The sequence below is a fragment of the Panthera pardus genome, unplaced genomic scaffold, assembly GCF_024362965.1.
Source record: "Panthera pardus isolate Hobbes unplaced genomic scaffold, ASM2436296v1 HiC_scaffold_11, whole genome shotgun sequence".
Lineage (NCBI taxonomy): Eukaryota > Metazoa > Chordata > Mammalia > Carnivora > Felidae > Panthera > Panthera pardus.
This window is the reverse complement of record NW_026526666.1, coordinates 33854916-33927004: the sequence shown is the minus strand read 5'-3', so window position 1 is coordinate 33927004 and position 72089 is coordinate 33854916. Positions and strand designations below refer to the sequence as shown.

General features: G+C 34.9%; 1 protein-coding gene and 1 pseudogene across 1 annotated transcript; both read left to right on the top strand.

Moving 5' to 3' along the window:
- Positions 1-21639: 21639 nt before the first annotated feature.
- Positions 21640-22411, top strand: LOC109246215 (60S ribosomal protein L10-like; annotated as a pseudogene).
- Positions 22412-31054: 8643 nt separating this feature from the next.
- LOC109246281 (calcium-activated chloride channel regulator 1-like) lies at positions 31055-51335 on the top strand. Its single transcript, XM_053888943.1, has 14 exons — positions 31055-31213; positions 32249-32389; positions 32586-32733; positions 33091-33199; positions 35412-35592; positions 39375-39602; positions 40424-40648; positions 43139-43316; positions 44162-44262; positions 44619-44843; positions 45132-45402; positions 46172-46342; positions 46877-47116; positions 50960-51335. Exons 1-14 carry the CDS (start codon positions 31055-31057, stop codon positions 51298-51300), a joined length of 2718 nt encoding a protein of 905 aa, XP_053744918.1. The 3' UTR covers positions 51301-51335.
- Positions 51336-72089: the final 20754 nt, after the last annotated feature.

Sequence of the window (72089 nt, the reverse complement as noted above, 5' to 3'; positions counted from 1 at the left end):
GTCAAGCTTTCACTTTTTGCAGATGACATGATATTATACATGGAAAACCCGATAGACTCCACCAAAAGTCTGCTAGAACTGATACATGAATTCAGAAAAGTCGCAGGATACAAAATCAATGTACAGAAATCAGTTGCAGTCTTATACACTAATAATGAAGCAACAGAAAGACAAATAAAGAAACTGATCCCATTCACCATTGCACCAAGAAGCATAAAATACCTAGGAATAACGCTAACCAAAGATGTAAAAGATCTGTATGCTGAAAACTATAGAAAGCTTATGAAGGAAATTGAAGAAGATATAAAGAAATGAAAAAACATCCCATGCTCACGGATTGGAAGAATAAATATTGCTTAACTGTCAATACTACCCAAAGCTATCTACACATTCAATGCAATCCCAATCAAAATTGCACTAGCATTCTTCTCGAAGCTAGAACAAGCAATCCTAAAATTTGTATGGAACCACAAAAGACCCTGAATAGCCAAAGTAATTTTGAAGAAGAAGACCAAAGCAGGAGGCATCACAATCCCAGACTTTAGCCTCTACTACAAAGCTGTAATCATCAAAACAGCATGGTATTGGCACAAAAACAGATACATAGACCAATGGAATAGAATAGAAACCCCAGAATTAGACCCACAAAAGTATGTCCAACTAATCTTTGACAAAGCAGGAAAGAATACCCAATGGAAAAAAAGACAGTCTCTTTAACAAATGGTGCTGGGAGAACTGGACAGCAACATGCAGAAGGTTGAAACTAGACCACTTTCTACACCATTCACAAAAATAAACTCAAAATGGATAAAGGACCTGAATGTGAGACAGGAAACCATCAAAACCCTAGAGGAGAAAGCAGGAAAAAGCCTCTCTGACATCAGCCGCAGCAATTTCTTACTTGATACATCTCTAAAGGCAAGGTAATTAAAAGCAAAACTGAACTATTGGGACCTCATGAAGATAAAAAGCTTCTGCACTGCAAAGGAAACAATCAACGAAACTAAAAGGCAACTGACGGAATGGGAAAAGATATTTGCAAATGACATATCAGACAAAGGACTAGTATCCAAAAACTATAAAGAGTTTACCAAACTCCACATCCAAAAAACAAATAATCCAGTGAATTAATGGGCAGAAAACATGAGTAGACACTTCTCTAAAGAAGACATCCAGATGGCCAACAGGCACATGAGAAGATGCTCAACGTCGCTCCTCATCAGGGAAATCACGCCAGTCAGAGTGGCCAAAATGAACAAATCAGGAGACTATAGATGCTGGCGAGGATGTGGAGAAACAGGAACCCTCTTACACTGTTGGTGGGAATGCAAACTGGTGCAGCCACTCTGGAAAACAGTGTGGAGGTTCCTCAAAAGATTAAAAATAGATCTACCCTATGACCCAGCAATAGCACTGCTAGGAATTTACCCAAGGGATACAGGAGTGCTGATGCATAGGGGCACTTGTACCCCAATGTTTACAGCAGCACTTTCAACAATAGCCAAATTATGGAAAGAGCCTAAATGTCCATCAACTGATGAATGGATAAAGAAACCGTGGTTTATATACACAATGGAATATACGTGGCAATGAGAAAGAATGAAATATGGCTTTTTGTAGCAACGTGGATGGAACTGGAGAGTGTTATGCTAAGTGAAATAAGCCATACAGAGAAAGACAGATACCACATGTTTTCACTCTTATGTGGATCCTGAGAAACTTAACAAAAGACCATGGTGGAGAGGAAGGAAAAAGAAAAAAAAAAAAGAAGTTAGAGAGGGAGGGGGCCAAAACACAAGAGACTCTTAAAAACTGAGAACAAACTGAGGGTTGATGGGGGATGGGAGGGAGAGGAGGGTGGGTGATGGGTACTGAGGAGGGCACCTGTTGTAATGAGCACCGGGTGTTGTATGGAAATCAATTTGACAATAAATTTCATATTTAAAAAATAATAAAAAATAAAAATAAAAAAATTAAGTTATATTTTCTTCTGCTTCTGCTCCAAAAAGAAAAACAAAAAACAAAAAACAAAGCCATTGTTTCCTTATTGATTTTCTATTTGGATGATCTGTCCATTGCTATTGTATTATTGTCACTTTCTCCCTTTATATCTATTAATATTTGCTTTATATAATTAGATAGTCCCATGTTGGGTGCGTAGATGTTTGCAATTAGTTATATCCTTTTGTTGGATTGATCTCTGAATCACTATATAATGCCCTTTGTCTCTTGTTATGGTCTGTTGTTTTTTTTTTAATGTCTATTTTTTAGAGAAAGAGAGTGTGCACAAGCAGAGGAGTGGCAGACAGAGACAGAGACAGAGAATCCCAAGCAGACTCCCCACTGTCAGCACAGAGCCCAACACGGGGCTTGAATTCATGAATTGTGAGATTATGATCTGAGCTGAAATCAAGAGTTGGATGCTTAACCGCCTGAGTCACCCAGGTGCCCCTACAGTCTTTGTTTCAAAGACTATCTGACATAAGTATTTCTACCCCAGCTGTTTTTTTTTTTTTCATTTCCATTTGCATGGAATATCTTTTTGATATTCCTTTATATTTGGTCTCTATGTGTTTTTAGGTCTCAAGTGAATCTTCTATAGGCAGCATATACACGGCTCTTGTTTTTTGTTTTTTTTTTTTAATCCACTCAATTATCCTATGTCTTTTGATCTGAGCACTTAGTCCATTTACATTTAAGGAAATTATTGATAGGTATGTACTTATTGCCATTTTGTTGGTTGTTTTCTGATTGTGTTTGTAGTTCTCTGTTCCTTTCTTCTCTTGATCTCTTGTCATTTGATGATTTGTGTTATGCTTGGATTCCTGTCTCTTTATTTTTTGTGTATCTATTACGTTTTTAGTTTGAGGTTACCATGAGGTTCATACATAACATCCTATGTATATAGCAATCTATATTAAGTTGAAGGTTCTTAAATTTTAACACATTCTAAAAGCACTATGTTTTTACTCCTCCCCTCCACATTTTGTGTATATGATATCATATTTTATATCTTTTTTATTTTGTTTGTCCTTGAGTAATTATTGTAAATGTAATTTTACTACTTCTGTTCTTTAACCTTTGTACTGGCTTTAAAAGTGATTGATCTACTACCTTTACGACATCTTTCCTTTTAATGTTTAATTATATATATGACCTACAATAGTGAGCTTTTGTAAACAAGTTCTGATTGTGTGATTCCTAATTACCTTATGATAAAGGCCAAAATCCTTAGTGAGATTAGCAAGGCCTCCACCACATTAAAATCCATTTACTTCATTTTTAGCCTCATCTCTCACTCTGATCAGCTAGTCTTTCTATTTTTCAACTACCTGAGGCTCTCCTGCCAAACTTTTAGCACATGCTGTTTCCTTTGCTTGAGACACTATTTTCTATTCACCTCTTGAGTTTTAGCTAAAATTTTCTTTCTCAGAGAGACTTTCTTACAGTAGGTTAGTTCTCCCTGATAGAAGTACCCAAATCAGTTTATACACTAAAATGGTATATTCAGTGCTTTCTTTTGCATTAGACTTCATGAGTATGTCTGTCTTTTTCAGCTATATCTCCATTAATTAAGCACATGTCAGGTACTTCAATATATTTGCTAAATATTTCTGAACAAAATAAATGGGAGAATAAGTTTAAAACTTCATTTTGAGACAAGCTTTCTCACTCACCTCACTCTCCAAGTGCCTATATAATGCCAGACATAGAACAGGCATTCAGTGCTATCATTAAATTCTATTTTCATAAACATGTTTTATTTATGACTTTCTTGCAATTGAGTACTAAGAATTTAAAATAAAGTTGTTCCAATTCTATACTTTCACATACTTGAATATTTTCTCTAAATATCTTGTGGAATATTCAGGATTTTTTTCAGACCTACTGATCCAATCTTCTCAAACACCTTTGTTTTCTCCCTCTAGTCTGCCTGATCTCTGACATTTAGAGACTCCTCTCTACCCAGAGTTCTATCTAGCTACATTCTCTGCCTAGGGTGATCTCATCCAGTCTTGTAGGTATAAATACCATTTATGGGCTGATGACTCTTAGGCTTGATGTGTATGTCCTGGAGATTCCATATTGATATAACCTATTTCTTCCTGTCATCTTTATCACAGTGACTTTATTGGTATAAGTATCTCAAACCTAACATGTCCCAAGCAGAGTTTTTTAATTTTGTTTCTTAACAATAACAAATTCTTATTCCTTTAGGAAGAGATGGAATGATTTTTAGTTACAATAGAATGTAGCAACAGAACAGATATTACATTCATCCCAACTGGTCAATGAAACTTCCTACTAGAAGATATATACCTCTTGGGGCACCTGGGTGGCTCAGTCGGTTAAGCATCCAACTTCAGCTCGGGTCATCATCTCAAGGTTCGTGAGTTTGAGCCCTGCATCAGGCTCTGAGCCTGGAGCCTGCTTCAAAATCTGTGACTCCCTCTCTCTCTGCCCCTCTCCCACTCATGCTCTGTCTCTCTCGTCTCTCAATAAATAAATAAATATTTTTTTAATTAAAAAAGAAGATATACCTCTAAAAGTCAACCAAGCAGCAACAGCCTTACTCCAATAACCACACTTCTGTGGCTGTAGGTCAGTCAATCCTTAAACACACACACTTGTAATATTCCACTATATTCTGAACACCATGCTCCCAGAAACCCAAAATGATATCAGTAGTTTGTTTCTTCAGGGGATACACTTGTAAACAACATTCTCCTTTGCTTAACACACAAAAAACTCAAATTTTGCTTTCACTTATTTATGGAGGCCTCTTCCTTTAACAACATCCAAACATGATACTCTCCCAATTTTTCTCATCCTATTATGGCATCATTTTCTTTGAACGTTCTCTTTAGGTTGTTTAGCACACATCAGTAACTTATATATCAGTAACTCTTAGCAGATGTACCTTCCTAATTTATTCTTCATCTATCTAGTAGAGCATAATGATTAAGTATGTGGATTGAAGCCAGACTACCAGGTTTTCTAGTTACTACACAAGTCACTTAAGCTTTTTTAACTTTAGAGTAATAACAGTACCCACTTCATAGGCTTGGTAGGGTTAGATAAATCAATACACATAAAATATAGAGAACAATGCATGGCACATAATAAATGGCATATGCAAATTATCATTGTGATTATCACCCTAATCCAAGCCTTATTATCTATGCAATAACTTCTTAATTAGTGTACCTGCTTCCACCCTTGTCTGGCCAAGATCTAATTATCATGTTGTAGCCAGAATGATCTTTTAAAAAATGAACTCTATTGAAGTATAATTTACATTTAAAAATATTCCATTTTAAGCATGCATTTCTATAAATCTTGAAACACATACCCATGTAACTATAACCATAGCCAAGATATAGACAAGATACAGAAAATTTTCATTATGTTATATAAAGTTGGCCCTTGAACAACACAGGTTTGATTTGTGTTGGTTCATTTTTTAATAAATAAATTGTAAAATTTATTGGAGATTTGTGGCAATTTTTTTGGAGATTTGTGACAATTTAAAAAAACAAATAAACTGCATAACCTGAAAATGGTGAAAAAATTAATAAAAGTTATCCATGTAATGAATGCATAAAATATGCATGATATATGTACATAATAGTCCATTTTACCATTTACTACCATAAAATATACACAAATCTATTATAAAAAGTTAAAATTTATCAACTCTTACGCACATAAACACCAGACCACATATGGTACCCCTCACAGTTGAGAGAAATCTAAACAGATAAAGGTGCAATATGAAATAATAACTGCACAAAAATAACTGTAGAACATCCCATACTGCTGTAATAAGTTTATATTCATTTGTGAGCTCCAGTGTTATATCTATGTAAAATGTTGTGTGACGCTAATCATCTCTGCATGAGCCATTCATCTCTCCAGTAAATTGCACATCATAGTAAAAAGGGATCTCTCACAGTTCTCATGTATTTTTCATCATATTTGGTGCAATGCCATAAACCTTGAATAACACATGGCACCCATATGATGTGCTATATAATGTTGCTGGAAGTGTTCCCAAGAAGCAGAGAAAAGTCATAACCTTACAAAAAAAAGTTGAATTGCTTAATATGTACCATAGATTGAGATATATCAGTTAATCCATAACAAATGAGGCAAGAATATAGAATGGAGAAAAGACAGTCTGTTCAATAAATGGCATTGGGAAAATTGGACAGTTACATGCAAAAGAACGAAACTGGACCACTTTTTTTTAATGTTAACTTATTTTTGAGAGGGCAGGGGAGGGTCAGAGAGAGATGGAGACACAGAATCCAAAGCAGGCTCCAGAAAAGACCAAATTGAAACCTGAAACCATAAAACTCCTAAAAGAAAAAGGCAGTAATCTCTTGGACATCCCTTAGCAACATATTCATGGATACGTCTCCTCACCTAAGGAAAACAAAAGCAAAAATAAACTACTGGGGCTACACCAAAATAAAAAGGTTTTGCACAGCAAAGGAAACGATCAACAAAACAAAAGTCAACCTGGTGCATAGAAGATATTTGCAAATGATAGATATATCTGAAACAGGCTTAATATCCAAAATATATAAAGAACATAAGTTCAACCCCCCAAAACAAATAATCCAATAAAAAATGGGCAGAGGACCTGTTGTCCAAAAAGGACATATAGATGACCAACAGACTCATGAAAAGTTGCTCAGCATCACTAATCATCAGGGAAATGCAAATCAAAACCACAGTATCATTTCACACTGGTTGAGTGACTAATATGAAAAAGAAAGAAAAAACAAGTGTTGGCGAGGATGTGGAGAAAGAAGAACTCTCACATACTGTTGGTGGGAATGTAAATTAGTGCAGCCACTCTGGAAAACAATATGGAGTTCCTCAAAAAATTAAAAATAGAAATACCATAGATGCAGTAATTCTACTACTAGGTTTTTACTTAAAGAAAATAAAAATACTAATTCAAAAAAGGTATATGCACCCCTATGTTTATTGCAGCGTTATATACCAAAATATGGAAGCAACCCATTAACAGAAGAAGGGATAAAGAAGAAATGGTACTATGTATATACAATATATGTACATACACACATGCACGTATACATACAATGGAATATTACACAGCCATAAAAATAGAATGAGATATTGTCATTTGTGACAGCATGAATGGATCTAAAGGGTATTATGTTAAGTGAAATAAGTCAGATAGAGAAAGGCAAATACCACACAATTTCACTTATATGTAGAATCTAAAAAACAAAACAAATGAACAAACAAAAAGACTCTTAAATACAGAGAAAAAACTGTTAGTTGTCAGAAGGGAGATTGGTGGGGGGATAGGTGAAGTAGATAAAGGGAATTAAGAGGTACAAACTTGCAGTTATAAAATACATAAGTCATGGAGATGAAAAGTACAGAATAGAGAAAATAATAATACAGCAATAATGTATGGTGACAAATGGTAACTGTCTTATTATGGTCAATACTGAATAATGTATAGAATTGTTGAATCAAATTAATACAACATTACATGTTAATTATACTTAAATAAAAAATGAAATGACCCAATGCGGAGAAAAAAGATATAACACTGTTTCTAATACTGTATTAGGAATATGACTGTAATAATACTGTGTGCCATAAACATTTTGTAACCATTTGTTAGTGTATGGGCAAGGCTGCCATGACACAATCAGATGACACTAGACTACCATAAAGCAATCATATTACTACTTTGTTATCAATGCATGGATCATTTTACCCATAAATAAATATGACTTTTTCACATTTTCATTTTTGATGTCTAGTGTTCATAATATGTATAACATCTACACTGTTTTGTATCATATAAGACAACATTGACATATGTACTGGCAGATAGATGATTAATCTTATAAACAGACAACGTAAACTTACACTATGGATAAATACAGTATAGTACTGTAAATGTGTTTTCTCTTACGTATGATTTTCTTAAAAAATTTTTTTCCAGCTTACTTTATTGAAAGAATACAGTATATAATACCTATAACATACCAAGTATATGTTAGTCAACCGTTTATGTTATTAGTAAAGCTTCCAGTAAACAGTAGGCTCTTAGTAGTTAAGTTTTAGGGGAGTCAAAGGTTATATGTGGATTTTTGATTGCTTAGGAGGTCAGTATCCTTAACCCCCACATTGTTCAAGGGTCAGCTGTAGTTTTATTATTTCTTTTTAATCAGTCCTCTTCTCCAATCTTCATCCCCAGGCCACCACTAATTTAATTTCTGTCACTATAAATTAATTTATACTTACTAGAATTTCACATAAATAGAATAGCACATTATGTGTTCTTCAGTGACTGGCTCCTTTTATTTGGCATAATGTTTTGAGATTCATCCATAATGTTGCATGTATCAGTTATTCATTACTCTTTATTGATGAATAATATTCTACTATATAAACACACTTCAATTTGCTTATCCATTTACCAGTTGATGAACATTTATTTTTTCCCTTACTTTATTGGCTATTTTTGTTATTCCCTATTTATTTGGAGTTTGGGGTGGGAGGGGTTATTTATAAATAAATCTCTAATGGACATTTGTGTAGAACTCTTTGAGTGAACATATGTTTTCATTTTACTCAGGTCATTCCAGGAGTGGTATAATAGTAAGTGCATATATTACTTTATGAGAAACTACCAAACTGTTTTCCAACATAGTTTTACTATTTTATATTTCTACCAGGAATGTCTGAGAGTTCCAGTTGCTTCATATTCTTGTATACTTTTGTTATTGCTGGTTTTTAAAATTGTAGCCATTGTAACGGTTATATAGTGGTATCACCTTGTGGTTTTAATTTGCATCTCTCTGATGATAAATTATTTTGAGCATCTTTTCATTTTCTTATTAGCTATTTGTATATCTTCTTTTATGAAGTGTCTTTTCAAATATTTCCCCATTTAATTGCTTGCCATCTTATCATTGAATTGAGTTACATATTGAGTTACTTATATGTTCTAGGAATAAGTCTTTAGTCACATATGTGTAATAATATATGTATGTGTCTTTATATATAATTATTAACTATTATATACAGTATTAATATATAATATATAATACATATAAAGTATTTTATACATAATATGTATAATTTTAACTTTTTAAAAAATGTATTTTAAGTATATTTATTTATTTTGAGAAAGAGAGAAGGGGGTAGCAGGGGAGGAGGGACAGAGAGAGAGGGAGAGAAGACCAAGCAAGCTCTGCATTAATAGTGCAGAGCCTAATATGAGGCTCTAACTCATGAACTGAGGGATCACGACCTGAGCCAAAATCAAGAGTTGGATGCTTAACAGAACAAGCCACCAGTGCCCCTATAATTTTCAATTTTTACTGATGAGCAGAAGGTTTTAATTTTGGTGAAGTCCAATCAATCTAATTTTTATGGTTTGTCATTTTTATGTCCATCTAAAACATTTATCTACCTGAAGGTCATGAACACTTTCTCCAGTTTTCTTCCAGAAGTTTTATAATTTTAGATTCTATATTTAGTTATGTGATCATTTGGGGATAATTTGTTTTTGTATGGCATGAGGTAAGGCGCAAGGTTCACTGTGCTTCCATATGGATATTCAGTTATTCAGTATCATTTGTTGAAAAGATAATATTTTTTTCCTTCTATACATGTCTTTATTTTTTTAAGTTTAGTTTTAAATTTTTTACATTTCTTCTTTTTTTATTAAGTTTTTTTGTTTAAATTCCAGTTAGTTAACATACAGTGTAATATTAGTTTCAGATAGAAGAAAACACTATTTTCAATTGATTTATCTTGGCATTTTTGTCAAAAGTCAGTATATGTGTGGGTTTACATCTGAACTCTTAATTTGTTTCATCAATCTATATATTTTTCCTTATACCATGTACCAAGATATATGCATCCCTATATGGTTTTGATTACTTTGACTTTACAATAAATCCTGAAATCTGGTAGTCTAAGTGTTCTAACTTTGATTTCCTTCAAAATTGTTTCAGGTATCATAGATCATTTCTTTTCATGTAAATTTTAGAATCAACTTGTCATACCTACAAAAGACTGCTACAAATGTTAAAATTGCATTGACTCTATAGATCAGTTTGGGAGAATTGACTGAGTCTTCTAATCCACGAACATGGTATAATCTCTTCACTTATTTTGTACTCTTATTTCTCTTAGCAATGTTTTATAATTTTTAGTGTACAGATCTGGAATATACTTAATTTATCCCTAAGTATTTCATGTTTTTTGAAGATATTATAAGTTATATGACTATACCAGAATTTGTTTATCCATTTTACTGTGGATTATATTAAAATTGTTGAAAGCTTCTGGTTTTCATTAAGAACACAACCATGTACATTTTTGACAAGTCTTTTAGTGCATATGTACACACATTTTTTTGGGTTATATAATTAGGAATAAAATTTCTGATTTTATTCACTGATATGCACATGTTAAACTAGAATAGGTAATGCTCAGCATTTTTCCAAAGTTTGGTTCCCAAATTTGAGGAAAGACATGAATCTACATACTCTAGAAGCTCAATGAGCCTTGAATAGGATAAATTCAAAGACATCCACATTGAAACACATTACAATCAAACAGCTGAAATCCAGAGACAAAGAGAGAATCCTGAAAGCAGCAAGAGAAAAGCAACTCAACATATAAAAGGGATTGTCCTAACAAGGTCAACAGCTCATTTCTCATCAGAAACCATAGAAGCTAAGAAAGAAAGAAAGAAAGAAAGAAAGAAAGAAAGAAAGAAAGAAAACATAAAAGCTAAAAGAACGTGACTGACATATTTAAAGTGCTGAAAGAGGGGCACCTGGGTGGCTCAGTTGGCTAAGCATCCAACTCGACTGGGTCATTATCTTGTGGTTGATGGGTTCGAGCCCCATATTGAGCTCTGTGCTAGCAGCTCAGAGCCTGTAGCCTATTTCGGATTCTGTGTCTCCCTCTCTCTCTTTCCCTCCCCCACTCATGCTCTCTCTCTCTCTCTCTCAAAAGTGAATAAACATTAAAAAATTTATTAAAGTGCTGAAAGAAAAAACTGTCAATCAAGAATTCCATATAGAGCAAAACTATCCAGAAGAATTGGAAACAAACCAAATGTTCATCAATTGATGAATGGATAAACAAAATGTGGTATATCCATACGATGGAATATTATTTAGCCATAAAAAATTATAAAGTACTGGTACATGCTACAATATGGATGAACCTTGAAAACATTAGGCCAAGTGAAAGACGCTGGACATCAAAGGCCACATATTGAAAGATGCCATTTATACGAAATGTCCAGAATAGGCAAATCTGTAGTGATAGAAAGCAGATTAGTCATTACCAGGGTGGGGGGAGGGGAGAGGAAATGGGAAATTACTGCTAAATAGATATAGAGTTTCCTTCTGGGATGATGAAAATGTTCTATAATTAAATAGTGATTATTGTTGCACAAGGTTGTGAATATACCAAAAAGGCATGGACTCAATTATTTACATTCTAGATAATTATTAAAAAAATGTAATAAAAATAATGTTTTAATGGTAGTTTTGAAGGACACTGTAGCACCTGCAATTAACTCTGGCTACAATGTTTTTCTAAATTTTTTTTAGTGTTTATTTATTTTTGACAGAGAGAGACAGAGCATGACTGGGAGGGGCAGAGAGAGAGGGCGACACAGAATCCAAAGCAGGCTCCAGGCTCTGAGCTGTCAGCACAGAGCCTGATGCGAGCCTCGAACTCACAGACCGCAAGATCATGACCTGAGCCGAAGTCAGACGCTCAACCGACTGAGCCACCCAGGCACCCCTACAATGTTTTTCTAGTTGCAAGTCTTAGCTCATGGATGCCTATCTAATGTATAGTTAAGGCTTTACACTTTAAAATGGTTACAATGGTAAATTTTAAGCTACGTGAATTTTACTTCATTAATAAATATGATAGTATTGTATTATAAATAAAAGAATAAAATAAATATTTCTGAGTTCATATGATATGGATAAAAATGAGGAGAAAGGACAAGTCTTACCTAAAGCATTGCTATTAAGAAATATAGAAGGAATGAGGAAATAAATCACCATTAGAATATCATGGTAATATTACTAAAGGAAAAGCCCATATTTTCATATGCTTATTTGCCACCTGTATGTTTTTTTTGGTGAAGACATGTTCAGAATATGTTGCTCACTTTTTAAATAGTTATTTATATATTTACTGTTGAGTTATAAGTTATTTTTTGGATATATGATTTGAAAATATTCTTTTCATTCTTTCTTAATGTCTTTTGCAGAGAAAAAATCTTTAACTTTTATAAAGTCAGTTATAAATTTTTCCTTTATAGGATAAGCTTTTGGTGTCATAGCTGAAAAATCGTCTCTAAACCCAGGGCATACAGATTTTATCATCTGTTTTCTTCTAGAAATTATATATTTAAATCTATGGTGGATTATTGAGTTAATTTTATATAAGGTTAACAACTTATCTAATGATATGCAGCAAGAATAATATTACCTTTTGCATATTGCTGTGCAATTTTCCCAATACTATTTGTACTTTCCCTTTCCAATTGTCCTTGCACATTTGTCAAAAATTAGTTGACTATATTTGGTGGGTCTATTTCTGGGCTCTCTGTTCTATTATTCTTTGTGTCTATTATTTTACTAACAATACATTCTCTTCATTATTGATGTTTTCTTCACTTATCTATTTTTAATTAATTAGGGATCAATTTATTTCCCCTCAACTTTGTTGAGATATAATTGACAAATAAAACTGAGGATATTTAAAGTATGTTTCATGATGGTTTAATATACAGGTACATTGTGAAAGGATTTCCTCCATCTAGTTAATTAACACATTCATCTTATCACATGTTTATTGTTTTTGTTTGTGAGAGCATTTAAGTTCTATTTACTGACCAAACTTCACTTATACAATACAGAGTTACCAACTATCATTGCCAATGTATACATCAGATCCTCAGACCTTATGCATTTTAAAGCTGAAAGTTTGTAACCTTTTATCAATCTATCTATGTTTTCCCCATCCCTCAGGCCCTGGCAACAACTTTTCTGCCATCTCTTTATATGACTTTGACTTAAAAACAAATAAGATTCCACATTACAATTAATACCATGCAGTATTTGTCTGGCTTATTTCATTTAGTGTAATGTCTTCAAGGTCCATCTGTGTTGTTTCAAATAGCAGGATTTCTTCTTTCTCATGGCTGAATATTTTAATATATATAGTATATACTATATACTATATATATTATATTATATATATATATATATTATAATACATAATATATATATGTGTATATATATATATATATATGTGTGTGTATATATATATATATATATATATATATATATATATATATGTATATATATATCCCACATCTTCTTTATCCATGATCTTTGATGGACACATAGATTATTTCCATATCTTGGCTCTTGGGAATGCTGCAATGCTGCAGTGAACATGATGGTGCAGATATCTCTTCAAGATCCTGTTTTTTTGTTTGTTTGTTTGTTTCCTTTGGATATATATCTAGAAGTAGATCATATAGTAGTTATATTATCAATTTTTCAGGGACCTCTATCATGCTTTCCATAGTTGCTGTACCAATTTATATTTCCACCAATAGTGCACAAGGGTTCCTTTTTCTTCACATCCTTGCCAACTTTTGTTATCTTTTGACTTTTTAATGATAACCATTCTAAAAGGTTTGAGATGATATCTCATTGTGGTTTTGATTTGAATTCCCCTGATGATTAGCAGTGTTGAGCACCTTGCTATGTACCACTTGGCCATTTGTATATCTTCTTTGGAAAAATGTCTGTTCAGTTCCTCTCCCAATTTTTTTTTTGAGTAGGCTTCATGCCAAGCATGGAGCCCATTACAGGGCCAAACTCACAACCCTGTGATCAAGACCTGAGTTGAGACCAAGAGTCAGATGCTTAACTGCATAAGCCACCCTGGTGTGCCCTCTGCCAATTTTTTAATTGGCAATTTTTGCTACTGAGCTGTGTAAGTTTATAAATTTTTGATTTTAACCCTTTATCAGATATATGAATTGAAAATATTTCCCACATTCTGTAGGTTGCCTTTTTATTTTGTTGATGGCTTCTTTTGTTGTGTAGAGGCTTTTTAGTTTGATATAGTCCCACTTATTTATTTTTGCCTTTGTTGCCTTTGCTTTTGCATCAAATCCAAAATCATTGTGAAACTGAATGTCATAGAGCTTACTATGTTTTCTTCTAGTTTTATGGTTTCATGTCTTTAATCCATTTTAGTTGATTTTTGTGTATGGTGTAAAACAGGGGTCCAGTTGTATTCTTTTGCATGTGGGTGCCCAGTTTTCCCACCACTGTATATTTTGGTTTCTTTGTCATACATTAATTGAGCATGTATGCATGAGTTCATTTATGGGTTCCCTCTTCTGTTTCTTTGATCTATGTGTCTGTTTTTGTCCAATATCATACCACTTTGATAATCATAACTCTATGCTATAGTTTTAAGTCAGGACGTGCACTATCTCCTGATTTGATCTTTTTCAAGATTGCTTTGGCTATTCAAGGTCTTTTGTGGTTCCACGCAAATTTTAAGATTGTTTTTCTATTTCTTTGGAAAATGACATTAGAATTTTGATAGGGATTGCATTTAATTGCTTTGGGTAGTATGGATATTTTAACTTCCAATTCATGTACATGAAATATCTTTTATTTGTGGCTTCTTCAATGTCTTTTATCAATGTCATAGTTCGCAGTATACTGTGGTTTTATAATAAGTCTTGAAATCAGATGATGTAAGTCCTCTAAGTTTGTTATTTTTCAGAAAAAAATTTTCTTATTATTCTAGTACCTTGGAATTTCCATACAAGTACATATAAATTTTAGAACAGTCTTCTCACTTTCTACCAAAAAAATTGCTGGAGTTTTGATTGGGATTTTCTAAAATACTTAAAGATCAATTTGGGGGGAAATGGCCATCTTAACAATATCGTGTCTACTGGCTCATAAATGTGATATATCTCTTAATTTATTTAGATCTTAATTTCTCAAAGGAGAGGTTAAGATGGTGGAGGAATAGGGAGACACTAAGTTTGCCTTCTCCACCAACACAGCCGGATAAATATCAAATTATTCTGAACACCCAAGAAATCAAACAGAAGTTTAGAGATCAAAGCTACAGGTCTACAAACAGAAAAAATGAAGGTAGGAAGTGTAGGGAGTTGATTTGTGAGAGAAAAGAGCTGCAGGTGCTTCAGGAGAGAGGGATCATGATTGTGGAGAGGTGAGCTAAGAGTGAAGAAAATAAAAGAATGAAAACACGTGCAGGGGACTGCATAAGAAAACTGTTACCCAAAAGCATTGACGGGAAAAAGGAGAGGGTTTCAATACTGCCAAGTTTTTTGTTTTTGTTTCTTTTTGTTTTTGTTTTTGCTTTTTTGAGAAAAAGAGAGATCAAGAGCATGCATCAGTTTAGAAGAAGGAGACACGGGGAGAGAAAGAGAATTTTTTTTTTTTTTGAGCAAGGGAGAAAGAAAATCTTAAGCAGGGTCCATGCTCAGGGCAGATCCCAACATTGGGCTTGATCTCACAACCATAAGATCATGACCTTATCATGATCAAGATAAAGACAAAATCAAGAGTCAGACACTTAACTGACTGAGCCACCCAGGCACCCCTACCACTTTTTTTTTTTAAATAAACAATGGAGTGCAGAGTCTGAAGTTGCAGAGTTAGCACCTATTGCAGCATGGTTGTGACTTCCTGGGATAAGCTGGCACCAGCAACAGTGCAGTGAGACCCCTCACCAGAGATTGGCATAATCTAAGCCATGGGGTTCTCTGAAGTGTGAGGTTTTGAAACACAGCTGCACCTGAGGTAAAACCCAGGAAGGAGGTGCCACCTGACAGGCAGACAGCTCAGAAATAGGGTGAAGGCAGGGATCTGATGAAGCCGAGGACACAGGTGGGTGACTACATGTCTGTGAGGGCATGAACTTCCTACTCCAGAGACAGAGAGCAAGGTGAAGCCATTTTCACCCCTAGCCCACTAGCACTGATGGATCTCAGTGAGCTAAACAATGCCACCAACTGGAGAATGGAGCCTTTACACCAAGCCCTGCCCCCCTGCACCCTCCAGGCACATCTCCATTGGGGCAAGTCTAAGAATCAGAGCAGCCAACTTCTCCCTCAGAAGACCAGCACAAGGCCCTTCCACACACTAAGTCTACTATTATAGAGTGATGCAAAGCTTCAGTCTAGGGGAAACAGGATCCAGCTTCCTTTGGGTGTCATTGATTTGCTTGTTTCTGTTTTTTCTTGGATACAAAAAGAGTACATTTATTTTATTTTATTTTATTTTATTTTATTTTATTTTATTTTATTTTATTTTTTTGATTTTTATTCTTTTTTTTTGTCTGTCACACTTTTCTTAACAAGCAGACCACAACTTACCTAAGATCCAACTTCCTTTATTATTTTTAAGTTACTATTTTTTAATCTTTTATATTATTTTTGAGAGAGAAAGAGACACAGATTGTAAGTTGCGGAGGGGCAGAGAGAGGGAGACACAGAATCCAAAGCAGGCTCCAGGCTCTGAGCTGTCAGCACAGAACCCGAATTGGAGACTGAACTCACAACCTGTGAGATCATGACCTGATCCAAAATCAGACACTTAACCTACTGAGCCATCCAGGTGCCACTTTTTAAATTATTAAATTTTTATTTTATTAATGTTATTTTTTCCCTGCAAAGTGACAAGATGGAGGAATTCACTCCAAAAGAAAGAACAGGAAGAAATGACAGACAGGGATTTAATCAATACAGATATAAGTAAGATGTCTGAACTAAATTTAAAACAACAATTATAAGGATTCTAGCTGGGCTTGAAAAAAAGCATAGAAGACTGTAGAGAATTAGTTACTGCAGAGATAAGAGTTAAATCTACTCAGGTCAAAATTAATAATGCTATAGCCAAGATGCAAAATCAAATGAATGCCATAACAGTGAGGATGGATGAAGCAGAGAAACCAATTAGTGATATAGAAGAAAAATTTATGGAAAATAGTAAGCTGAAGAGGGAAACAATGGTAAGAGATCATGAAGGCAGACATAGATAACTCAATAACTTATTAAAATGGACTAACATTCATATCATAGGAGTTCCAGAAGATGAAGAGACAGAAAAATGGGCAGAAGGTTTATTTGAGCAAACTATAGCTGAAAATTTCAATAATCTTGGGAAGGACACAGACATCAAAATCCAAGAAGCACAAAGAACTCCCACTAAATTAAAAAAAAAAAAAAAAAAGCCTACCACTGCCAAGGCATATCATGGTCAAATTCACAAAATACACAGACAAGGAAAGAATTCTGAAGGCAAAAAGGGATTAAAAAGGTCCTTAAACTACAAGGGAAGACAGATCAGGTTCGCAACTGACCTGTCCACAGAATCGTGGCAGGCCAGAAGGGAATGGCAGGATATATTCAATGTGCTGAATAAGAATAATATGCAGCCAAGAATACTTCATCCAGCAAGGCTGGTATTCAGAATAGAAAGAGAAATAGTTTCCTGGAGAAACAAAAACTAAAGGAGTTTGTGACCACTAAACCAGCCCTGCAAGAAATATTAAGGAGGACTCTGAGTAGAGGGGGAACAAAAGGCCAAAAGCAACAAAGACTAGAAAGGACTAGAAAGTATCACCAGAAACACCAACTCCACAGTTTAGGTTATGAATACTAAATTCATATCTTTCAATAGTCACTCTGAATGTAAATGGACTAAATGTTCTAATCAAAAAAGAGAGGGTATCACAACAGATAAAAAAAAAAACAAAAACAAACCAATACATATACATACAATACAATACATACATACATACAATACAATAGATACATACATACAATACATATACATACATACTGCCTACACAGACTCATTGTAGACCTAAAGATATTGGCAGATTGAAAGTGAAGAGAAGGAGAACCATCTATCATGCTAACAGACACAAAAAGAAAGCCAGAGTATCCATACTTATACCAGATAAACTATATTTTAAACCGAAGACTGTAACAAGAGATAAAGAAGGGCATTTTATCATAATTAAGGGATCAAGCCATCAAGAAGATCTAATCATTGTAAATATTTATGCTGCCAACTTGGAGACCCAAATAGAAGTCGATTAATCACAAACATAAAGAAACTCACTGCTAATAATACAATAATAGTAGGGGAATTTAACAATCCACTTAACAGCACCTACTTGACAGATAATCTAAGCAGAAAATCAACAAGGAAACTATGGCTTTGAGTGACACACTAGACCGGATGGACTTAACATATATTTTCAACACATTCCACCCTAAAGTAACAGAATATACACTCTTTTCAAGTGCACATGAAACATTCTCCAGAATAGATCACATACTGGGTCACAAAGCAGGCCACAACAAGTACAAAAAGACTGAGATCATACGATGCATATTTTGAGACCACAATGCTATGAAACTTGAAGTCAACCATAAGAAAATTTGGAAAGACCACAAATACATGGAGGGTAAAGAACTTCCTACTGAAGAATTAATGGGTTAACCAGGAAATTAAAGAAGAATTTTTAAAAAAAAAAATACATGGAAGCCAATGAAAATGAAAACACAACAGTTCAAAACCTTTGGGATTCAGCAAAGACAGTCCTAAGAGGGAAGTATATTGCAATACAGGCCTAACCTCAAGAAGCAAGAAAGGTCTTAAAAACACAACCTAACCTTACACCTAAAGGAGCTAGAAAAGGAATAGCAAACAAAGCCCAAAACCAGCAGAAGAAGGGAAAGCATAAAGGCAGAAGTGAAATAAATGATATGGAAAACAAAAACAAAAACAGAAGAGATCAATAAAACTAAGAGCTGGTTCCATGAAAGAATTAATAGAATTGATAACCCACTAGCCAGACTTATCCAAAAGAAAAGAGAAAGGACCCAAATAAATAAAAGTCACAAATGAAAGGGGAGAGATCACAAACAACACCTCGGAAATACAAACAATTATAAAGAATAATATGAAAAATTATATGCCAACAAAGTAGGCAATCTAGAAGAAAAGGATAAATTCCTCAAAACATGAAAACTACCAAAACTGAAACAAGAAGAAATAGAAAATTTTAACATACCAATAATGAGCAAGAAAATTGAAACAGAATCAAAAATCTCTCTACAAACAAAAGTCCAGGGCCAGATGGAAATTATACCAGACATTTAAAGGACATTTATTTTTTTTTAATTTTTTTTAGCGTTAATTTATTTTTGAGACAGAGAGAGACAGCATGAACGGGGGAGGGTCAGAGAGAGAGGGAGACACAGAATCTGAAATAGGCTCCAGGCTCCGAGCTGTCAGCACAGAGCCCCACATGGGGCTCGAACTCACGGGCCACGATATCTTGACCTGAGCCGAAGTGGGAAGCTCAGCTGACTGAGCCACCCAGGCACCCCACTGAGCCACCCAAGTATCCCTTAAAGAAGATTTAATACCTATTCTTCTCAGACTGCTTCAAAAAAAATAGCAATGGAAGGAAAACTTCCAAATTCATTCTACAAGGCCAGCATCACCTTGATTCCAACACCAAAGACCCCACTAAAAAAGAGAATTACAGGCCAATATCCCCGATGAACATGGATGTGAAACTTCCCAACAAGATACTAGCAAATCGAATTAAAAGAGTACATTAAAGGAATTATTCACCAAGATCAAGCGGGATTTATTCCTAGGCTACAAGGCTAGTTCAATACTTGCAAATAAATCAACATGATACACCACATTAATAAAAGAAAGGATAGAGGAGGAGTCAACATGGCAGAGAAGTAGGGGGACCCTAAGTCCCTGCATCCTTCAAAGACAGCAGTACTGAGGCCAGAAGACTTGGAATTCCAGGAATCTGGGCTACAGAGTGACAGAAACATCTGTCAACATCTGTTGCCCATGGGGACAACTTGGCAGGCCATAGACATTTTTAATCTATTCTACACCTCTTCTGTATCTCTCATTTTTTTTTCTCTCTCTCTCTGGATTAAGCCATGTTGTTTCTCTCATTCTCTACCTAGTCATTTTTGTTTCTTTTCTTTTTCCCCACCCCTGTCATTTCTCTCTTTGTATGGGATAAGACATGTTCCACCACCTCCCCCTTTTTAAAAAATTTTCCAGTGTTATTTCAATGAACAAATCAAAGCACACTGGGTGAAGGTCCAAACCACCACTACGAGTAGGAAGATAGAGGAACCAGAGTCACAACAACAGAGAGCACACAACACATTCCAAAAAAACACCTCCTAAAGGGCCAGGCCTGGACAGAGTATGACCCCTTATTAATTTAGTAGTGCTTGCAGATGCAGGATACATAACAAGCTATTAAAACACATAAATGACAGAAAACTAGCCAAAATGATGAAACGGAAGAATTCTCCTCAAAAGAAACTCCAGGAAGAAATGACAGCTAGAGAATTGCTCAAAACAGATATAAATAACATATCTGATCAAGAATTTAGAATAATAGTCATAAGATTAGTAGCTGGGCTTGAGAAAAGCATAGAAGACAGCAGAGAATCTACTGCTCAGAGATCAAGGAACTAAGAGTCATGATGAATTAAGAAACATAAATGAGGTGCAAAATAAACTAGATGCATTGACAGCAAGGATGTAGGAAGACAGGGGAGAATAAGTGAAATAGAAGATAAAATTATGGAAAATGATAAATCTGAGAAAAAGAGAGAAAAGAAAATACTTGACCATGAATGGGGAATTAGAGAATTAAGTGATTCAATGAAATGTAATAATATCCATATCATAGGAGTTCCAGAAGAAGAAGAAGAAGAAGAAGAAGAAGAAGAAGAAGAAAAGGAGGAGGAGGAGGAGGAGGAGGAGAGAGAGAAAGGGGCAGAAAGTTTACTTGAACAAATTATAGCTGAAAACTTCCCTAATCTGAGAAAGGAAGCATACATCCAAATCCAGGAGGCACAGAAAACTCCCTTCAGATTCAACAAGAATAGGTCCTCTCCACAGCATATCATGGTGAAACTGGCAAAACACGAAGACAAAGAGAGAATTCCAAAAGCAGCTAAGGACAAATGGTCCTTAACCTACAAGGGTAGACACATAAGAGTAGTAGCAGACCTGTCCACTGAAACTTGGCAGGCCAGAAGGGAGTGGCAGGAAATACTCAATATGCTGAATAGGAAAAATATGCAGCCAAGAATCCTTTATCCAGCAAGGCAGTCATTCAGAATAGAAAGAGAGATAAAGGCTTTCCCATACAAAAACTGAAGGAGTTCATGACCACTAAACCAGTCCTGCAAGAGATCTTAAGGGGAACTCTGTGAGTGGAATGCTACAAAGACTACAAAAGCCCAGAGACATCACCACAAGCATGAAACCTATAGATAACACAGTGATACCAAATCCATATCTTTCATTAATAACCCTGAATGTAAATGGACTAGATGCCCCAATCAAAAGATATAGGGTATCAGAATGGATAAAAAAACAAAAACAAAAACAAGATCCATCTATATGCTGTCTACAAGAGACTGATTTTAGACCTGAGGATACCTTCGGATTAAAAGTGAGGGGATGGAGGCTCTTTTCCTTCGGCGCGCCACTGAAGATCTTGGTGTCGCCATGGGCCACCGCCCCACCCGGTGTTACTGGTATTGTAAGAACAAGCCGTATCCAAAGTCTCGTTTCTGCAGAGGTGTCCCTGATGCCAAGTTCCACATTTTTGACCTGGGGCGTAAGAAGGCAAAAGTGGATGAGTTCCCACTGTGTGGCCACATGGTGTCAGATGAATACGAGCAGCTCTCCTCTGAAGCCCTGGAGGCTGCCCGAATTTGTGCCAACAAGTACATGGTGAAAAGCTGTGGCAAAGATGGTTTTCACATCCGGGTGCGGCTCCACCCTTTCCATGTCATCCGTATCAACAAGATGTTGTCCTGTGCTGGAGCTGACAAGCTCCAGATAGGTATGCAGGGTGCCTTTGGAAAGCCCCAGGGCACAGTGGCCAGGGTCCACATTGGCCAATCATCATGTCCATCCGTACCAAGTTGCAGAACAAGGAGCATGTGATTGAGGCCCTACGTAGGGCCAAGTTCAAGTTCCCTGGCCGCCAGAAGATCCACATTTCCAAGAAGTGGGGCTTTACTAAGTTTAACGTGGACGAATTTGAAGACATGGTGGCTGAAAAGCAGCTCATCAAATTAGGGTCAAATACATCCCTAATCGTGGCCCCTTGGACAAATGGTGGGCTCTGCACTCATGAGAACCTCAGCACTGCCCTTCCCCATTCATGCCCACCAATAAATCCTGCTTCCTGTCTAACAAAAAAAAAAAAAAAAAAAAAAGTGAGGGGATGGAGAACCATCATGCTACTGAAAGTCAAAAGAAAGCTGGAGTAGCCATACTTATATCAGACAAACTAGACTTTAAACTAAAGGCCATAACGAGATGAAGAAGGGCATTATATCATAATTGCATCAAGAATGCTAACAATTATAGGGGCGCCTGGGTGGCTTGGTCGGTTAAGCGTCCGACTTCGGCTCAGGTCACGATCTCGCGGTCCGGGAGTTCGAGCCCCGCATCGGGCTCTGTGCCGACAGCTCAGAGCCTGGAGCCTGTTTCAGATTCTGTGTCTCCCTCTCTCTGTGACCCTCCCCCGTTCATGCTCTGTCTCTCTCTGTCTCAAAAATAAATAAACGTTAAAAAAAAAAATTAAAAAAAAAAAAAAGAATGCTAACAATTATAAACATTTATGTCCCCAACTTGCAATGACCCAAATATTTAAATTAATTAATCACAAACATAAGCAATTGTATCAATAAGAATATGGTAATTGCAGGGGACTTTAATACTCCACTTACAACAATGGGCAGATCATCTAGGCAAAAATCAATAAACAATGGTGTTGAATGATCATTGGACCAGATGGACTTGACAGATGTATTTAAAACTTTTCATCCAAAAGCAGCAGAAAATACATTCTTCTCAAATGCACATGGAACATCTCCAAGATAGATCACATACTGGGTCACAAAACAGCCCTCAATAAATACAAAAGAATTGAGATCACACCACGCATATTTTCAGATCACAATGCTATGAAACTTGAAATCAACCACAAGAAAAATTTGGAAAGCCTCCAAATGCATGGAAGTTAAAGAATATCTTACTAAAGAATGAATGGGCCAACCAGGCAATTAAAGAAAAAATTTAAAAATACACAGGAGCAAATGAAAATGAAAATGCGACACTCCAAGCCCTTTGGGATGCGGCAAAGGCAATCCAGGCCTACTTCAAGAAATAAGAAAAATCCCAAAAACAAACCTAACTGCACACCTAAAGGAACTAGAAGCAGAAGAGCAAAGAAACCCCAAAGCCAGCAGAAGAAAAGGAACAATAAAGACTAGAGCAGAAATAAATAATATAGAATCCAAAAAAAGCCAAATCAATGAATCTAAGACCTGGGTTTTTGAAAAAATAGACAAAATTGATAAACCCCTAGCCAGACTTCTCAAAAAGAAAAGAGAGAGAGCCCAATAGATAAAATCACAAATGAAACAGGAGAGATCACAACCAACACCACAGAAATACAAAAAATTATTAGTGAACACTATGAAAAAGCATATGCCAATAAATTGGACAACCTGAAAGAAATGAACAAGTTCCTAGACACCCACACACTACCAAAACTCAAACGGGAAGAAATAGAAAATTTGAACAGACCCATAACTAGTGAAGAAATTGAATCAGTTATCAAAAATCTCCCAACAAATAAGAGTCCTGGACCAGATGGCTTCCCTGAGGAGTTCTACCAGACATTTAAAGCAGAGTTAATATCTACCATTCCTCAAGCTGTTCCAAAAAATAAAAAGGAAAGGAAAGCTTCCGGATTCTATGAAGCCAGCATTACCTTGATTCCCAAACCAGACAGAGACCTTGCTAAAAAGGAGAATTACAGGCTAATATCCGTGATGAACATGGATGCGAAAATTCTCAACAAGATACTAGCAAATCAAATTCAACAGTATATCAAAAGAATTATTCACCATGATCAAGTTGGATTCATTCCTGGCCTTCAGGACTGGTTCATTATTCGCAAATCAACCAATGTGATACATCACATTAATAGAAGAAAGGAAAAGAACCATATGATCCTGTCAATAGCTACAGAAAAAGCATTTGACAAAATACAGCATCCTTTCTTAATAAAAACCCTCAAGACAGTTGGGATAAAAGGAACATATCTTAACATCATAAAAGTCATATATGAAAAGCCCACAGCTAATATCATCCTCAATGGGGAAAAACTGAGAGTTTTCCCGAGATCAGGAACATGATAGGGATATCCACTCTCACCACTGTTGTTTAACATAATGTTGGAAGTCCTAGCCTCAGCAATCAGACAAGACAAAATAAAATGCATCCAAATTGGCAAAGAAGAAGTCAAACTTTCACTTTTCACAGATGACATGAAATGCTACCTGGAAAACCAGAAAGACTCCACCAAAAAGGTGCTAGAACTGATACATGAATTCAGCAAAGTCGCAGGATACAGAATCAATGTACATAAATTGGTTGCATTTCTATACACCAATAATGAAGCAACAGAAAGAGAAATCAAGGAATCGATCCCATTTACAATTACACCAAGAACCATAAAATACCTAGGAATAAACCTAACCAAAAATGTAAAAGATCTATACACTGAAAACTATAGAAAGCTTATGAAAGAAATTAAAGAAGACACAAAGAAATGGAAAAGCATTCCATGTGCATGGATTGGAAGAACAAATACTATTAAAATGTCAATACTATCCAAAGCAATCTACACATTCAATGCAATCCCAATCAAAATTGCATTGGCATTCTTCTTAGAGCTAGAACAAATAATCCTAAAACTTGTATGGAACCAGAAAAGACCCCGAATAGCCTAAGCAATGCTGAAAAAGAGAACCAAACCAGGAGATATCACATTCCTGGACTTTAGCCTCTACTACAAAGCTGTAATCATTAAGACAGTATGGTATTGGCACAAAAACAGTCACATAGACCAAAGGAACAGAATAGAGAACCCAGAATTGCACCCACAAAATGTATGGCCAACTAATATTTAACAGGGCAGGAAAGAGTATCTAATGGAAAAAAAGACAGTCTCTTTAGCAAATGGTGCTGGGAGAACTGGACAGCAACATGTAGAAGAATGAAACTGGACCACTTTATTACACCATACACAAAAATAAATTCAAAATGTATGAAAGACCTAAATGTGAGACAAGAAACCATCAAAACCCTAGAGGAAAAAACAGGCAACAACCTCTTTGACCTCAGCTGCAACAACATACTCAACACATCTCCAAAGGCAAGGGAAATAAAAGCAAAAATGAACTATTGGGACCTCATCAACATAAAAAGCTTCTGCACAGGGAAGGAAACAATCAAAACTAAAAGGCAACTGACGTAATGAGAGAAGATATTTGCAAATGACATATCGGATAAAGGGTTACTATCCAACAGTTTCTATAAAGAAACTTACCAAATTCAACACCTGAAAAATAATCTAGTGAAGAAATGGGCAGAAGACATGAATAGACACTCTTCCAAAAGACATTGAGATGGCCAACAGACACATGAAAAGATGCTCAATATCACTCATCATCAGGGAAATACAAATCAAAACCACACTGCAATACCACCTCATACCGGTCAGCGTGGCTAAAATTAACAACTCAGGAAACAGCAGATATTGGCAAGGATGTGGAAAAGCAGAAACCCTTTTGCACTGTTGGTGGAATGCAAACAGGTGTAGCCTCTATGGAAAACAGTGTGGAGGTTCATCAAAAAATTAAAAATAGAATCAGCCTACAACCCAGCAATAGCACTACTAGGAATTTATCCAAAGGATATAGGAGTGCTGATTCATGGGGACACATGTGCCCCAATGTTTATAGCAGCACTTTCAACAATAGCCAAATTATGGAAAAAGCCCAAATGTCCAGCAACTGATGAATGGATAAAGAAGATATGGTTTATATATACAATGGAATACTACTTGGGAATGAAAAAGAATGAAATCTTGCCATTTACAACAATGTGGATGGAACTGGAGGGTATTATGCTATGTGAAATAAGTCAGAGAAAGCCATATCATATGTTTTCACTCATATGTGGAATTTGAGATACTTAACAGAAGACCATGGGGGAAGGGAAGGGGAAAAATGGTTTCAAACAGAGAGAGAGGCAAACCATAAGAGACTCTTAAATACAGAGGGGTTGATGGTGGGGGGGAGGGAGGGGAGAATGGGTGATGAGCATTGAGGAGGGCACTTGTTGGGATGAGCAATGGGTGTTGTATGTAAGCGATGAATCATGGGAACCTACTCTCAAAGCCAAGAGCACACTGTATACACTGTATGTTAGGTAACCTGACAATGAATTTCATTTAAAAAAACAATAGAACTACCCTATGATCCAGCCATCACACTACTGGGTAAACACGAATTTGAAAGGATACACGCACCTCTATGTTTATAGTAACATTATTTACAATAGCCAAGATATGGAAGCAGCCCAAGTGTCCATCCATAGATGAATAAATAAAAGAGATGTGTGTGTGGGTGTGTTTGTGTGTACATAAAATGTAATATTATTCAGCTATAAAAAAGAATGAAGTCTTGGCATTTGTAACCACACAGATGGAGCTAGAGAGTACAATGCTAAGTGAAATTAGACAAAGAAAGACAAATGCCATATGATTTCACGCAAATGTGGAATTTGAGAAACCAAACAAAAAGAGAGAGAGAGAGAAGCAGACTTTTAATTATAGAGAACAAAATGATGGTTACTAGAGGGGATAGGATTGGGGAGATGGCTGAAATAGGTGATGGGGATTAAGAAGCACACCTGTTGTGATGAGCACCAGGTGATGTAACAAATTGTTGAATCAGTATATTGTGTACCTGAAACTAATATAACACCGTATGTCATTAACTGGAATTAAAATAAAAACCTTTTTAAAAAATTTTAAAAAATAAAAAATAAGAACCATATAATCCTCTCAATAGATGCAGAAAAACCATTTGACAAAATACAGCATCTATTCTTGATAAAACCCTCAACAAAATAGGCATTGATGAAACATACCTCAACATCACAAAGGCCATATAACAAAAGATCCATAGCAAATATCATCTTCAATGGAGAAAAATGGAGGGCCTTTCCCCTACAGTCAGAAACAAAACAAGGATGCCCACTATCACCATTACTATTTAACATAGTACTGGAAGTCTTAGCCTCAGCAATCGGACAGCAAAAGAAAAAGACATCCAAATCAGCAAGAAAGAAGCCAAAATTTCACTATTTGCAGATGACATGATACTCTATGTAGAAAACCCAAAACACTCCACCAAAAAATTGCTAGAACTAATACATGAATTCAGCAGAGTCATAGGTATAAATTCAACGTACAGAAATCAGTTGCATTTATTTTTTTATTTTTTTAAATGTTTATTTATTTTTGAGAGAGAGAGAAAGAGAGCACAAGCAGGGGAGGGGCAGAGAGAGAGAAGGAAACAGAATCCAAGGCAGGCTCCAGGCTCTGAGCTGTCAGCACAGAGCCTGATGCGGGGCTGGAACTCACAAGCGGTGAGATTGTGACCTGAGCCCAAGTCAGATGCTCAACCAACTGAGCCACCTAGGAGCCCCAGAAATCGGTTGCATTTCTATACACCAATAACAAAGAAACAAAAAAGAAATCAGTCCCATTTGCAATTTCACCAAAAACAGTTAGATACCTATGAATAAACCTAACCAAAGGGATAAAAGGTCTGTACTCTGTAAACTATAGAACACTTATGAAAGAAACTGAAAAGGACACAAAAAAAGTGGAAAAGCATTCAGTGCTCATGGATTGGAAGAACAGACATTGTTAAAATGTTGGGGCACCTGGGTGGCTCAGCCAGTTAAGCATCTGACTTCAGTTTGGGTCATGATCTCAGTTTGTGAATTCGAGCCCCGCATCAGGTTCTTTGCTGTAAGCACAGAGCCCGCTTCAGATCCTCTATCCCCCTCTCTCTCTCTACCCCTATTCTCCCTCTCTCTCTCTCTCTCTTCCTCCCTCCCTCCCTCCCTCAAAAATAAACAAACATTAAAAAAAGTATTTAAGATGTCTATACTACCCAAAGCAATCTACATACTTAATGCGATCCCCATCAAAATACCACCAGCATTTTTCACAGAGCTAGAACAAACAATTCTAAAATGTGTATGGAACCACAAAAGACCCCAAATAGCCAAAGCAATCCTGAAACAGAAAAGCAAATCTGGAAGCATCATGACTCCAGACTTCAAGCTATATTACAAAGCTGTAGTCATCAAGATAGTATGGTACTGGAACAAAAACAGACACATAGATCAATGGAACAGAATAGAAAACCCAGAAATGGACCCACAACTATATGGTCAACTAATCTTTGACAAAGCAGGAAAGAATACCCAATGGAAAAAAAGACATTCTCTTCAACAATTGGTGTTGGTAAAACGGGATGATGACATGCAAAAGAATGAAACTGACCACTTTCTCACACCATACACAAAAATAAATTCAAAATGATGAAATACCTAAACGTGAGACACAAAACCATTAATATCCTAGAGAAGAACATAGGCAGCACCCTCTTTGACCTGAGCCAGAGCAACTTCTTACTAGACATGTCACAAAGGCAAGGGAAACAAAAGCAAAAATGAACAACTGGGAACAACTGGCACTGCAAAGGAAACAATCAACAAAATTAAAAGACAGCCTATAGAATGGGAGAAGATATTTGCAAATGACATATCAGATAAAGGGTTACTATCCAAAATCTATAAAGAACTTATCAAGCTCAACATCCAAAAAACAAATAATCCACTGAAGAAATGGGCAGAAGACATGAGGAGACACCTTTTCAAAGAAGAGATCCATATGGCTAACAGACACGTGAAAAGATGCTCAACATCACTCATCATCAGGGAAATACAAATCAAAACCATGATGAGATACCACCTCATACCTGTCAGAACAGCTAAAATTAACAACACAAGAAACAAAAGGTGTTGGTGAGGATACGAACAGGAAATGCTCTTTCACTGTTGGTGGGAATGCAAACTGATGCAGCCACTTTGGAGAACAGTATGGAGGTTCCTTGAAAAGTTAAAAATAGAGCTACCCTATGATTCAGCAATTGCACTATTATGTATTTAGCCAAAGGATACAAAAATACAGATTTGAAGAAGTACATGTACCCCAATGTTATAGCAGCATTATCAACAATAGTCAAACAATGGAGAGAGCTCAAATGTCCATCAACTGACAAATGGATAAAGGAGATTACAGTATAGAGAATTCAGATTGAGAGAGGTTGAACCAAAAAAAAAAAAAAAAAAAAAAAAAAACCTCTTTCCTCCAAGGAGTTTACATACATATTGGGAGGCAGGGGAGGTATACTATGTATCTTAATAATAACAAATGCAATACAAGTAGTATTGCAATACAAGTGGTATGTAATAAGTGACTGAAATGAGTACAAAATAAAAATTACTTCTATTTTATGTTTATGTATTTATTTTAAGAGAGAGCGTGCACACACGAGCAGGAGGGGGCAGAGAGAAAAGGCAGGAGAGGATCCCAAGTAGGCTGTGTGCTGTCAGCACAGGGGCTCAATCTCACAAACCATGAGATCATGACCTGAGCCAAAATCAAGATTCAAGCACTTAATCGACTGAGGCACCCAAGTGTCCTGAAATAAAGATTACTCCTACTGCAGATAGTTTGAGAAGATTTATGGGTGAGACAACATCTAAGCTTGACTGGCAGGGAAAGGACATTGTCAAGAGATGGAGATTGTTCAAGAACATTCCATTGAACTTATAGTTTCACTTCTGACATTCCTTACTCAAGTCGTTTTTGGGTAGGCTCAGAGACTCTTTATTCCCCAGTTAAACACTGGAAGACTATATATAAAGTTTTACAAAAGAATCCAATGAAAACACAGAATTGGCAAAAATTTACAAGAAGCTTTGTATTCATAATATAATATATAATGTTTAATAATAATGGCTAATATTTAGTGAGTGCTCATTAGGTGCCAGGACTCTTGTATGATTTCCAAAGAACCACACCCTGTTATTAAGGATCAAGTGCCTGTCAGTGACCAAGGCAGCAGTCAGGCTTAGGCTCATCTGACTCCAAAGCCAGCTCACAATGTTATGTGTACAATTATTTTAAGCTAAGGGACATGGGCAGATTTGTGTTCAGTCCAAAAGAGAAATCTCAATTAAAGCACAGTAAATTGTCAAGTTATATAAGACTTAAAGCATCCACTGCTTCTTGAAAACTGAGATACACAAGTAGCCATCACAGAAGGTAACCAAAAACCTATTTTCCTCTTGACCCATAGTTGTCCCTGACTACTGTGATTATGTCACTCTCATCTACAGGAAGAAGGTAAACCCTAATTCATTGCCACTCCCATTCCAGTTCCTTCATTTGTTTTGTTTTGTTTTGTTTTGTTTTTTAAACAAATGTTTTTCACCTGCTTTTTCCTGGAGCTTCTTATTTCACTTCCTCATCCTTCCATAGAGTGCTTTTCTATAAAAAGATCCCAGGATTTGACAATCTCTTGATGATGAGGATGACGATGATGACTAACCATCATAATGAGAATGACAACTACACAATATAAGGAATTACTCAATTCGGTGAGTACTTAAGACTTAAGCTGTTTTAGAAAGTATGATAAATGTGTTCAGCATAATCTCCATTGCTACTTAACAACTTAAATCTTTAGGATGAGGAAGTAAGATAAGGAAGTTCATCAATATGTTTTAGTAATTCATCATGTTATATTTATGCAAATATTTTGGGCTAGATTCAAATTCCTGAGTTAAGGACATACATAAATACTCTCCTTGCATTTCCACAAGGTTTATTGTAACATGCAAAAATGGTGCTCAGTCTGTATGCTATTCTATTCCTAGCTTTACATCTCTTGCCTGGAATGAAAAGCTCAATGGTACATTTAAATAAGAATGGATATGATGGCGTTGTCATTGCCATTAACCCTAGTGTACCAGAAGATGAAAAACTCGTTCAAAACATAAAGGTAAGAGAGAAAATTTTATTATCCACTTATTTTAATTTCAGTAAGTATTTTCCATCCATGTTGCCAAGACACATACACATGCTCGCACAGAGTTGTAACTTTCCAAAATTGCTTTGACAGTAGTCATCATTTATGTAGTATGTATCTAAACTGTCAAGATTAATATTTGCTTAGTTTAAGTATGATTTAGCACATATTAATAGTATTAATAGTATTAATAGTATTAATCATTCCCCTAATAAATTATTAAAAGGCCAAGCCACAATATTTTTTCAACTTGTTTAACAGAAAGACTTTAGAGCTAGTGGAGAATTCTTTCCAAGTTTTACCTTTATAAAGTTACTTTTTTGTTTAAATAGTTAACCTACACTGAAGCGCTAGATTGTCATTACACATTTTTTCAGTTTTCGTACTTGTTCAACTCTAAAACATTTTAAAACTTTGATGTATTTGATTTTGAAGAAAATATTGCATATTCTCTGAAGTTGATTTACTTCTTAATTTTATTGGGGTTAGTCAGTATAATAAAACACTTTATATATATAGCATTTTAATATATGCTATCCCTTTTGATCTCCTCAATATCCCTATGAGGTAAATTATTACCCTTGTTGCTTAAGGGTAACACAAAATAAATCTAGCAAAGTGGTTTTTTTCAATTAACAAGGATAAAATCTACTAAGCTTTAAACTTTCAACCCGATTGTAAGCACCTCTCTTTGATTAAATAAGCAACTTGCCAACAGGCTCCAAGTCTTTTATCACCTTTATATCTCACCCAGAACTCTTATTCCCCTCTCCAATCCATAACAGTGAATGTAGGTCTGGATAGGTAGAAAACAGCATTGATTTTTGAGCATATGGAAATGAGGAGTTTACAGAAAAAGAGACGGAGTAAAATTCAACGTATTTTTCAATTAATCTTTGCCAAAATATTTGGAGAAAGGGAGCTTAGATTTGCTTCTTCTTGTTTGTATATATACTTTCATGCTTATTTCACTGTGAAATTGTTGCAATATATTTTTAATTTCTTCAGGAAATGGTAACCGAAGCTTCTACTTACCTATTTCATGCCACCAAACGAAGAGTTTATTTCAGGAATGTAAGCATTTTAATTCCAATGACCTGGAAGTCAAAATCTGAGTACTTAATGCCAAAACAAGAATCATATGACCAGGTAGAGTATTTTATCTAGCTCTTACATTGCTTTTTTCTTCCTGTGCTTCCTAAAAATTAATACTCAAATTTTTTTTAGTAATTCCTAATCACTACTTTAGTAATTAAATTAGAAATATTACTTGTCTTAATTGAGATAGAATAAATCTTTGTTTCTATCACTCTTGTGATGTTTGGTTTGTTCCTCTGCTTTTTAGGCAGATGTCATAGTTGCTAATCCTTACCTAAAATATGGAGATGATCCCTATACACTTCAATATGGACAATGTGGGGAAAAAGGAAAATATATACATTTTACTCCAAACTTCTTGTTGACTAATAATTTGCCGATCTATGGGTCCCGAGGTAGGGATAGCTATTTTATTCTTCTACTTGTATTTCCGTTGGAAACAAATATAACACTATGATTAATATTTTTAAAGAATTAAAAAGAGAGAAATAAGTACTGATTAATACCTTTGTCTGTAAATATAGTAGTTATGTTTAACATAATTACACTTCTTTGTGTGTCTGTCAATAATAAATTTAGTCATTCATTGATACTAACCCATTTCAACATTTTTGACCTAATGAAAGGTGTCAATCTCTAAAGTTCTTTGACTCAATGATGCTATGGATATGGGGTAGGGAGATGTAAATTACATGGACACTGTATTAAAATATTGTAAATATAAATTTATGAATGGCAATATTCTTTTATAGGCAGAGTGTTTGTCCACGAGTGGGCCCATCTCCGATGGGGAATATTTGATGAGTATAACGTGGATCAGCCATTCTATATTTCTAGAAGGAACACTATTGAAGCAACAAGGTATCATTGTATTGAACAAATTTGTTTTCAAAACTTTTCACTTATGACTTCTAAATTTTCTATACTTGGCAAACAAAGGCTATCTTGATGATTGAATGTTCATTTAGTTAATTGCAATATCCAACCTCGCCCAATATGTATATGTCCAAATATTTCTGGGGATTCTACCTAGGAATCAAGATCAATCAGGAATTGGGACTCATTTCAGTATTCATGGGAATTGTACTAAAATATGTTACTGCCAGAGGAGAAAGGAAAAAGTTGTAGCCTAAACCTTGAGATATCTGAGAACTGGAGTTCAAGTTCCTACCCAATCTTTTATTTTTCCCAATCTTTTATTCCATTTGATTCATAACTCTTTAAGGTGAATCTGTTTCATGGAACTCAGTTAACCTACTAGAGCTTCATGTTATATATATTTTATTTTTCATTTAATCTTAAGCTGAAAAAAGTACTTTTCATAAGGATAAGTGAGTAAATGACTTTTGAAACATAAATATATTATTATTATTATTATATTCTTTAAATATAAATATAATTCTGGGTAGATTTAGACAGGTCCTATTAAAAAATAGATGAGATATTTAAATACGGAGTATTTAAAGAGTATTAAAGAACAATAGAGGGGTGCATGGGTAGCTCTGTCGGTTAAGCATCCAACTTTGGCTCAGGTCATGATTTCACAGTTTGTGAGTTCAAGCCCTGCATCAGGCTCTGTGCTGACAGCTCAGAGCCTGCAGCCTGCTTCAGCTGTGTCTTCTCCTCTCTCTGCCCCTCCCATACTCATGCTCTGTCTCTGTCTCTTAATAATAATAAATAAACAATAAAAAAAATTTTTAAATAAAGAACAATAGAAATCAGTGTAACTGGAAATAAGTCCTTGGGATAAAAAAAAAAAAAAAAAACATATGAGAGAAAAGAGGTGTGAGAGAAACATGCCTCTCCCCATATCTTTCATGTTGTTTGCTTTATCCCCACTAAGCTGCCTGGATTCTCATGCAGACAGGGTTCTCATGCCATGCAACTCCTCCCTGAACCACCTCCCTTATCTAAACAATGTTTGTTCATTCTTCCAGACTCAGTTTAAACGTTTTTTTCCCCAAGGGCCTTTTGCCTCTCCCAACATTTGGGATCATATGTGAGAGTATCCTCAAGCAGTACACATGGGTTTCTCTCACACTGAGTAGCAGTGGTCTGTGTAATTTTATTTTCCACACTAGACTTTAATATCCTTGAGGATTTTTTAATCCCCTAGCCTTGGGCCTGACACAAAGTAAAAGGTAAACAAACAATAAATTTTTGATAAGTCAATGAAAAATGAGTAAGTTTTCTTATCAGTCATAAAAAAAGATATGAACTCCAACTATGTGCCAGGTACTTTTGAGGAAGTGTAAGTTTAATTTTCAGGCTTACTCTAGAGCTAACCGTCTTGGAATATATGACTCACCATCATCTTTAATTCTTATAATACCAAAAAATATATCAAAGTAGATTAATATCATGACACATAATATTAATGCAGAATAAAAGTAAATACTACAGATAAACAGTCATTCTTTAGAATCTTTTACCCATACCCCATCTCCCACTCCTTGCCAAGGACTTCACAATTATCTTACTTATCATAAAGACTAAATGGTTTGTTTGAATGCACAAGCATTTCCATGTAGGGTTTATTTTTATTTCTTCCTTCAATCTAGCTCAATGGTTTTCAAAATGTAAATTTCAAGATGCTATAAACACAAAACCACATGTGGTTTTGTACGTATGGTACACACGCATATATGTATATATGTATACATCTATATAGCAATATTTGTGTGTGTGTTTCATACATAGAAATTTAAGAGGGTTTTCAGCATAATGTTGACTCCCTCATTCCCACTATGAAGCAACTCCTCTATATCTCTTAACTCATTTAATCTTTACAACATCCCTATAGCTTAGGAATTATCTTTAGCTCAAGGTCACACAGATAATAGACTTATTGGTCACATTAGTGAGCAATGAATGTTAATAAATATGAAATGTAATCATTGTTCTTGTTGACAACAATTGTAAATAGGGGTAGAACACTGTGCCTACTCTGTCAAAATGAAATGTTTGTCCGTGATCTATAGCAATTATCATTAAGGAAAGATTTTAGGATGTTAGTCTTTTTTCGTGATTTCTGGTCTTTATATGTAAATGTAATTTAATTCTTTCATCATAGATGTTCAACTCATATTACTGGCATTAATGTGGTTTTCAAGGAATGTCAGGGAGGCAGCTGTATAACAAGGCCATGCAGGCGTGACTCATTGACAGGGCTGTATGAAGCAAAGTGTACATTCATCCCAGAAAAATCCCAGACTGCAAAGGACTCCATAATGTTTATGCAAAGTCTCAGTTCTGTAAGTACCTTCTTTTTCTAGTGTCACAAAGGAACACTTCAGGAAAAAGCATTTATGGAAGCTGGATTTAGAACTATGAAATTATGTATACTAACAGAAATGAGGGAGATCATGCAGACAATTAATTAATGGCCATTTTCTCCAGCCTGTGTCAAGGTGTGTCTGGAAATGAGTCCACCTTTTTTTATTAACCGGTTTCTCTTCTTCACAAGTAGAACTGTACCCTTTTCATTGATGTCACACAATTTCTTACAACATCCCTTCTTTCATTTGACTTCCATGGATTTGTGTAGTTCTAGAACTATAACCTTACTCTTAATTCTCTCTTCTAAGTGCTGGTCATACTACCTTCCTAAAGTAATTCATTCTATAGCTTTGGAAATGTACTGACATTCTAGATTTTCTATTACCTTCACACTAAAGTACATCAAGCCATTGCAAAGTGATATTGTGCAAATGTACATGGCTCTACATAAAAAATTAAGGGAAAATTTCACAATTACCAGTCTGACCAATTATAAAATATTAACAAAATAATTCAAGTTTTAAAGCTAATGTTTGACCTGAAATATCTGGTTTCAATGTATAAAACGTGGCAGATAAGAACAGGTGCCTTGGAGTCAGAAAGACTTGATATCAAAATGCAGTCGACCATTTTCAAATTGGGTCATTGTAAGCAAATTGCTGAATCTTAGATTTAGTTTTCTCTTCTCATAAATGGGAATTATAACACTTCATGATGCCATTGTTGTTAGGTTTATAAGAGGCAGTATAAATAAAGCATGATCATGGTGCTCAGCACAAGGTGAGTACAAAATAAATTTTTAAAGTTTTATTGTTTTAACATATAAGATATTTGGATAATAGTCAATTGTCTCTTACGCTAAATATGTCCAGTCTCAATTAATGTAAACATATACATATTATAGTTACCTAATGAAGGTTTCTAAACATGTAAAAAAGATTTTTAAATATGAAAGTTATCAAAAAACAAATCAAAATAAAGCATAACAGCTCTAGAAAGTAAGACTAACTTATTTAAAAGAAGTAAATTTCAATATACTAAATCACTAGCAACAAATACTTCCATGGGTAGAGGTTGGAAAGACCTATTATCTCCAATAAAATTTAAAATTGTTTTAGAGCCTATGGCATTAATGATGAAGAACTTGAGTAAAAATAAAGATCTGATATTTTCTTCTAAAACTCTTAAATGAACTCAATTAGATATTGAAGTAGAAGTTGTTTTCCAGTCTAATAAAGCTCCCTCCTGGAAATAGTTGGAACACAAGCCAAGAAAGTTCATTTTAACCTGCTGAATCTGGATCTGCAAAGGCTAGCCAAAGAATTCAACATCCAAATAGACACCAGATCAGGTGACACAAGAGGATAATTGGAATATGTACTGTCTGTACCAAGCTATAAATCTCAAAAGCATCTGTCAAGGAGATAACTCATGCTGCCTACCTGAGACATAAATAATAATGAAAAATATCATGTAGCTGAATTATGGAAGGCATTTAATTATATAAGCCATGTCTCAGAGATAAATGCTGAACATCTTGTCCAGAATAACACTAATTTCTAATTATCATAACATAGATTAAATGAATTGCATAGCATCTGTATTCAAGGCATAAACTCAGACCCAAAAGAGATATGATTTGAAATACCAAATGCTCAATTCCATGATTTCCTTCCCTGAAACTTCGAATCCCACATCATGACCAACACTGTGTTAGAAGCTGGAAATACAGAAATAATTAAAGATAACTGTTCCTAAGTGACTCAATTTAATGAGAAAGGTAGAGATATAAGAATACATACAGAGAGAAAGATTTATGAGCCAAGTTCTGTGAGAGCACAGCAAACATCAAATGGAGGTCAGAAAATGGTTCCTAAAGAGATGAAAAAAATTTGTATTTGAAAAAGAATGAATATGAATTTGCCAAAGCAGGAACAGGAAGGGCTATTTTAGGGGGAACAAAAGTTTATAAAAGCAAAGAGTGGGAAAAAGTTCAGAGATACCATGCATGATTACACAGTTGAGCACTGCCCAAATTATCTGCATCATGGTCACTAAAAAGTTTAACACTTATTGGACTAACTTTCAAGTAAAAAGCTGTTAAAACAAAATAAAACAAAACCAAAAACTTGAAAACAGGTCCTTTTCTAATTTGCACAAAATCTCCTGTCCCTTTTCCCACTTGGGTTAGCAGAGACCCTTGTGAAAATTTCTAGCATACTCTAAGAACAGGAAAAAATTCAGTGTGGTATAAGCAAAGCATGGTGAGCAAGGACCAGGAAGCCAGATTGAAAGAAGGAACTGGGACCTACAAAGCTAAGGTGTTTGGATTTTATCTAACTAGTTTCAGACTGGTGATATGATCAGCTTAATTCTTTCAGGAAGATAACCATACTAATAGTGCAGGGGAAAATAGAGTGAGATGATTGAGGAGGTAGAGAGACCGGTCAGAAGGCCATGGCGGTAGGCAGATAAAAGAACATGAAGTCTGCAAATAAAGGCAGTGGCAGTGGCAGTGGCAGGGGAAAGAGGGCCCAGATTTGACAGGCATTTCATTTCAGCAAGACTTGATTCTCAGTCACCACTTTGACTGACACTGTGTTTTTCTCCCATACAATAAACCCCTTCTGGGAAATGTAAATCATTCTATAGTAAATGTAAGTCCTCCATATGAGAAGGAAAACAAAATCTTAAAACTTAAATAAAAAGTATTCAAATTTAATAATTTAGTTCTAAACTTGAGCTTACATCTGGAGACTATATCGGGAGGGCATTTTTAAATTTATAAAAACATTTAGGGGCGCCTGGGTGGCTCAGTCGGTTGAGCGACCTACTTCAGCTCAGGCCATGATCTCACGATTTCTGAGTTTGAGCCCCGCGTGGGCTCTGTGCTGACAGCTCACAGCCTGAAGCCTGCTTCGGATTCTTTGTCTCCCTCTCTCTCAGCCCCTCCCCCATTTATGCTCTGTCTCTCTCTGTCTCAGAAAAATAAAAATAAATTTATAAAAATATTTCTAATAAGCTGAGGCTTATTGCAAGATGAATTCCTTCCTGAATGCTGCACTAGCTCATGGGAGAATTTTTCCAAGTTACAAAGTTTTCAAAACTTGGAGGATTTTCACAGATTCAATAGTAAGGAAACATCATTTGGCAGAATTACTGGATACAACTCACCACTTGCAACTGCAAGAAAAGCAATCACATTTCCTCATTTTCTCCCTATATTTTCATTACTTTGTCAGGAGTATTATTTTATGTCAGAGTTCACTGGAGCCAGTAACAATCCAGTTTGTTAAAATATCTGTTCTCAAGTTTTTTGGTCAACTATAAAGATATAGAAAACACTTGGGCAATTAAAGAAGGTCATTTTCTTTATCCCACTTTTAAAGGGCAGCTAAAAATCACTGCAAATCCAGTCCCTTTTCCATTAAACTAATTCAAGCTTGAGTCACCCAGGAGTTCAGAAGGGAAAATAAGAAGTTAGCTTAAGCAGTGGGAGTCACCACACTCCCCCCACTTCTACGATCTCCCTACACCTAAAAGGATCACCAAAAAATTTTCCAGTGATGGTTTCACCTTGCTTCCTCTCTACTGAGGTATGCAAAATGGATGCCAGATTGTTAGATTACAGCATAATTTTTAATTGTCAGGAGGTGAAATCTGTGGAGGATGTATATGGAAACCAGCTGCATATTTGGAATGGAAAGTAGTGATTACCAATTATTGTAATAGTGTCTTCTCATCGATTTTTCTCCAGGTAACTGAATTTTGTACAGCAGAAACACACAATATGGAAGCTCCAAACCTACAAAACAAAATGTGCAATCGCAGAAGCACATGGGATGTAATTAAGGATTCTGAAGATTTTCAGAATGCACCACCCATGACAGGAACAGATTCACCACCTCATCCTACATTTTCATTGCTGAAGTCTAAACAGCGAGTAGTCTGTTTGGTACTTGATAAATCTGGAAGTATGGACTCAGTAAGACATTTATTTGTTATCTCTCTTAAATTAAGTATTTGAGCTACTAGAAACATAATTTAATCTTAGGTTTAGTTCTACTAAACTAAAATATATATTTATTACTCTAAGTTTAGTACAGTGATTCTATATGAACAAGTACTAGAAGATAATACACTAAAATGAAAATAATTGTTATGTGAAGATAATTGGAGTATGGATTATGTTTATTCTTTAACTTTTAGGCCTAACAAACTAGAAACAATGTAAATGAACAAAAAAATTTATACATACTGCCACCATTGAACATATGTCATTCCAGTCATTTTTCTGTTAGTGTATTTGTTTTTCCTCAAAAATGTTATTATATTTTATATAGTATAATATGATTTTTTTACTTACTATACCTTGAACACTCTCTATGGAAAAAATGATTTAATGATATAATTTTTAATGGTTGTATCATATGCATATACCACAACTTAGTCAAATAACCTCCTGTTATTGGACATTTTAGAGTTTTCAACTTATTAGTGTTAAAAATTATGTTGCAGTGAACATCTTTGTATGCATTTTTAAATTATTTTCTTAGCAGGAATTCTTGCATATAAATAAAACTGTTAAATAAAAAGGCATAGATTTTAAAGGCTTTTCTAAGCATAACATAACTGATTTTTAAATTTTTTCTTCAACATTATTTCTTCTTAATAAAATAAAGGAGTTAAATTCTAAAATACAGTAATCAATTACTATCATGATCTCTGGCCCATGAACAACTTTGTCTTTCACCAATCTGTTAAGACTTGAGACTCAGAAGTTATGCAGACATCTTTTTCTTACAGGAAGACCGTCTCTTTCGAATGAATCAAGCAGTAGAACTATACTTGATTCAAATTATAGAAAAGGGATCCTTGGTTGGGATGGTCACATTTGAAAGTTTTGCTACAATCCAAAATTATCTAACAAATATAACCGATGAGAATGCTTATGAAAAGATCACGGCAAACCTGCCTCAAGCAGCTGATGGTGGAACTTCAATTTGCAGTGGTCTCTCAGCAGGATTCCAGGTAAAATAAAAATGCTTTTCCAAATACCATTTGCCATTTACCATTGCTTTTCTTTTTGTCCCACTATCTTTTAAAAAGGGTCATGAGCTCACAGGGCCCTTATCTAAATAATTTATAATATCTAAATAACATACCACCTGTGGTTTACAGCTGGAGCCTCTCTGAATGTGATCATTCCACCAGCACACTCTTGAGGTACCGAGTTGCAATGGGAGTGGTTAAATAAGGGGGGAAATCCAGTGCACACATAATCACCGTGATTTCCTTAAGGAGCTCCCCATTTCTTTAACACTGCCACAGCCTGAACTTCTATGAGTGGACAATAATGCTGTGCCGGAGACTGTGCAGGGAAGAGGGAATTTAGCAATATTTCTATGTTATGGATAAAGAAAACCTTAGTTCATCGAGTTAAGTTGACAATTGAAAATCACAAAGGTAGAGGTAGTTCCTCAAGCAGTATAGTACCAAACCCAAGATACACAGGTGGAAGTTTAAAGAAATGAAAATTGTGAAATAAAATATTGGGAGAAATTTTTGAGCACTTTATTAAACTGCCTTTATGGTATGCATTTGAATTTCTTCCAACCTAAGATAGCCTCTATCTAAGCCTATTTATTGTCATTTTTTTAAGTTTATTTTTATTTGTTTTGAGAAAGAGAGAGAGAAAGCAAGCAGGGGAGGGGCAGACAGAGAGGGAGACAGAATCCCAGTCAGGCTCCGCACCATCAGCACAGAGTCCTATGCGGGACTCAAACTCACAAATGCGATATCATGACTGAACAGAAGTCAAGAGTCGGTCGCTAACTGACTGAACCACCCAGGTACCCCTAATATCATTTTTTAAGTCACAAAAACTTCGCTTCACTGATCCTCCCATTGGTTCACCTGAAAGTGGAGATTATTACTCTTTTCCAGGCCACTAACTAATACCATCTCTTAGCTCTCTCATAGAGTCTATTTTTTATAAAGCATATCAGTTTAAGGATAAACACAAGCTCTGAATTTAGACAAACCTAGGATTCTGGCCCTATTATTTATTACCTAAATGACCTTGGGTAAGTTATCCACTCAGAAAATCTCAGTTTACTCAAATAAGGAAATGTGGAAAACAATAATACCTAACTCATTTAGTTGTGAGAATTATGTAAAATAAGTAAGTGCTCAAGAAAGGATTCCTATTACTATAATAGACATAATTCTTATCTATGTCTATTCAGTTCAAAAATATGACAGTAATATATCTTGGGACTGTGTCATAATGTTTGTACATATTGGTTGGTATATTTTATATTTTGGTATATTTTATATTTTGGTATTATATTTTGGTATATTTTGGTATATTTGGTATATTTTAAATATTGGTATATTTTATATTTAATATATTTTGATATACATCTTATGATCTTTTGACCACAGAGTCTATTGCTGAATAGATTATGTCAAATCACATTCAAAGTTATGAATACCTCTTACTTTTATAATTAAACATAGCAATATATAAGCATTTTTTTAGATAATCATGATCATAATCATAATCACAATAGCTAAAATTTATTCAGCATCTACTATCTTATTGCCTATGTTAAATACTTTACATGTATGATCTTATTTATCCTTACCATTATGTTTCCAGTCAAGTATTATTACTACACCTATTTTGTACGTAAGGAAACTGAGGTTCAGAGTAATTAAACATTGTTCTTAAGATCACATAGTCAGTAACTGGCAAATCTCGGATTCAAAACCTGTTCTTACCCCCTAATCCAAAAAGCTAATCACTACACTGAGCTATGGGGGGAGGGGGGTGGAGAACTAAACTCTAGCTATTCTATTTAGCAAATGGCAGAACGAGAATTTACTCCCAATTTGTCTGACTAAAGAGTTGAACTCTTACTAGAAGTCAGGAAAAGACAAAAACAAACAAACAAACAAACAAAACTTGTAATACTTGATAAATTTATAAACTTCCTACTTTATGTTGTTGGGTTTTTATCCCCAGGAAATCCTGAGATCCTTCAATAATCAACTAAAATACATAAAAAGGCATATCATTTAACTTTGCATACCTGCCTTTAGTCATGACTTTGCAAGTGCTGTCTAGTGTGCTGCCAAAATTGCCTGGGTCATTTGCCTCTACCCCAAGCATCTCCTGGAAAACAATAATAACAACTAACATTCACTTAGTACTTACTATTTGCTAGGCATTGTTCTAAGTGTTTTATTCTCCTTTCTTGGGTAGCTTGAATGTATATTGAAAGGATTAGAAGAACAGTTAACACTCTGTCTTTGAAAACCTAAAAGACCATTTTACACATTACACTTATTTCCATGCCAACTCAGCCTGGAACAACAATGCAAAAAAGTTTCCTTTTGCCTACTCTGATGCATAGGCCTAAAGACTTCTCCAAGACTAAATAACAGGCTTATTCTTATTTTAAATTGATTTAGATATGACATTCTATAACTAACAATCTGATTTTTCACTACCAGGCAATTATCCAGAGTAACCAGAGTACTTCTGGTTCTGAGATCGTATTACTAACAGATGGGGAAGATAATCAAATAAGCTTATGCTTTGAGGAGGTAAAGCAAAGTGGTGCGATCATCCACACTATTGCTCTGGGACCTGCTGCTGCCAAAGAACTGGAGACCCTGTCAAATATGACAGGTAAACCTTTGGAATGTGGCTTGAATAGAAAATACATTTTTAGTCTCTCCCATTCCAAGAGCTCTTTCCCCTTTAAACCACAAAACTGCTGAAAATTTTCCTATCCTAAAAATTAATCTTTGTCCCTTCCTTGTCCTTCTCTTTCAAATTAATCTTTCCTCTCTCCCCTCCCCCGCCACCTCTCTGCATTCCTACCTATACCAGTTTCTTCTAATATTAAGTCAATATTTACTTTCTTCATTCACTTCTCACCACTTTCTACCAATACCACCAAATTGAAATTTCTTTCTCCATGGTTATTAATGACTTCTTCGACTGTGATTCCAAAATTCTTGCTCATATTTGTCATGTTCAACCCTACGGTCCAGGTTCAGATAGCCCTAATTCATAGAAGAAGAAATGGAATCCTACAGAGTACAAACAATTTGCCCAAGGCTATAGATAAAGTACTGATTACCAATTTTTACCCTCAGCAATCCATCCTTTTCCATTCCTTATACCTAAGTAATTTCTCTTTTTGTTACTTCCTGTATTATTTTCTCACTTAATTTTTACTTAATTCTAAATTGTCATTCTCTAAATTACTTTAGTATACCTTAGTCACAACTAAAAAATAAGCAGCCAGTTCAAAAAATTGTCTTAAGTTTCATCTTTATAACATTATTGAGTGATTAGATCAGCTTTGTTACTGTGGCAGGCCCTTATATCTAATGAGTGATATAAAAACAATAATATTTGGCCAGTTCTTTAAGTTTTCTTCAAATTTTATTGATAACAGCACAAGAACAAGGATGATTTTCCCAATTAAAATTAATATTATAAAAGTAAATACAATTCCATTTTAGGAGGACATCGCTTTTATGCCAATAAAGACATAAATGGCCTCACTGATGCTTTCAGTAGAATTTCATCTAGAAGTGGCAGCATCACTCAGCAGGCTATTCAGGTTGGTATCTGAGAAAAATTACTTGCCTTTTCACATTTGTAATAAATCTTCATTATCCTGAATAGTCATCTCCTTCTGTAATAAATAATTTTTGCCTGAAAATATTTCAGGGGTAGAGAAAAACAGTCTTACTGTTTTTCCTTTTTTTGTGACACTTATAGCCATCTTTTCTTTTGATTCTTCTATTATTTATAACTACAAATGCTTTTATTTGCAACATTCTTCAAAGTAATTATTTTACTGAAATCTTATACATAAATTTAGAATTACTCTGAACTGACAAAACTTTGAAATTTTATTAACTAATTTTATTAACAAATTTGTTCTCTGTGTTCTTTGTTTTATTTACATAACAGTTGGAAAGTAAAAGCTTCACTATTCCAGGAAAGAAATGGATAAATGGTACAGTGCCTGTGGATAGTACAATTGGAAATGACACTTTCTTTGTTGTCACGTGGACAATACAAAAGCCAGAAATTCTTCTCCAAGATCCAAAAGGAACAAGATATGAAACCTCAGATTTCAAAGAAGATAAACTAAATATTCGGTCTGCCCGTCTTCGAATACCAGGAATTGCAGAGGTAAGAATATTCTTTTTTCTCCATGATTTATCAATCAATTTTGAGGGGAAAAAATGAAGATAACATGTACTACATTGTCAATATTAAAGCAGTGACAGATATCTGTCATAAAAAAAAGAAGCCAAGTAGAATGGTAAGAGATTCATATCTGTACTATTTACTTGCTTATAAAATTGAATATCAAAAACCATTACTATTGCCCTGCTTAAATTTCTAAATAATTTTGTATTCCAAACAAGAATAGGAAAATACCACAGAAGCTCTCAAATAGATATGTTGGATTTTCAGACAGGTACTTGGACTTACCACCTTCTAAATAAACAAGCCAAATCTCAAGTGCTAACAGTGACAATGACTGCTCGAGCAAGAAGTCCTACTACACTCCCAGTAATTGCAACTGCTCACATGAGCCAAAGTACAACACATTACCCTAGCCCAGTGATTGTTTACGCACAAGTCAGTCAAGGGTTTTTGCCTGTTCTGGGAATCAACGTAACAGCCATTATAGAAAGTGAAGATGGACATCAAGCAATACTGGAGCTCTGGGACAATGGTGCAGGTAATAAGAATCTGCATCAACTTCCACTGAACCTAAAATCCTACTACAGTCAGGTAACTTAGAAATAATGTGAATGGGGGCGCCTGGGTGGCTCAGTCGGTTAAGCGTCCGACTTCAGCTCAGGTCACGATCTCACGGTCCGAGAGTTCCAGCCCCGCATCAGGCTCTGGGCTGATGGCTCAGAGCCTGGAGCCTGCTTCTGATTCTGTGTCTCCCTCTCTCTCTCTCTGCCCCTCCCCCGTTCATGCTCTGTCTCTCTCTGTCTCAAAAATAAATAAACGTTAAAAAAAAAAAAAGAAATAATGCGAATGAATCAATTTTAAGTAAATCAAATTTGATTTTAATGTTTTTAGTACTTTCTACCCAGTTATCTTGACCAGGCATAGATATGAGCACATTTATTTTCTTTACATCTTATGAACAGTTTTACTTTCCCCATGGAACTTGAGTACAATTTTTCTCCATTTTCATTAGTGTCAATGTTTTGCATATGTTTCTTCCAGTTTACATTTTCCTTATTTTAAGATTCCTATATGATATAATAATAGCTAATGTTAATTGAATACTTACTATGAATTACTTTTCCAAGCTTAAAGGTTAGCAAGTAGCCAAGCCAGTCTTTGAACCCAAGCAGACTGATTCCAGGGTTCATGTACTTCTACTCATTTCCAAAATTATTGCTAACATTAGTGCTCGTGAACAGTTAGGACTGTCACTGTTACTCTGTTGAATGGCTAATTATTACATTTTATTACATTGTATTATCTAGGTGCTGATACTGTGAAGAATGATGGCATCTACTCAAGATATTTCACAGATTTCCATGGAAATGGTAGATACAGTTTAAAAGTACATGCCCAGGCAAAAAAAAACACAGCTAGACTAAGTTTAAGACAAAAACAGAACAAAGCTTTATATATGCCAGGCTACCTTGAAAATGGTAAGTGTCATTAAGATCAAAATGTGTCATTTGTTTAGATAAGTTACATATGGCAAGCACTGAAATTATTATGTACTATGGAAAACAGAAGTATACAGTTATATATACAATCATCTGTGTATTTCAAAACCATATTCATGTTAATAGATCTAACACAAGACTATGCTTCCAATATGTTTTGTTTACATCCACCTCAGTGCATTTCATTCACATTGAAAAAAAATGACTGAGCACCTCCCTAGGTGACAACCACTGTGCTAGAGGCTTGAGCTACAAAGCTTTATAAGACATGATCCTTGTTCTCAAAGAGTTTACAGTTAAGTAATAAATACAGATATGTTAAGAGATAGTTCTAATATTGTCTAATGTCTCCTCAACTTTTAAATGACACCAATAAAACAAGCTTTTTTCACTAAAAGCTGTTACTTCTCAATGTCTGCTATCAATCAATATTAACCCTCTACAGCTGCAAGATGAGATTACAAGATAAAGAAACAGCATTATGAAAAGTCACAAAATTACTTTTTTTGGCAGGTAAAATTGTACTGAACCCACCCAGGCCTGATGTCAATGATGATACGGCAGAAGCTGAAGTAGAAGACTTCAGCAGACTAAGCTCTGGAGGGTCATTTATTGTATCAGGAGCTCCTCCTGCTGGTAGTCATACTCATGTGTTCCCACCCGGTAAAATCACAGATCTTGAGGCTAAGTTTAAAGGAGATCAAATTCAACTTTCATGGACTGCCCCTGGCAATGTCCTTGATAAAGGAAAAGGTAAGTTTCAAATTATGTTTTAAAATATGAAAAAGAAATCCCTTTGGCTTTCATCTGCTAAGAATTTTCTAATGTCCTATTTATAAATAACATGTATAGAGTGTTTATTATGAGCCATTACTCACCTACTTTCAGATGGAAAAATTGAAGCTCCAAGAGACGATGAACTGGCCCAAACTATTTCTATGTTTAATAACCCACTCTTTTCAATTCTGTTGGGTCAAACAGCCTCTCACAATATGAATTGTCTTAGAAATGACTTTGAGAAGACTGCTCACACCTTTCTGTTGCATTTTCTTCTCCCTAACAAAGAAAAGATTTTCTAAGTGTTTATGTACTTGTATAATTTTATTCATTGATCTTTTGTTGAATTTTCAAACACAGTACTAAGTCCCTAAGACATAATCCCTACTCTCAACAGTCAGTTAAGTGCAGAAGACACTTTCTGCAAGTTAATGGCCGTCCATTGGAAGGCCAGAAACTCCTGGTTGGGGGTTCAGATCACAAGGTATATCATAACTTCCTAGGGAAGACTATCCCTGACCTAACTTTTAAAGAATGAGAAAAGTTAGCCAAGTTAAGTGGCGGTGTCCCATGGAGAGAGAGGATCACATGCAGGGAAACTCACCAGTTAGAAGAGACTTGGCCATGGACTTTGAATAAAGTTGAAAGCTGAAATAGCTCATTCATTCAAAGTTCCTTCTAATAAATTGCCCTCGTTTCTGAAAGGTAAGGAACTTTTATCTATACTTTAAACTGAATTTAATTAGTATTTATTGAATGCCTATCATATTCCAGTATTGTGCTAGACTAGTAGATTCTTATGAGATAAAGCCAATCTTGCTATTTTCCCTTTAAGGTTGGAAAATTATCAATATCAATATGAGATAAAGCCTCTCAAAAGAAAAGATGCTTTTTAGTCTTTAATTTCCTATACAGCATTTTTCAAAGCTGTATTTCTTTTTATCATATTACATAAGGAAAAAATCATTCTAAAAAAACAAAGGAAACATAGAATATGCAAAAAGAGCTCTTTTGTACTTCAGTGTTGAAAACTCTTATCATGACAACTTCTGAAATATATTATTTTTTCCTGCTATGATCCTTAAAATTATGGCAGAATAAAATTTTAAAAAATACCTGCACTGAAAAAGCCACAAATAAAATTACCTGACCAAATGTTTAGTTCCAAATTGAATTCAGTCAAGACCAAGTCTTCAGTTCAAGATTGGGTTCATAATGCTGATTATAGGAACTAAAAGAAGGAAGAATGCATTACACATGGACACTGGGAGAGAAAGAACTTTACTATGTTTAACCACAAATGCCTAAAATTAGGTGGACCTAATCTCTATCTTTCCTTGTGACAAACAAGAAGAGGTTGTAGTTGCTAGCAAATGTTAACCATCAAGCATTGCAAAAGAAGGTAGTAGCAGTATCTCATTCTTAAAGAATAAATGAATATCTACATAATCTCCAATGAAGTACTTAAATTCTCAGGGACCCAATTTCCATATCTGTCAAATATAAAAATTACTAGGTGGCCTAGAAGTATTAAAACAAGTTGATGTAATTCTAATATTTTATAATTTTCTAATTCAATTATTTTGGGCATCAACTTAATAACTATATTGTTGGTCAACAAGAGGTCAAATACAAACCCAACACTGTGCCACATACTCTAGTTGATAAAAAAAAAAGGAACGTAAAACCTACTCTTTGTCCTCAAGAATATAATCAAATTAAAAAGATAAATTGAACCTCCATAAAATAATATGGAAAACTCCATTCTGTGCAATAGGAGTCATCTGAGTGGATAAGATATGTGAACAAGTCTTCCTGAAGACATTGGGCTTCCTATTGGGCCTTGAAGAATGAGTACAATTTGCATAAGTAGGGAGAAGGAGGCACATTCAGGGAGTCAGACCAAATAATATGATCAAGTTCAAAAAAGCAAGAATTCATAATAAAATATCTGAATTAAAAATAAAGGTTAGATAGATAGATAAACAGACCCACCTAATTGGAATGCAGGGTATATGTGAAGAGTAGTAAAATGGATTGATCAGGCCTATTACCAAAAAACTAGAACGCTAAGACAGAGGGTCTGAATTTTTATTAAAACCACTAAATTGAAGTTATTCACCACACACTTAAAACGCCTTCAACATTTCATGATAAAATAGTTTTCACTTCAAACAAAGACATGTGATGTTCTTACTGTTCATGGCATTTTGGAATATGAGAATATATTTTTATATTGGTAGCTCTGGTAGATCTCTAAAAGCATTTTGGAATAAAAAAATATGTCAGGATCTTCCTTTCTTTTCTTGACAAAGTAACAGTTATAATAACTAATATTTCAAACATTTAGGTCCCAGACACTTTGCTAAACACTTTTCATGCATTATCTTATATAATTCTTACCAGTCAAGTACTAGGCATTCAATAAATATTTAAATGAATTGAATGATTGAATTTCCATTTTATACATAAGAAAACTGAAGGTAAAAAGGTTAAATATATTTTTCTTTGTTACGCAACTAGGAAGTAGTAGAATTGGAGTACTAATCAAAGTCTGCCTAGCTCTTAAGCACATTTTAACTAGTACCCATTCTAGCCTCTCTTCTTCCTTTTGCCCTTTATCCTTATCCCTGTCCCCCATACTACTGATGTCTACTCTCCCTTCTAGTCCTTCCTTTCAGCTTAATGAGAAATAACACAGATGTGGAATACTGGATGTCTTTCCTATATTTGAGCGTTATTGTGTTCCTTGTTCTAAAAATAGATTTAGCTCCTTATATTTCTATTTCTTAAAAAAAAACCTAGATTTCATTTTTTAGTACTATATGATTTTGAATTAATTTTTTGTGATTAGATAACTAGATAAAAATTGCTCACATATTTGCTTTTTTTTTTTTTTAAATTCTCAAGTTAGTTAACATACAGTATAGTCTTGGCTTTAGGAGTAGAACCCAGTGATTCATCACTTACATATAACACTCAATGCTCATCCCAACAAGTGCCCTCCTTAATGCCCATCAACCATTTATCCCACCCACCCCCAGCCCCCATCAACCCTTAGTTATTCTCTGTATTCAAGAGTCTCTTATGGTTTGCCTTCCTCTGTGTTTTTATCTTACTTTTCCTTCCCTTCCCCTATGATCATCTATTAAGTTTCTCAAATTCCACATATGAGTGAAATCATGTGATATTTGTCTTTCTCTTGACTGACTTATTTTGCTTAGCATAATGCACTCTAGTTCCATCCACATTATTGCAAATGGCAAGATTTCATTCTTTTTCATCACCAAGTAATATTTCATTGTGTATATATACCTCACCTTCTTTATCCATTCATCAGTTGATGGACATTTGGGCTTTCCATAATTTGGCTATTGCTGACAGCACTACTCTAAACATTGGGGTGCCACTTCGAATGGGCATTTTTTTAAATTTTTTTTTTTTAACGTTTATTTATTTTTGAGACAGAGAGAGACAGAGCATGAACGGGGGAGGGGCAGAGAGAGAGGGAGACACAGAATCGGAAGCAGGCTCCAGGCTCTGAGCTGTCAGCCCAGAGCCCAACATGGGGCTTGAACTCACAGACCGCGAGATCATGACCTGGGCCGAAGTCGGCCGCTTAACCGACTGAGCCACCCAGGTGCCCCTGAATGGGCATTTTTGTATTAAGATGGAATAACCAGATAAAATCTACATCTGCAATTTCTATACCCAAATCCTAGTGTGTGTTTCTGATAGGCCCCTAAATGTAAGACAGTGTGGTGGTAATACGGCATCCTAGTGATTTTAATATACATGAAATTTCTATTTGTTTTCCAGCCAACAGCTATATTATAAGAATAAGTAAGCATTTCCAGGATCTCCAAGAAGATTTTGACAATGCTGCCTTAGTGAATACTTCTAGTCTGACACCTAAGGAGGCTGGCTCAATAGAAGTTTTTGAATTTAAACCAGAACCTTTTAAAATAGAAAATGGCACCAAAATCTATTTTGCAATTCAAGCCATCCATGAAGCTAATCTCACTTCAGAGGTTTCTAATATTGCACAAGCAATCAAGTTTATTCCTCCGCAGGAATCCAGTGTCCCTGCCCTGGGTACCAAGACTTCTGCAACCAGTTTGGCAATTTTAGGATTAGCTGTGGTTTTATCTATATTTTAAACTACAAAATGTATTAGAAATAAAATTCAATGTTATATATACTCGGTTAACATTTATTTAGAACTTAATTTGCAATACTTGTTTATTACAAAACTCTGTGTAATAGAAATGTACAAAAGTTGTAAATTTCCTGTTTGAGTTCATTAATAGTGATTAGTTGTTAAATGTAAATCAAAATGAATATACCATTTCCTATCTTTGAAAAATCCATTTATGAACTCAATATAAAAAGAAAATGCATATTTTACTTAAGGGTGTTTTAAGAAACATTTTCAAAGTGTGTTACAAATTAACTTGATGTAGTAACAAAATCAGAATTTACCTAAGCCCTTTGAAAAAAATGTATTTATCCACAACAGGAATAATTTTATAGCAGAATTATTTAGGCTTTATTCTTGCTTATGAATACTTCATGTTTACATAAACTATAGGAAACATCATAATAAAGTTCTACTTATATCCTGAGACCATTGTTAGGTCCTAAGAATATCATCACCATGATGCCCCATCAGGACAGGGATTTTTTTTTTTTTCAATGCTATATCCTCAGCTTCTAGAATGGTACCTGACACATAGTAGATATTTTGTTAAACAAAATCAACAAATATAGGGGAGTACGGGAATAGGCAAAATGGGTAAAGGGGAGTGGGAAATACAGGCTTCCAGGTATGGAGTAAGTCATGGGGGTAAAAGGTAGAGCATAGAGGGGACAAAAGGAAAAAAATTAATGAATATTTTCATAGCATCAGAGATAACCAAATTTGGCCTGCTACAACAAAAAATAACCACAAAATATAATGTGCATGTGGTATCGTGAGGACCTGATATAATGAAAATAACCACTTAAATGGTGATCTGAATCAACACATAGCCTTTCAGGAAATTAACTGAATTATGTCAATCCAATTTATAACCCTCTAATAAAATGTAAATTCAGCTATCAATATAGCAATAGTGTGATTTTTTTTCTGAGAAATACAGAGAGTAACTGTTATATTAGAAGAAAATCCTTTGTTTCTAGGCAGAAAGATTTCAAAAACTCTTTGAATGTGTGAAAGGAAGAAGCTATATATGATATATCTGGAAAAGTCAGGACAAAAATCATAAAACATTAGTAAACCAAATCCAGAAGAATATATAAAAAATTATTATATATTATGACCAAGTTGAATTTATACCAAGAATCCAAAGATGGTTCAATATTAGAAAATCAACATAACTCATCTCATTAACAGGTTAAAAAGAAAAATTGTCATCTCAATACATAGATAAAAGTATATTATAATTTAACTATCATTCTTCACTAAAAATAAAACCTTTGAGGGCGTTCTAGGTGGCTCAGTCAGTTAAGTGTCCAAGATCATGACAGATCTCACAGTTTGTGAGTTCAAGCCCTGCATCAGGCTCTGCACTGACAATGTGGAGACTTCTTGGGATTCTCTCTCTCCCCTCTCTCTCTCTCTGTCCCTACCCCACTTGCTCTCTCTCTCTCTCTCGAAATAAATAAATAAATTATAAAAAATAACTAAATGATACAAAAATAAGTTTAAAAAATGAAACCTTTGAAAACTTTATTAACCTGATATTGTGAGCCTTAATGTCAAATTCTGATCATTTAAAAATAAAAGGGGGCATTAAATCTTCAAGTAAGGATAAGAAATTAGGTACCAGGGAGGTAAAATTCTAAATTCCTAGGAAAATAAATTATTTAAGAGCCTAAAAATCATTAAAAAAAATTATCGTTTACTATGAAAGTCTCAAAGGGTCAGGAGATAATTTGTTTTCAGCTATCTGGCCACTATACTGAGAAATCATTTATAGAACTTTAGTAGCCACTGAGGAAAGATTCTTATGTGGTAAGAAAACAAAGGAATAGAAGAATCAATAATTTGAAATAAATATACAAAACTGTAATTATTTGTAGATGACATAGAAAATCCAATGGAATTAACAAATAATTCAATCTAGTAAGAGAATTCTGTAAAGTTACCAGACACAAGGTCAATTTATAAAAATCAACAGCACTGGTCTCACATGTAAACAGCTTAGAGGTCATCACCCCATTCTCATAACAAGAAAAAAAATAACTGAAAATCAACAGTTCTTTTTAGATTTCACCAGAAAAGTAAGGTCACACCACAACTACTTTCCAGATACTATTAGGAAAATTAGCGCCATATATCTAGTAGAATAAAGTAGTAGTCCCTAATTCATGCTATACACAAAGCACATGCCATATTCACTGGGGAATCCTATCTGGAATGAAGTCTCAATTAGATAAGACAAATTTTAAAAGCTAATAGAAGAAAATGAAGAAAAATACCTGAGTGACCTTAGGGCTTAAAGGATTTCAAAAACTAAAGGCTTGAAACATTAAGAAGGAAAAAAAAAAAAACATGATAGGTTTACATACATCAAAATTGAGAAATTGTGTTCACAAAGAACATCATAGGCAAAATTAACAGCTGACAGTCCAGAGAAGATATTTGCAATGTTTAAAACCTGCTAAGGAATTAATACATGGCATGTGTAGGAAAGAGCTGCAAATGAATAACAAAAGCAAAGGAAGCCTCAATAGAAAAATAGACAAAGGTTATAAGTAGGCAAATCATTGAAAGGTAGTTCAAAGGCAAATAAGTGTATAAATCAGACAAATGCTCTAGAATCAGAGAAATACCAATTGTAACAGTATCAAAATATGCCTTAACATCCATTGGATTAATACAAATTAAAAATCAGATAGATAATACCAATTATAGGTAAGAAAGTAAAGAAATAAGACTTCTCATCCTCTACTGGAGGAGTGTAACTGAAGCAGTATTATAGAAAATAGTCTGATGGTACTTAATGAATTCAATATACACCTTGTCCAATGTTCTAACAATCACACACCTGGGTATAAACATCAAAGAAACCAGCACACTAATGAAAAGGCAATTCACCACAGTATTATTTTGTAGTTACAGAAAGTTGAAAGTTACTTTAGGTGTCCATCCCTAGGGGAATAGAGAAGTAAATGCAATGGATACAGAATCTGAAATACTATACTACACTTAGCAATAATATAATAGATGCATATACAGCAACAAAATTTATTTTAAACATACACTGTTGAGTGAAAAGGGTTGAAACAAAGTGCGGTCTCAAGACAATACCATTTCTATACATTAACACATAGACATATGCAAAAAAAATAACACTTTAGTTTACCAGCATATATTACAAACATCATAAAGCCTAAGCCTTTGAAGGAAGGAGAAATGGAAAAGGGTAGTGGATAGTGAAATAAAAATAAGTAAAATTATACAATGGAGTCAGAGGAGTTAAGATGGCAGAATAGTAAGAAGACCCTGGACTTGTCTCGTCCCTCAAACACAGATCAACATCAAGCCATTTTGAACACCTAGGAATTGATCTGAGGATTAACAGTACAATCTGCATAACTTGAGAGAAAGAATGTGGCAGGTACATGGTATAGAGAGGTGAATAGGGAGAGAGAAGAGCCATGGTGCCACAGAGGAGAGGGAACCCTTCTTGTGGAGATGAGAAAGGGGAAGAGAGAGCAGCACATTGTGTTTGCATAAGAAAGCACTCCCCCTGGGGCACCTGGGTGGCTCAGTCAAACATCTGACTTCAACTATAGCTCAGGTCATGATCTCATAGTCCATGAGTTTGAGCCCTGTGTTGGGCTCTGTGCTGACAGCTCAGAGCCTGGAGCATGTTTCAGATTCTGTGTCTCCCTCTCTCTGACCCTCCCCCATTCATGCTCTGTCTCTCAAAAATAAATAAACGTTAAAAAAATTTTTTTTTAATAAAGAAAGCACTCTGCCTAAAAGCAGCTAGAGAGAAAGAGTGAAAACACACACAAGAGCCTACAGTCTTTTATAAACAGTGGAGCACAGAGTCTGAAGTTTCAGAGGTCAGGCCCTGGTGGTGCTCTGGTAAGGAAGCAGGGCAGAGCCCTGGGAACAGGCAGCAAGGTCTGAGGATCCCATGGGTCACATGGGGAGACAAAAATGGAAAGTCCTCAAATACATGTAGGTTGAAGAACATCCAACTAAAAAATGAATGGGTTAACCAGGAAATTAAAGAAGAAATTAAAAAATAGATGGAAGCAAATGAAAATGAAAACACAACAGTCCAAAACCTTTGGGATGCAGCAAGGCAGTCCTAAGTGGGAAGTATATTACAATTCAGGCCAATCTCAAGAAGCAAGAAAGGTCCTGAATACACAGCCCAGCCTTACACCTAAAGGTACTAGAATATGAACAGTAAATAAAGCCTAAAGCTAGCAGAAGAAGGGAAATAATAAGGATTAGAGCAGAAATAAATAATATATAAACAAAAAAATACAGAACAGATCAATGAAACTAAGAGCTTACTCTTTGAAAGACAACAAAAATGATGAACCCCTAGCCAGACTTACCAGAGAGAGAGACAGAGAGAGAGAGAGAGAGAGAGAGAGAGAGAGAGGACCCAAATAGATAAAATCATAAATGAAAGAGGAGAGATCACGACCAACACCACAGAAATATAATTAATTATAAGTGATTACCATGAAAAATTATATGCCAACAAACTGGACCATCTGTAAGGAATGGACAAATTCTTAGAAACTCACAAACTACCAAAACTGAAACAGGAAGAAATAGAAAATTTGAACAGACCCATAACCACCAAAGAAATTGAATCAGTAATCAAAAATCTCCCAATAAACAAGAGTCCTAGGCCAGATGGCTTCCCAGGGGAATTCTACCAAACATTTAAAGAAGAGTAAAGGGGTATCTGGGTGACTCTATCAGTTAAGCATCCAACCTTTAGTTTCGGCTCAGGTCATGATCTCAGTTTGTGAGTTCAAGCCCCACATTGGACTCTACTCTGACAGTGCCGAGCCTGTTTGGGATTCTCTCTGTCCCTCGCTCTCTGCCCCTCTCCCACTATCTATTTCTCTCTCTCTCTCTCAAAATAAATAAATGAACACTTAAAGAAGAGTTAATACCTATTCTTTTCAAACGGTTCCAAAAAATAGAAATAGAAGGAAAACATCCAAACTCATTCTATGAGGCCAGCATTACTTGATTCCAAAACCAGACAAAGACTCCACTAAAAAGGAGAATTACAGGCCAATATCCTTGATGAACAGGGATACCACCTTCACTCCTGTCAGAACGGCTAAAATTAATAACACAAGAAACAATGAGTGTTGACAAGGATGCAGAGAAAAGGGAACCCTCTTGCACTGTTGGTGGGAATGCAAACTGGTGTAGCCACTCTGGAGAACATTTTGGAGGTTCCTCAAGAAACTCAAAATAGAACTACCACATGACCCAGCAATTACACTATTAGGTATTACCCAAAGGATAACAGAAATACAAATTCAAAGGGGTACATGCATCCCAATGTTTATAGTAGCATTATCAACAATAGCCAAACTATGGAGAGAGCCCAAATGTCCATGGACTGATGAATAGATAGAAGAGATGTGGTGTGTGTGTGTGTGTGTGTGTGTGTGTGTGTGTGTGTACACACACACACACACACACACAATGGAATATTACTCAGACATCAAAAAGAATGAAATCTTGCTATTTGTAACAATGTGGATGGAGCTACAGTGTATTATGCTAAGTGATATAAGTCAGTGAGAGAAAGCAATACCAGATGATTTCACTCATGTGGAATTTAAGAAAACAGATAAACATAAGGGAAGGAGGGGAGAGGTGAGAGGGAAACAAAGCACAAGAGACTCTTAATGATAGAGAAGAAACTATGGGTTGACAGAAGAAGGTGTGTGAAAGATGGGCCATATGGGTGATGGTATTAAGGAGGGTACTTGTTGTGATGGGCACTGGGTGTTGTATGTAAGTGATGAATCACTAAATTCTACTCCTGAAAACAGTATTTCACTGTATATTAACTACAATTTAAATTGAAAATAAAAGGTAGGCCAGAAGGCATCAAAGACAACTTTGTCATCCTTATAATTTTGGCTGGTCCCCAGAACGCAAACATCTATACAGGGCCAGCCTGTTCACAATATTAATTTTGTTTTAATTGTGTTGCTAAAATATTATGCTCCGAGGCAATAGAAAAGGGTACCACTTCAAAGAAATGATAGAGGAGCCATGCTCCAGTGATGATAGGTTATCCTCAACTAAGGAAAATTATTAATTGAATTTTATACCTGACCTCTAATTGAAATGAAGAAACTAATAATAATTAAAAAAAAACTAAAACTCATAATAATAACAAAGAAGAAACCCTATCAAAGCAATTCATCATATTAATAAATTCAAGGAGAAAAAATGCTGAATATCTCCAGAGATGCAGAAAAGGCATTGGATATATTCCACCACCTATCTGTGATTTTTAAAAAAGAAAAACTTGGCACATGGGTGGTTCACTCAGTTGAATGTCCCACTCTTGATTTCAGCTCAGGTCACGATCTCACCATTTGTGGGATCCAGCCCCACATCAGGCTCTGAGTTGACAGACAATAAATAAGTAAACATTTTTTAAAAAGAAAAACTTGCAGAACTGGTTTTTGAAAGGAACAAGTATCTAGACAGTTATTTTTAATTAATTTATTTATTGTTTAATTTACATCCAAGTTAATTAGCATATAGTGCAACAATGATTTCAGGAGTAGATTCCTTAATGCCCCTTACCCATTTAGCCCATACTCCCTCCCACAGCCCCTCCAGCAACCCTTTCTTTGTTCTCTGTATTTAAGAGTCTCATGTTTTGTCCCCCTCCCTGTTTTTATATTATTTTTGCTTTCCTTCCCTTATGTTCATCTGTTTAGTATATTAAAATCTTCATATGAAGTCATATGATATTTGTCTTTCTCTAATTTCACTTAGCATAATACCCTCCAGTTTCATCCACATAGTTGCAAATGGCAAGATTTCATTCTTTTTGATTGCCGAGTAATACTCCTTTGAATATATATACCACATCTTCTTTATCCATTCATCTGTTGATGGACATTTGGGCTCCTTCCATACTTTGGCTATTGTTGATAGTGCTATCAACATTGGGTTGCATGTTCCCCTTTGAAACAGCACACCTGTATCCCTTGGGTAAATACCTAGTAGTGCAATTGTTGGGTCATAGGGAAGTTCTATTTTTAATTTTTTGAGGAACCTCCATACTGTTTTCCAGAGTGGCCACACCAGTTTGTATTCCCACCAGCAGTGCAAAAGAGATCCTCTTTCTCCGCATCCTCATCAACATCTGTTGTTGCCTGAGTTGTTAGTGTTAGCCATTTTGACAAGTGTGAGGTGGTTTCTCATTGTGGTTTTTCCCTGATGGTGGTATTTCCCTGATGACGAGTGATGTTGAGCAGTTTTTCATGTGTCTGTTGGCCATCTGGATGTCTTCTTTGGAGAAGTGTCTATTCATGTGTTTTGCCCATTTCTTCACTGGATTACTTGTTTTTTGGGTGTTGAGTTTGATAAGTTCTTTATAGATTTTTAATACTAACCCCTTATCTGATATGTCATTTGCAAATATCTTCTCCCATTCCGTCAGTTGCCATTTAGTTTTGCTAATTGTTTCCTTTTCTGTGCAGAAGCATTTTATTTTGATGAGGTTCCAATAGTTCATTTTTGCTTTTGTTTCCCTTGCCTCTGGAGGAATGTTGAGTAAGAAGTTGCTATGACTGAGGCCAAAGAGGTTTTTGACTGCTTTATCCTCTAGGATTTTGATGGTTTCCTGTCTTACATTTCAGCCTTTCATCCATTTTAACTTTATTTTTGTTCATGGTGTAAGAAAGTGGTCCAGGTTCATTCTTCTGCATGTTGTTGTCCAGTTTTCCCAGCACTTGCTGAAGAGACTGTCTTTATTCCATTGGATATTCTTTCCTGCTTTGTCAAAGATTAGTTGGCCATATGCTTATGGGTCCATTTCTGGGTTCTCTATTCTGTTCCATTGATCTGAGTGTCTGTTTTTGTGCCAGTACCATACTGTCTTGATGATTACAGCTTTGTAATACAGCTTGAAGTCCGGAATTGTGATGCCTCCAACTTCGGTTTTCTTTCTCAAGATTGCTTTGGCTATTCAGCTCTTTACTGGTCCTAAACACATTTTAAGATCATTTGTTCTAGCTCTGTGAAGAATGCTGTTGTTATTTTGATAGGGATTGCATTGAATATGTAGACTGCTTTGGGTAGTATGGACGTTTTAACAATGTTTGTTCTTCAAATCCAGGAGCATGGAATCTTTTTCCATTTTTTTGTGTCTTATTCAATTTCTTTCACAAGCTTTCTATAGCTTTCAGTGTATAGATTTTCTGCTTTTTTGGTTATGTTTATTCCTAGGTACTTATGGTTTTTGGTGCAATTGCAAATGAGATTGATCCTTGATTTCTCTTTCTGTTGTTTCATTATTGGTGTATAGGAATGCAACCAATTTCTATGCATTGACTTTATATCCTGAAACGTTGCTGAATTCATGGATCAGTTCTAGCAGTTTTTTGGCAGAATCTTTTGGGTTTTCCATATAGAGTATCATGTCATCTGCAAAGAGTGAAGTTTGACTTCCTCCTGGCTGATTTGGATGCCTTTTATTCCTTTGTGTTGTCTGATTGCTGAGGCTAAGACTTCCAATACTATGTTGAGTAACAGTGGCAAGAGTGGACATCCCTTAGACAATTCTTTTTTTTTTTTTAGTGTATTTTTTAAAAATTTTTTTCCATCTCTGCTACAGAGTTATTGTTGTTTTGGGTTTGATTGTGTTTGTTTGTTTGTTTTTTAGTTTATTTACTTTGAGAGAAAGAGAGCACATGGGAGCATAGGATGGGCAGAGAGAGTAAGACAGGGAATCCTAAACAGGCTCCACACTGTCAGCGTGGAGCCCAACACAGGGTTCAATCCCATGAACCGGGAGATCATGACCTAAACCAAAGCCAAGATTTGGACACCTAACTAACTGAGTCATGCAGGTGCCCCAGACATTTCTATATCAAGCATCATGATTTTTAGGAACCATGAGAAGCATTCTTATGAATGTCAAAAATGCACCAAAATACCTGCTAGTGCTGCTCCTATTCAATATCATGTTGGAGGCACTAACCAATGTAGAAAAACAAGATAATGAGTAAGTATGAGTATTAAGCGACAAAATTTTCGTTATTTTAAAACCATAATCATCCTCATAGAAAATCCTGAGAGAATACCAAAACTATATGCATATGAGAATTCAATATACAAAATTCATTAATATTCCTATTTATAAGCCAATATTTGGAAACAATAAATTTTAAATTCTCATTCACAATATAAACAAAACCATAAAATACCTAAGGAAAAAAATCTAACTAAAAATGAAGAAGACTGTTATGCAGAAAACCATAAAATTTTATTTACTTGAAGAAAAATTTTAAAGATCTGAATAAATGAAGAAACACATCACATCCATGTATTAAAATACTCAATATTAAGAAAAGTTTAGTTCTTGAATTATGATTATATATAAATTTTGATAGCTTAATAAAAAAACAATTTAAAGACACTAAAGTTTATGATAATAGGAAGCAGATATTTTCAGGCTCAAAAAAGGAAGGGGGGCTGGGAAAGACATCAACAATTCAACAACAAAAAATGGGCAAAGGACATTCATAGAGAAGGAAAATGAAAAGGCCAACCACCTTAGGAACATAGTCTCAATCTGGAAGGTAATCAGAGAAGTGCAGATTAAAACAAAACAAAACAAAACAAAACAAAAACACTAATTCCACCCAATAATAATTTTGATGAAAATGGGAGGAAATAGACTTTCTGCTAACAGAAATTTAGTTGCATTTAGTAAAATAAAAAAATATGTGCACATTTATAGGAGATCCCCCTAAAGAAACTCTTATATTTGTGTTCCAGGATACATGAAGACATTCAGTCCACCATGGCTTTTAACAGTGAAAACAGGAAACAATCTAAGTGTCCATCAGTAGGGGACTGGACAATTAAATGTGCTGTATTCGTGAAATGGGCCAATATAACAGCTAAAAAAAATAAATCATATCTATTCCCAATCTATACTGAAGAGATTTCAAATATATGATAAGTAAGGAAAATTGCACAAAGATAGGTACAGTATGGTATCATGTATATAAATTAAAACCATACAACATATACTATATTTGTTTGTAAGCACAGATAAGTAAGAGTATTTTAAAAGTTGTTTAGGCATAATATACATTAAACTCTTCATAGAGGAAGCTTTGTCAGAGTTAGAAAGGTGAATTGGAATGGGGGTGTTGGTTTAGTTCCCTAAGGCTTAAGCATAAACAGTAATGTTTTAGCCTTTTTTAAGAAAAATAGAAGATATAATAAAAAATTAACAATGTTTAATTCTTAATCAGAGCAATAAAAGTATTGTTATACTATTCTTTGTATTTTCCTGAATTTGGAAAATTTCTGAAAGTGTAAAAGAAAAATCTATTTCATTCCAGCCCCATTAAATAAATACGCAAATATTTTTTAAATATAAAGTTAAATTAAAGACATTAGTTAGTGTGCCCACATTCCTTGATCCAGTTCTGGATACAAAGGCATACCGTATGGTAAAAATGAGGGAAATAGTCTACAACATGACTCTAACCAAGATTTGTGTATCCTTACTTTGGTAGGCAATGGAAACTACAGATGTTTGAGCAAGTTATGATATGGTGTGAGCTGTACTTTTAGGAGTATTCATCTTTCAAACTTGTGTAAAGGAGACTGAAATGCAAAGATTATTTGGGAGGCTATTAATGAGAAATCTAAGCAAGAAGTAATATATTAATATTAATAAATGATGAGTAGTAATAAACATGGAAAGAAGATAGTAAATCTCATTTCTCTCTCTACCTCTTTTATTATAATACCCAAGCACCAAAGGTACTTAAAAAATGTGGACTAAGTACAATCTTAATTCTTATCTCCTCAATGGAAATATTCTCAATAATTTTGAAAGTTAAATAATTATCTTTGCATGTAAATTATCCATAAATTTTAAGTCATTCAAGTATGAATTTGATCTTGTTATTCTACTGACGAGTAATATATTCATCTATCATGACCAAAATATCAGGGTTTTTTTTACCCATAGTATTCACAAAATTAATATCTGTTGTTCTCAGATTGAGACATTTATAGCAAAAGTAATAAAAAGTATAATTTATTGAACCATAACTTATTACATGGCAAAAAGTGGTGGACACCTTCATATATTTACCTATTTAACCTTTACTTTAGCACTGTAAGCAAGAATTATATTATATCCCCACTTAACTGATAAGAGAACTGAGGTTCAAATATATGAAATAACTTGCCCAAGATCAGACTAAAGCTAAATGTTGATACTGAGATGTAAACCAAAGTCTGTCTAATTCCAAATCTATGCTCTCTCCATTCCCTAATCTCTTCTTAATCTTAATCGATTTTATCAAACAACATCATTTATTTATCTGTCACATACACAAATTCCTGAGTTCTAAGTGGCAATGAGTATTGACAAGTCTCCATTATTAAAATATCTTTATAAATAAATACTTATTTTTATAAATAAGTAATTATGATACATTATGCTATCTCTTTTAGAGTTTTTAAGAACAGCTACTTAACCCCTTCAAACTCCAGTTCTTGAAATGGGGTTAGTAATATTTTTTATGTCACAGGATTGCTTTATTAATTGAGCTACTTGTAGTCACTGACCTAATTTGTTAATTGAGATTAAATGAGAGAAAATATTTTAGCATTTAACAGTGTTCCACATGTAGTTAGTGCTGACTAATATTATCAGCCACTATTATCTTATTATCATATTTTATATATATTTTGTTACTGATAGAGTTCGATCCTTTGATAAAGAATCCAAAGTCTCCATAACCTTCAACAGCACAGGAGAATCACATACTTGGTACTCAATATATAATCATGCAGCATCAACAACTTCAATTTCAAAGGTATCTACAAAAACATTCTCTCTCTTCATTAAATTAAAAATATGAGAATCATCTAACAGCTCAACCGAACACTGGAATCATAATTTTATAGCAATTAATTTTTTAGGTTAGCCTGACATCTAGTGGAATGATTGTAGCCACCCAAAAAGATTTAAAATACATAACTTAAAAAAAAATAACTAATAACTTCTGTTAAAGACCAATATGTGATATAAATGTTTTAAATAAAAAAGGAAAATCAACTTGAGTACTGACTTATTGTCAGGCATTATACCAAATGCTTCCATATACCTTATCTCCCTCATTCATCTATTCAAAGTATTTAGTGCCTGCTACATACTAGGCACTTATACAGAATCTTTTTTAAGTGGATTTGATCCTTGTCCTTTTGGAGTTCATAGACTAGTAAAGAATAAGCTATGAAACAAATAATTATGTAAATTATTAAAATTGTAAGTTGTGTTTAGAACTATGAAGGACTTTAGAAAAGAATCCTTAATTTAGTAGGAAGTTCAGGAAGGGCCTCTTTGGGGAAGGGATATGTGAGCCAACTTCTAAAGTAGCAATGGGGATTTAAGACAGAAGGAAAAGCATGTGTCCAGGTCCTGAGGTAGGAAAAGGTTTATTGCCAAAAGATTTGAAAAAAAGGTAGCGTGACTATAGTTGTAAGGGAAGCACACAGTACCCTATCAGCTTAGAGAGGTCTGTGGTAGCCATATCAAGCAGGCACTGTGAAAGAGTAGGCCCAGTTAAGGATTTATGATTTTTTTTATTTTATCATATATAATGGAAGCCATCTGAAGTTTTTAAACAGGAAGAGATATGTAATGAGTAATAGGATTGTATTTTTTTTTAATGTTTATTTATTTGGACACAGAGAGTGGAGAGGGAGCCAGAGAGAGAGGAGAGAGCAAATCCCAAGCAGGCTCCAAGCTGCCGGCACAGAGCTGATGCAGGGCTCTATCCCACAAACCATGAGATCATGACCTGAGCCAAAATCAAGAGTTAGACACTTAACCGATTGAGCCACCCAGGCGCCCCAAATAATAGGGTTTTAAAGGAACACTATTGCCCCTACAGGGAAATGAAATGGAAGGAGATGAATATGAATGTAGGAAGAACAAATACGACCCACTGGGAGAGAATTTCAACAGTGCTAACAATAGATGGTTTGGGCTCAGACTACAGTGGTTACTATCAAGATATATTTTGAAAGTAGATTCAGATTCTGGTGATGAATTGGATATTGGAAAGGAGCTAGATAAAAACTGAGAATAAACTGACGGGTGATGCGGGGTGGGAGGGAGGAGAGGGTGGGTGATGGGCATTGAGGAGGGCACCTGTTGGGATGAGCACTGGGTGTTGTATGGAAACCAATTTGACAATAAATTTCATATTTTAAAAAAATGGAAAGGAGCTAGAAGTGAGGAACAAGAAATCACTGAAAATACTCCATTATTTCCATCTTGAACAATTGAATAGGTAGAGGTATTGAGGTGAGAAAGAATGAAGAAAGATTTGAGAGTGAAACCAAGCCTTATCAAAGAATAAATAACTCAGAGACATTTATCTATCTGCAAACAAATTTTGTTACATAGAGGGAGACAGTCATTAATTAGATTGTTGGCAAGGAAAAGCAAAGAACTGTACTTCTGAGAGAAAAAAATGCAGACAGTCTAGGAAAACTGAGTCTTGTTTGCACATCTTTAGAAATAAACTAATTAGCTGGTAGCAAAGAGGTCAGTCTAGGCAGTCTGTGCTTGTAAGGTTGTCCAGGGATAACACACAAAACAGTTTCAATTGTGTTCAATTTCCCCCAAACCCTGGGAGATTGGTGTGGAGCACACGTGGCAAGCTGTCCAAAGGTAGTGTCTACTGAGGCCTTTTAATTTGCCTTCGATGAGCTAGACATGTATCACTTCCCTCATCAGTATTTCTCAACTCCCTCCTTTGAGTCAAAACAAACTCCAGAAGATGCAAATTTCACCATGAGGGTTTCAGATCCTTTTCTGACTTGGTATTATCAGTTGTATGTCCACTTAAGATACTGGATGTGAAACAACGTTTGAGATTTCTAGCTTTGATTCTATTGATCTGGCTGACCAGTTAAGCCAGGAAACAAATCACACAGAATTTGAAGGACAGGTTACAGATTTTCCTCTTTATTCTGATAATATTAACACTAAACGTTTGCAATCAGGAGAAAAACTGGATTAGAACCTGAATTTATAAAATTTGGAAAATGTTATGATATTTATGAGACAATTGGAAAGTTGCTCACTGACCAGCTACTTGCTAATATCAAGGAATTATGGTTAATTTTGTTTTAGGTATAATAATGGTATTATGGTTATGTTTTACCAAAAGAAGGAGTTCTTATTTTCAAAGATTTACATGTTGAAATATTAATGAAGTAAAAATAAAATTAGGAGTCATCTCTGTATAGATAGTTATACATGAATGAGGCAATTATCTGTGGTATAAAGTGAGAAGAGTCAGGGAATAAGGATGATGCTTTTGAAGAACTTTACCTATTAAAGACTGGAGAGGGGCTCCTGGGTGGCTCAGTCCGTTTAGTGTCCGACTCTTAGTTTTGGCTCAGATCATGGTCTCACGGTTCATGACTTTGAGCCCTGCGTTGGGCTCTGCACAGACAGCATGGAGCCTGCTTGGGATCCTCTCTCTCTCTCCAAAAACTAAATGAACTTTAAAAAAAAAGAAAAGAAAAGAGAAAAAAAGGCCACAGAGATGAAGATAAGCAAAGAAACTGAAGGGCACCTACTTGAGCAGTAGAAGGAAATCAGAGGAGTATTATATGACAGAAGCCAAAGGAAGAGAGGTTTCGACAAGCAAATAATGCACACAAAGTACTTAACAAAGTGGCTGGAATATGGTGCTCACTAAATATTGCATGTATTATGATGGTGAACGAGAAGGAAGTGGTGCAGAATACCAAGCAATGGTGAGAGAACAAGACAGAGACATCACAGAGAGTAATTTTTGTTGGGTGAGTGGGGAGGAGTACATTCAGAGTAGGAGGTTAAGTGGGAGGTACAGACATTGAGACACTAATCAGAGATAATGTTTTTAAGATCTTTGGCTGACATGGGAAGAAGATAAATAAGGCAGTGGTTGGAATGAGGCTGTGAGAATGAATAGAGGCAGTGTTTGATTTTGTGGCAATTTGGAAAGAGTTTAAAATGTAAAATGGTAAGGAACTAGTAGAAGGGGTGATATATATGAAAGATATATATATTCTTATATATATATAAGAATATGTATATTATATATAATATATTTATATTATTATTGTATTATTATTTATACTATATTATAATATATTATATATAATATATTTATATATAATATATATAATATATAATACATATATAATATATATAAATATATCATATATATAATATATTTATATATAATATATAATACATATATATGAAAAAAAAGGGATAAATGTATGAGTCCCAAAAAGATGAGAGAGGTAGGGTCCAGAACACACAGCGAAAGGACTGATCTTCAATGGGCAGAAGGACATCTCTTTTATTCTAACAGGTGAGAAGAAGAAAGGATGGGAGCAGATGTAGGCAGGCTGGAAAGATGTTCCCATTCACCCTTCTCTAGGAAAACAATTCTCTGGCACATATTCAGTGGTGTTTTAGTATGGAAATCTGTGGAATTTTCTGTTCTCATTTTCTGGTGCGATGTTTGATATTGTAGATCATTCTTTTTCTTAAAACTCTCCTGCCCTTTAAAATATATTTCAAATCGACAAAAAAAAAAAAAAAAAAAAAAGCCTTAATATAATGAACGCCTATATACACTAGCTTAAGAAATACAAATGAAGGTCCAATTCTATTCTCTTACCTTCTCCCATGGATAATCACTATTTTGATTTAGGTGTTTCTCATTCCCATGCTTTAATACTTTTACCACTTTCTGAACTGCACATGTATCATATGTACATAATATATATGAATACATCTTTAAACAATGTATAGTCTTGATGTGAATATTTTAATCTTTCAGTGACAGTCTGGGAGAGGAAGATTTTATGTCTTTGTCTGAGAAGTGCCATTGTTTGGCACCCTGAAGTGACGGTTTAGTTGCATATTCTAAGTTTATTAGCTTTTCCTCAACTCTTTGAAGATACATTTAACTAACCTCTGGCTTCTACTATTGTTCTTGGGAAATCTGTTGCTGCTCTGTTGCTGATCTAATAGTTATTTTTTCATGGGTAATCTGTCTTTTATATGACTCTTTTCTAAATTTTATCTTTGCCTTTGCTGCACTACAATTTCACTGCAACACGCCTAGGGTGTACTTTTTTATTTACTCAGCTTGAGACTCCATGACTTTGAAACATGATTTCATCAATTCTGGGATATTATCAACCATTATCTCATCAAATTTCTCATCTTGCTTTCTGGAAATTTTGTTGGATAATATATTGAACTTCCTCAGTCTACCCTCAGGTTCTTAATTCATACTTTTCATTTCCTATTTCTCCATGCTGCCTTCTGTATAATTTTGTAAGAACTCTCTTGCATCTACTCATATCTCTTCATCTGTATCTAATAAGCTATTAATCAGTCCATAAAATTACTTTAAATGGATATATTTTAAATTTCTGGATGTTCTTTTTTAATCCATCCTTATTTTCACACTCTTACTATTTTCTTTAGGTTTTAATTGTCCTTTCCCTCTCACTCTGTATATCTCCTAATGGAAACATCATCTATCACATCTATGCAAGTGACTCTAAACTCTGTATCTTTAACCCAGTGTTCTTTCTTAAGCCTTAATTATCTATTTCTAATTGCCTTCCAGACATTATTAGATTTCTCGTGTCTCGTGTGGTGAGGTTTACCTGACACTTCATGTGTAGTAATGATGTGTCCCTTCTATGATTTGCCAAAGCACTTTTCTGTTCTACTCAATTAATACTTGGCAATACATAGCTTCACAGTGTAGGTTTTCTTTGCATGTGAATAAAACCAGATTGTAAGCCCTCAGAACACAAGGATCATGTTTTGTACTTCTTAGCAAGACTTCTGGATATCCTTAACTTCACTGACCACTTGAATGCCTTCAAAGCTAGACTTTCTTAGACTTGACTTTCCATAATATCATATGTGTGCCTGTTCTTTGGCAGAAGGACAATCTTTTATTGGTTGGTGTCCATTAAATTTATCATAGGGATTGCTCATAATAGGTTTGCTAGTTGATCTGATTGGTAAGCAACAGAAAAGTGGGTCCTTTTGAAATTTTCCTCGGGAACTTAATTTAAACTTATACCACTTCATTTGATGATATTGTCTCCTTCCTCCCATACCTCAAAGCATCAGTAAATAACTGATATGTACCCTTCAGGATAGGAAATTTATTGCTAGTGTGAGTCACATTAACCAAACTGACAACAATGTGAGCCAACCTGTTATTTTACTCTTCCTTTTTATCTTCATCCCAAGTCACAAAGTAATACCACTAACTAAAGTATAAAATAAAATTACAACCAAGTCTTATTTTATAGTGGAATGAATATTAAGTCCTCCCAGTGAAAACACGGGCATAAAGGGCAAGCTATTTCTAAGAAACACTTTAAAAGAGAATAACATTGCTACTAAACTAGCACTTTATTCAGGATTAATGGGTGTGGTGAACCAAATTATTCCAAAATCCTAAGCATAATAGGAAAGAAATTATGTCATTTTGAGGTGAAGAAAAGTTTCGGCTTGTTGGCTAGTATCTATGGCAAGCCATGTGGATTGCATCACAATTTTTCATTTGAAATGTAATGCAGATTTAAAAATTATATTAATTCTTAAACATGAAATACCAAACAAAATTAATTCAATTCCTTATTCTCACATAATAAGTTTTTGAGAAAAGGCTGGAATTCTGGTGGGTTTTTTTTTCTTTTTTCCTCTTCCTCTCTGCCTTTTATACAATGTATATACTTCTGTTGTAAAACACTAGAGCAGTTTTTAAGTATATATGATTAAATATGAAACTTCCCCTTTATCCTGCTAGGCCCTTCCCACTCTTTGTCCCTTTTTCTGCATGTACCATTCTGTACTAATGTCGGCATATGAATAAATAAACCAAATCACACTGTATGTATACTATATGACTTACTTTTTCCCTTAACAATATAACTTAGAGATTTTTTTCCATTTTAGTATGTTTGTCTCCATAATTCTTTTAACAATTGTACAGTAGTCTACATTATGAAAGCACTACAAGTCATAAAACCATTTCCTTACAGATTAACATTTAAGTTGTTTCTGAGTTTTTATTACTAAAACCAGTATTGCAAAATAATATTTGTATACTTCTCTTTGTATAAATATGTCTTTGGGTAGATTCCTGTAAGTGGAATTACTGAGTCAAAGAGCTTATATATTGTAAATTTTGACAAACATGCAAATTACCATTCCAGATGTCTTTATCGGTGTATACTTCCTCCAACAGTGTATGGGAGTACTTGTTTTCCTACATCTTTCAATAACACTGGACATTAATGCTAACTCTTTGTTTAACTCCTGAGTGAAAAGTAAAAATAATAAATGATATGTACGGCCGTAGGGAGACAAAGGAAAAGTAAAAAAAAAGTGAGTTCTCATCATCTCACCTTTAATATAATAAGTTAATAGATAATGTCTAAGGTTGCAACAGATGGTTTTTTAAAAAGAAGGAAAAAAACTCACACAAAATGACTCTAATGAGGGGTTTTTTAGGATCTAGTATCTCTCGTGTAGAAGAAATAAATGAGGTTTAGCTACCCATTTTTTTTTAAGTTTATTTATTTTTTGAGAGAGAAAGAGAGAGAGAGAGAGCGAGCATGGTGCGCACAAGTGGTGGAGGGGCAGAGAAACAGAGAATCCCAAGCAGGCTCTGCACTGCCATCACAGAACCTGACTTAGGACTCAACACCACAAACTGGGAGATCATGACCTGAGCCAAAGTCAAACACTTAAACTACTGAGCCACCCAGGCGCTCCTATTCACTTTTTATTCCAGTTTTTTTTTTTTCTCTCAAATGCAAGTAAATCCAACTTAATACCTTTTATAATTCTTTCTCTGTTTCCTCTCTTTCTTTCTGTGGTGTCTCTCTCACCCTCATGCTTCATCTATATTTACAAAGAAAGATCTTCACCAAATATTAACATTGACTATTTGTGGGTGGTGGTACTTGGGTTGCTGGTTTCTTTCTTCTTTGTCCACATCTGTGCTCTTTGAATATTTTTAATGAGTAGAAATCATAATTATTAAATCAATAAAATTGCTATTCTAAAATCCAAAAAATAAAAATATGACAGAACTTTTACATACATACATACACACACACACACACACACACATACACACACACTGAAAACCCAAACAGTAAAGAAAGATACAAAATGAAAAATGAAAGCCTCCAACCCTTCTCACTCCTTACCCCCCTGTACTTTTACCCCAAAGATAACCCCTATAATAGTTTCTTTAAATTGTTTTTATTAAAAAGCCATGCATATACAATGTACTTATATAAAAATAGCACACACATTCCTTTTTTATTTACACAAAAGGACCCACGAATTGCTCTGCACCTTGCTTTTCTTATTAACACACCTTGGAGATCTTTCCATATCAGCACTTTCAGATACATGCGTCCACTGCAGGTCCTTGCTGCCCCACTCACTCAGTGTTCACAATATTCCAAGAATAAAAATTCCAACAGACCAGCCAGAGTACAAGGCAAGTGTGCATGGAACCTGGCAACAACTTATACGACTGAAAAGGATGACTGAAGGATAGGACAATCCAGAATTCCTCTTCCTTTCAGTCCTTCCTCACTCATCAATAAGCCAAACGTAAAGATAATGGTAGAATGAGCATATATCAAAAAATGAAATTTTAGAATTTGAATTATATTTGTACAGCACTTCCACCATTTTGGTAAGAATGAAATACAAATTGTGTAATTTCGATAATTATGCACACATGTTAAATGCTCTTATATTTGCATCTTAAAACTGGCATTGTATAATATGAAGATGTATGGTAAATTCATGCTAACAATTTAAATTTTGTTTTTCTTTGCTTAGGATGACATTAAATAGCAAATAAAAAAAATATGAAAGTTGAGAGAGAGACCACGGAAGAAAGGAAAAAGTTTATTTTAGTACCTTTGTACCTTTTAATGGCACTTTAGTCCTGCTTCTTGAACAACAGGCTCCACACTTTCATTTTGCACTGAACTCTACAAGTTATGTTGCTGCGCCGTTTATCATTCTAAAAACTGAAAGGAAGTTGCAGTGTAGTAGAAAGAGCACAGGAGACTTTCAGTTCTTGCCCTTCAGTAGCGTGGCAGTTATTGATAGTTGTTTGTCCTGTAACTATTCTCACCCTCTTCTGTGCCAAGAGCACCACTGTTTTGTTCAGAACAATACGCCTTGTTAAACATTAGAATTTTTAAACTAGGCACACTGCACTTACCAAACTCTATTGTATTAAGAAGGAACCAAATGACCCAGGTCTGGCCAATGACATGTAAACACAAGTTTACTAGATGGGGCTTATGAAAAAGCTGTTTTCTTCATTTAGAAAAAAAGAGAAAGCAGCCTCAGTTGGCAAGTACCTTCTCCCTTCACCTTTCTTCCTTTTTTCTGCCTTGAATTTATATGTGCTGCCTAGAAATACAGAAGCCGTCTTATGAAGAGAGGATGAAAGCTACATGCTAAGAATAGCAAAACAGAAGTAAAGAAAGCTGCCTACCTCTGAGCTTCTTAGTAAGTGATAAAATAAATCCCTATTTGGGTGAGTCACCCTACCCAGGTTTCTGTTA

Bases quoted from the DNA above. Each gene is read 5' to 3' on its own strand.
- LOC109246281 (XM_053888943.1), top strand. From the start codon at position 31,055: ATGGTGCTCAGTCTGTATGCTATTCTATTCCTAGCTTTACATCTCTTG. The intron at 44,263-44,618 runs GTTGGTATCTGA...TTTACATAACAG, and splicing joins TCACTCAGCAGGCTATTCAG to TTGGAAAGTAAAAGCTTCAC. The intron at 47,117-50,959 runs GTAAGTTTCAAA...TTTGTTTTCCAG, and splicing joins TGTCCTTGATAAAGGAAAAG to CCAACAGCTATATTATAAGA.